General features: G+C 48.3%; 1 protein-coding gene across 3 annotated transcripts; it reads left to right on the top strand.

Moving 5' to 3' along the window:
* Positions 1-18212: 18212 nt before the first annotated feature.
* On the top strand, positions 18213-69248 carry LOC139235627 (zinc finger protein 154-like). 3 transcript variants are annotated; one of them, XM_070866671.1, is made up of 4 exons: positions 18213-18392; positions 22274-22462; positions 61748-61936; positions 67572-69248. In XM_070866671.1, exon 4 carries the CDS (start codon positions 67931-67933, stop codon positions 68687-68689), a length of 759 nt encoding a protein of 252 aa, XP_070722772.1. In that variant the 5' UTR covers positions 18213-18392; positions 22274-22462; positions 61748-61936; positions 67572-67930; the 3' UTR covers positions 68690-69248. The 3 variants fall into 3 exon arrangements, with proteins under 3 accessions (XP_070722772.1, XP_070722773.1, XP_070722774.1); XM_070866672.1 differs by lacking the exon at positions 18213-18392 and adding an exon at positions 20504-20519; XM_070866673.1 differs by lacking the exons at positions 18213-18392; positions 22274-22462 and adding an exon at positions 59660-59708.
* Positions 69249-72089: the final 2841 nt, after the last annotated feature.

The following is a 72089-nucleotide window of genomic DNA, read 5'->3' as shown; positions in this document are numbered from 1 at the left end:
ACGCATAGGCGACCGGTTGCAATGTTCCAATTCATTTGCTTATTGTAACACACGCTCGACCCTGTACAAAGATGCATCGCAAGCCAGCACTAAACGTTTACATGGATCATACAGGACAAGCAGTTTGTTGGAACTGTCTCTTTTGATTTCCCCCATGCCTAATAATCTCACTTGCGCAGCCACATGTGTAGAGGTTCTAGCAAGGTGCTTAACCCGGGTAGGGAATTACCAAAATAATTGAGGAGCCCCAGGAACGACCGCAGCTCCGTCACGTTCTGTGGTCTCGGCGCGTTCTTGATGGCCTCTGTCTTGGCGTCAGTGGGTCTGATGTCATCTGCCAAGATTCTTCTCCCAAAGAACGCGAACTTCGAGCGTTTCAACCTGAATCCCACATGATCTAGCCGACTTAGAACCTCTTCCACATTCTGTAAGTGCTCGATGGTGTCCCGACCTGTGACCAGTATATCATCCTGGAAAACCACGATGTGCAGCACAGACTTTAGCAGACTCTCCATGTCCCTTTGAAAAATAGCTGCGGTCGATCGAATTCCAAACGGGCATCTAATGTCGATGAACAGACCTTTGTGCGTGTTGATGCAGGTGAGGCCTTTTTAAGATTCCGCCAGCTCCTGCGTCATGTAGGCTGAGGTCAGGTCCAACTTGGTGAATGTCTTTCCTCCTGCCAGTGTTGCAAATAGTTCGTCTGCCTTGGGTTGCGGGTACTGGTCCTACAGCGAAAAATGATTAATCATTACTTTATAGTCCCCGCAAATTCTGACCGTGACATCGCCCTTGAGAACAAGAACAATCTGACTGGCCCACACGTTGAACTCTACCAGTGCGATGATGCCCTCTCGTTGCAGCCTGTCTAACTCGATCTCCACTTTCTCTCGCATCATATATGTCACTGTCCTTGCCTTGTGATGGATGGGTCATGTACCCGGAATCAAGTGGATCTGCACCTTCGCCCTCAAGAAACTTCCGATCCCTGGCTCAAACAACGATGGAAACTTGCTCAGTACCTGGGCACATGAGGCGTCATCGATGGATGAAAGCGCTCGGATGTCATCCCAGTTCCAGCGTATTTTTCTCAGCCAGATTCTGCCGAACAGCGTGGGGCCATCTCCTGACACTATCCTTAGTGGTAGTTCATGCACTGTTCCATCATAAGAGACATTTAATACCGTGCTGTCAATTACAGGGATCAGCTCTTTCGTGTAAGTTTTCAGCTTGGTTCGAATGGGGCTCAGCTTGGGCCTGTCGAAGGCCCTTTTCTCATGATGGACTGACTCGCACCCATGTCCAATTCCATGGATACTGGAATTCCTTTCAGTTCAACATTTAACATGATCGGTGGACATTTCGTGGTGAAGGTATGTACCCCGTACACTTCTGCCTCCTCGGTTTGAGTCTCTAGTTCAGTTTGATCCACCATGGATCGGTCTTCCACTGAAATGTGGTGCTTTGCAGTGTTTGCAGCTCATCTGCACATTCGCTGGAGGTGTCCCATTGTTCCACAGCCTTTGAACGCATAGTGTTTGAAGCTGCATTGATGGGCTCGATGATCAGCTCCGCAGTGCCAACAAGCTGTTAACTGCCTCGCATTAACGCTTGATGGCAGACTCTGAGTCATCTGAGATCATGCAGCTGCAGGCGTCTACATTCTGCCATATGCATTCCTGCCTGAAAACGATGTTACTTTGTGTACAGTACTTGCCGAAACATCTGTATGCTGTGAAATTTGTTTGGTGTTATCGTTGGTGGACATAAATGCCTAGGCTATCGTCATGGCTTTGCTCAGGTGCAGTGTTTCAACAGTCAATAGTTTGTGAAGGATATCCTCATGGCCAATGCCAAGCACAAAAAATCTCTCAGCATTTCCTCCAGGCATCCATCAAATTCGCAATATCCTGCAAGGTGCCTTATTTTGCCGACGTAGCTCACCACTTCCTGGCCTTCAGACCGTTGACATGTGTAAAATCGATACCTTGCCATCAGAATGCTCTGTTTTAGGTGCTCCTGGACCAGCTTACACAGTTCTTCATACGATTTGGTTGTTGGTTTCACCGGAGCAAGAAAATTCTTCATGAGGCCATAGGTTGTTGCCCCGCAGAGAGTGAGGAGGATCGCCCTTTGTTTGGCAGCATTCACATCGTTGGCCATGAAGTATTAGTCGAGTCGCTGCATGAAGACCTCCCAATCGTCCTCTTCTGAGAATTTCTCCAGGATACCAACAGTTCTCTGCATTTTCGCATGATGGTTCATTATCTCGTCGCCAATTGTTATGACGAGAATAAAGTAATGTGATTGAGTACTGTAGACATGAGTAAGTGTAATCTTGGTCTCTTTTTCCTAACTCCAGAGTGCACCTACAGTATGGGAGGCCTGCTTATATGCTGGGATTCCTTGGGACTCCAACAGATATGCCCTCTGATGGCGGTAGATTGCTGGTTACATAAGGTTGCATGCATAACATAACCCATGTTGTACTTGCCCTGCGAATGTCTGATGGGACAGTGTAGAGGGAGCTTTAATCTGTATCTACTCCATGTCCATTGTACTCCGTAGAGGACGAAATCCACATTGTGATTCCAGGAGGAGCTCCTCAGCCACAGGGGAAGATGGTTGAGGAGGATTCTAGCGATGACTTTCCCAGTGGCTGGTAACAGGGAGACTCATCTGTAATTACCACAGTCGGACTTGTCCCCTTTGTTAAAGATGGTCACGATTACTGTATCTCGGAGATCTCCAGGCCTGCTCTCCTCCTTCCAGATGAGAGAGATGAGGTCATGCATTCATGCCAATATTGCCTCTCCACCATACTGTAGTGCCTCAGCGGGGATTCCATCTGCTACCATTGCCTTGTTGTTCTTGAGCTGGTGGATGGCCTTTTCTATCTTATGCAGGGTTGAGGTTTTGCTGAGATGGTGGCGGGTAGCATGCTGCGGGATGGAGTCGAGGACACTCGAGTCAAAGGCAGAGTCTCGGTTAAGGACATCTTCGAAGTGCTCCTTCCAGCGGGTCCTGGCTGCCTCTGTGTCCTTGATGAGTGTTTCCCTATTCTTGGCCAGCAGTGGGGTGGTGCCTTGGGTGGGGGGGCCATAGGTGGCCTTGATTGCGATGAAGAATCCTCGCACATCATGGCTGTCGGCCAGCTGCTGAAACTCCTGTTATTTCTCCACCCACCATCTATGCTTTAGGTCACAGGTTTTTTCTTGGACCTTGGCCTGAAGCCGTCTGTAATGCTGCTTTGCTGCTCCCGAGTTGGGTTGTTGTTTTAGGTTCAGAAATGCCCTGTGCTTGATTAATTAGCTCTTGGATCTCCTGGTCATTCTCATCAAACCAGTCCTGGTGTTTCCTCGATCAGGCCAACATCCCCACCATCGAAGCACTGACCACACTCGACCAGCTGCGTTGGGTGGGCCACATTGTTCACAACTATTTTAAGTAGAACAATAATCAAGTTCCCCCTGATTAAAGGGGGAGGGGCGTCACACTCCAGAAACTTTCATTAAAGTGCCCACTTGTTTTTTTTTAGGGAACCAAAAACACATAAAGGTAACTTTAGTCAAATCAAATCAAATTAATTAAAATACAATTCTGTTCCTTCTTGAATGATGCACTCCAGTCTCTCTGGTGCTCACCTCTCATGGAAGGCCACGAGTCTACCGGTGGACACTGCATGCTCAATCTCCAGGGATACCCTGGCTTGACACATTGTTCAAATGTCTGACACAAGACTCCCAAAGCAAGGCTCTACTCGGAACTCCTACATGGCAAGCGAGCCTACAGTGGGCAGAGGAAACCTTTCAACGACACCGTCAAAGCCTCCTTGATAAAATTCAACAACCCCCCGATACCTAGGAGCCCCTGACAAAAGTCCGCCCTAAGTTGAGGAAGTGCATCCGGGAGGGCTCTGAGCACCTCGAGTCTCATCGCTGAGAGCATGCAGAAACCAAACATAGGGGCATGCAGCAAACCAGTCCCACCCACCCTTTCATTCAACGACTGGCTGTCCCACCTGTGACAGAGACTGTAATTCCTGTACTGGACTGTTTAATCACCTGAGAACTCACCTTTCGAGTGTAAGCAAGTCTTCCTCGATTTCGACAGACTGCCTGTGATGATGATGATGTGTACCGAACCTGTGTTGTGCCTGTCCTGTGCATTTTTGGATTGGCTATTTAGAGAGACTTTTACCCTGCATCTAAATTATGCTGTAATTGCCCTGGGAGTGTTTGATGGGAAATTGTAGAGGGAGCTTCACTCTGTATCTAACCCATGCTGTACCTGCACTGGGAGTGTTTGATGGGACAGTGTAGAGGGAGCTTTACTCTGTATCTAACATGTGCTGTACCTGCCACCAGTACGCTTGCAGCCTTCTGTAAGAAGTCGGCACCGGAGGGACTGGAATGCATCATCACCTCCAGCAACCAAATTTTAATTTGATTTAAGTTTACCGTCCAAAGTTTAATTGGTTTATTTTGTCGGTTATAGTATCCCCTCCTCCCTTTAATCAGGGTGCATTTGATTTACAGATCAACAACAAAATAGTTGTGCTGTACCTGCCCTGTGACTTTTTTCTTGGGATAGTATAGAGGGAGCTTTATTCTGTATCTAACCGATGCTGTGCAAGCCCTGGGAATACTTGGGAATAGTGTGCAGGGATCCTTACTGTGTATTTAATATGTGATGTACCTCCCCTGGGAGTGTTTGATGGGTCAGCGTACAGCAAGCCTTAAATTGTAACTAACTCGTGCTGTACCTACCCTGGGATACAGAGGGAGCTTTACTCTGTATATAACCGTCCAGTATCTGGCCCACTCCTGCTCCTATTATTCATGGTCATGTGTACCCAGCATGCCCCGCGGGGGAGAATGTGCCCCGCCCAGACTACAGGAGCTTAGTGCGCAGACGCGGGTACTGGGTTTGTTTGGAGCATGCGCGACGCGTGTAATGGCAGAGGAGATATGTTTTAGACAGGCTCCTCAGAAGTGGCCTTTTCAACGGGACGGAGCGGAGTAATGGACCAGCGGGGAGGCGGAGAAGCTTCATAAAGAAGCGGTGCCCGCCGCAGGCCCGGAATAATAACCTGAATATCGGCGGTTGCAGCTTCGGGCTTTTCTCCCGGTCACAGGCCCAGGCTAACGGCGGCCATCTTGGTGCAGGAAGGCAGTTTCAGCGTCCCTCCATTTTCATTCAGTGAGTAGCACAGCGCATGCGCGGCCATCTTGGTGCAGAAACAAAGGGAATGAATGATTAGTTAGTGTTTGGAACTGAACCCAGCCAGAGTCCGCCACTGATTGGCGCGGAGCAGCGCGCTGGGTGGTCTGGTGCCCCGTGCCGCCTCGCCATTGGCTGCGGGCTGAGTGTTGCGGACGGGCGGGCGGTTTGTTGGTGGGCTCCGCTCGCAGCTTTTGAGCTCGGGGCCCAGGTGAATACGGAGTTGTGCGCAGGCGCGGGGCCAGCCGATTGTGGGAGATTAGCTGCGGACGGACGACGTTTTGCTCTTCCCCCCTGCGGAGGATGGATGAGCAGTGCGGCCAGCCTCCCTGACTCTCGGTCACGTGCGGGCGGTGAGATTTGGCCGCCGAGTCGGCGGGCGGGAACAGGCCTTGGTTACTGTCGGGGGTTGCTGGGAGTTTGGCCGCCATCTTTGGGCAGCACGGGTCCGCCCGCCACGGGGAGCGACAGGGGCGGGGCTTCCTCGACGTCACAATACTTTCCATTGTCCCGCTGCAGGGCAGGGAACATGCGCGGCGGCCATCTTACTGCAGGGAGCAGGTGCAGGATGGGGACTAGTGATTGAATACATGAGAACATCAGAAATAGGAGATGAGCCTGCCGCCATTCAATAAGATGATGGCTGCAGCATCTGGGGTGGTTCTCCTTGGAGCAGTGATGGTGCAGGGCAGGTTTAACAGAGGTGTTCACAATCAGGAAGCCTTTAGATTGAGTCAGGGAACACAGTGGTTCTGCTCACACAATCAGAGAATGGTTACAGCACGGAAGGCCATTCGGCCCGTCAAACCCTTGCCGCCTCCCAGCTGGTCCCACTGCCCCGCCCTGCAAATGTTTTCTTTCAGATACTTATCCAACTTTTTTTTGAAAGCTGTGATTGGGTCTGCCTCCACCACCCTTTCAGGCCGTGCTTTCCAGATCCTAACCACTCGCTGCATAAAATAGATTTTTCTGATGTCACCTTTGGTTCTTTTGCCATTCACCTTAAATCCGTCTCCTCTGGTTCTCGACCCTTCCGCCAGTAAGAACAGTATCTCTCTATCTACTCTGTCCAGATCCCTCATGATTTTGAACACTTCTCTGCTCCAAGGAGAACAACCCCAGCTTCTCCAGTCAATCCACGTAACTGAAGTCCCTCATCTCGTGAATCATTCTTGTCAATCTTTTCTGCACTCTCTCGAAGGCCATCGCATCCTAATGTGCGGTGCTCAGAATTGGACACAATGCTCCAGTTGAGACCGAACCAGTGTTTTACAAAGGTTCATCATAACCTCCTTGCTTTTGTGCTCTGTGATGCCCAGGATCCTGCAAGCTTTTTTAACTGCTTTCTCAACCTGTCCTACCACTTCAGCGATTTGTGCACATATACCCGCAGGTGTCACTGTTCATGCACTGTTTAGGATTGTACCATTTAGTTTATATTATCTCTCCTCATTCATTAAATCACGCTTTTCTAATTTTATTTCTTAACTCAGATTCACGGCCTCATTTTATTTCTTCCTCCGAGCCCCTCAACTTAATCTGGCAGCTTAATGTTGGCGAGTGGTGATTGATTGCCCTGGGAACCAACAGGAAGAGAGCTCAGAGGCCGGAGGGCCCAGGGAGCAGCGTGTTCTGCAACCAATCACGGTGCTTGAGGGGTGGATCCTGAATCGGCCTGTCAGGTGAGTCTATGTGAACCGCAGTGCTCCAGAACGGATAGGTGCTGCAGTAGGTGAGGTAGCAACTTTTACTTTTTTATTTATTGATTGAGTTTTAATTTTTTTTTTAATTTTATTTTTGATTTAGTTATTGATCATTTATTATTGATGACGATTCTTTATTTTTAAACGTGAAATGTTTAATGCTTTGGAAAATCCTCTAACTTCCCTTCCCTCCACAACCCCTCCCCCGCCCGCCATCTCTGGCTACCGGCGCCTGATTTCTAAAGTGTCCGCAAGGTTTTTCTGAGCGTACAAAAGTGGGCACTGACTCAGGCCTAAATTAGTTTGGAGTAACTTTTCGCTGTCTAAACTTCCTCAACTGGCCAAAACGGGCGTAAGTGGCTGGAAAAAGAAACTGAACTAACTAACTGACTGAAAGTGGAACAAACTAAACGTGGAGAATTGTGATTTATTGGATACTCCAAAACAATAGGAGCAACTCTTGTCAAAACTTGGCCCCTCGATGATTCTATCCTGAATTTCTGTCTTGTACTGACAGTGATGAGTTTTGTTATCTCCTTTTACAGCGTATTAGAAGGGGAGATTTTCAGACAGGAAACACAAACCAAACATCGCGTCAAGATCTGACGGAGTCAATCGATTCATCAGGACCTGAATATCATCGGCCTTTGAAAGTGGAAGGAGAAATGTTTGTCTGTCCTGCCTGTGGGAAAATATTTCAAATATCAGTGTGACTGGAAAGGCACCGAGACACACACACCCGAGTGGGTGTTCCAGTGCACTGCCTGTGGAAAGAGCTTTAACCAGTTTCACAGCCTGAAGAAACATTGCACCATTCACAGCGGGGAGAATCTGTAAACGTGTTGTGTGCGTGGGCAAGGCTTCAACTGATCGTCCAACCATGGAGAGTCACAAGGACACCCGCACCATGGAGAAACCGTGGAAATGTGGGGACTGTGGGAAGGGATTCAGATCACCATCAGAACTGGAAATTCATCGACGCAATCACACTGGGGAGAGACCGTTCACCTGCCCCGTGTGTGGGAAAGGATACACTCAGTCATCTGACCTTGTAGTTCACCAGCGAGTTCACACTGGGGAGAGGCCATTCACCTGCTCTACGTGTGGGAAGGGATTCACTCGGTCATCCCACCTGCAGTCACACCAGCGAGTTCACACTGGCGAGAGGCCGTTCACCTGCTCCGAGTGTGGGAAGGGATTCTTTCGGTCATCCGACCTGCTGGCACACCAGCGAGTTCACACTGGGGAGTGGCCGCTCACCTGCTCTGAGTGTGGGAAAGGATTCACTCAGTCATCCCACCTGCTGGCACACCAGCGAGTTCACACTGGGGAGTGGCCGCTCACCTGCTCCGTGTGTGGGAAGGGATTCACTCAGTCATCCCACCTGCAGTCACACCAGCGAGTTCACACTGGCGAGAGGCCATTCACCTGCTCTGAGTGTGGGAAGGGATTCTTTCGGTCATCCGACCTGCTGGCACACCAACGAGTTCACACCGGGGAGAGACCGTTCACCTGCTCTGAGTGTGGGAAGGGATTCACTCAGTCATCCACCCTGCTGACACACCAGCGAGTTCACACTGGGGAGAGGCCGTTCACCTGCTCTACGTGTGGGCAGGGATTCACTCAGTTATCCCACCTGCAGTCACACCAGCGAGTTCACACTGGCGAGAGGCCATTCACCTGCTCTACGTGTGGGAAGGGATTCACTCAGGCATCCCCCCTGCAGTCACACCAGCGAGTTCACACTGGGGAGAGGCCGTTCACCTGCTCTGAGTGTGGGAAGGGATTCTTTCGGTCATCCGACCTGCTGGCACACCAGCGAGTTCACACTCGAGAGAGGCCGTTCACCTGCTCTGAGTGTGGGAAGGGATTCACTCAGTCATCTACCCTGCTGAAACACCAGCGAGTTCACACTGGGGACAGGCCGTTCACCTGCTCTACGTGTGGGAAGGGATTCACTCAGTCATCCCACCTGCAGTCACACCAGCGAGTTCACAACTGACTGCAGGGGTTGGAATCTGCTGTTAATCATATCCTGACTGAACCATGTTCATTCTGACAATTGGGGTTTGTTTCTGCTGATAACTCCTGTAACTGGACTGGAGTTTAATATTTGGGATATAGACAAATAAATAAATGCAGGGCTGAAATCCCGCCTCCCCAGGCTGATGTCCAGGTCACCTGGTCGGAGGCACACCTGCTCGCCAGGCATCGCCGTGTGTAACCCAGTTTCAAATGACTAAAAGTGATGCTAATAAAACACACCAAACTATTTTCTAGTTAGATTGGGGTACAGTATTCAATTCCTCAATAAAAAAAAATGTAAGAAAATAATTCTTGAAAGTTCTTCCACGTTGGTTAAAAGTTTTTTCAGAAGTTATAAATGTTTCCTCTGGAGTTTTAAAAAAGTTTCCCAAGTTATTTATAAGTTTCCCAAGTTGATTAAAAGTTTAAAATGAAAGTCAGTACTAAGCTACCTCCCTTGGTACTATTCCACGGGCGCTGCCAGCCCTCTGCAGCTGTACAAAGCCCTGGCTAGACCACACTTGGAGCACTGCGGGGAAGTAGAGGCCTGGTCGTCTCCAAAGGGGGCCCGAACGCCTGGACACCATATACAGTTCCATGGTTAGAAAACCTCTATACAGTCCCAGGGTTAGAATCCCCATGTACAGTCCCAGGGTTAGAATCCCCATGTACTCTCCCAAGTTTAGAATCCCCATGTACAGTGCCAGGGTTAGAATCCCTCTATACAGTTCCATGATTAGAATCCCCATGTACTCTCCCAGGGTTAGAATCCCCATGTACAGAACCAGAGTTAGAATCCCCATGTACAGTCCCAGGGTTGGAATTGCAATGTACAGTCGCAGAGTTGGAATCCTGTGACTACACAGTCGAAGCGAAAAATTGAGGCCTTGAATCTGAGTTGGGGGAAAAAATCATAGAAACATAATTCAATTTCTATACTAAACTATTTGAAATCAAATCAAATGAATTGTTGCAACTAACATGTTACTTTCATGCCAAATGGGAAACAAGTGATGTGTGGGGAGTGTAGGACTGTTTGCGCCCAGTTACACAGCATGTCCCTGGCTCTCCACTCCAAATGCGCTTCTTTAGGTTCGCAGTCTCATTGACACATCCAACTGACTGGATGGACCTCGCCCTTTAAACCCCCTCAGAGAAATATCAGCATTTGATGTTTAGTTTGCCAAACCTTTACAAAAAAACTGATTAGGCCTCAGCTGGAGAATTGTGTTCAAGTTTGGGCTCCAAATTTTCGGAATGAAGCCAAACTTTTAGAGAAGATGCAGAAGGAGCGGTGCCAGGGATGTGGGACTTCCGTGATGTGGAGAGCCTGGTGAAGTTTTCTCCAGAGAGCAGGGAAGGGTAAAAGGAGATTTGACGGAGATGTACAAAATTATGAACGATTTAGAAGATAGAGTCAATATGGAAAGTCTTTCCAGTGGCATTAGGGTAGGTAACCAGAGGAGTCAGACTTCCGATGATTGGCAAAATGACGAGAGGTGAGATGTGGGATCATTTGTTACCCAGCGAATTGTTATGATCCAGAATGCACTGTCTGAAAGGGTGGTGGAAGCAGGTTCAATAGTAACTTTTAAAAGGGAATTGGATAAATACTTGCCGGTAAAAATATACTGAGCTATGGGTAAAGAGCAGAGCAGTGAGACTCATTGAACAGCTCCACCAAAGAGCTGGCACAGACACGATGGGCCGCATGGCCTTCTGTGCTGTACCACTCCCTGACAATGGTGAATGATTGTACCCAGAGTGCTCCGCCTGGGGGAATACGCCCTATCTCCATCAGCAGGGAGGCAACGCGTGGGAAGGGCTAGTTCCCAGAGAGCACCTCCCTGTGCGGAGAGGCTCCCAGGGACTGAGCGGATAGAGCACGGCCCCGGGCAACACCGAGTGCGGCCCTCAGGCCCCGGGCAGCACCGAGTGCGGCCCTCAGGCCCCGGGCAGCACCGAGTGCGGCCCTCAGGCCCCGGGCAGCACCGAGTGCGGCCCTCAGGCCCCGGGCAGCACCGAGTGCGGCCCTCAGGCCCCGGGCAGCACCGAGTGCGGCCCTCAGGCCCCGGGCAGCACAGAGTGTGGCCTCCCCCCCCCCGTCCCGAGTCAGAGAGCTGGGCCCAGCACCAGCAAACACCGGGGGCAGCGCCTCCCCCAAACCATGAAAACAACTGGTTGCATTTATACAGCAGGCTCAGCAATTCCCAGCCGCTCTGTATCAGGGTGGGTGCTGGATGCGGAAGTCATTCCCTGGCCTCCTGTACAGTATAGTATTAGGCAGTCCCTTGAATCGAGGATGACCCACTTCCACACCAAAAAGGGATGAGTTCACAGATGTTTCAATGTGAGACCTGATATTTCGGTCCCGAACTACATATTGAAGGGTGGGAGATGCCTGTGCATGAATTCTTTTAACGTGTGTGTCCGTTGTACACCAGCCACCACACTGGCTGGACAGAGCGAGGTCTTGGTCCGGTGGCAAGGGTTAATCAAGACGACTCGAGACCAAGTTCTGCTGCACAGACCTGGTGCACATACTCCGACTGCCCATCGATCACAGTGTGGTCTGGCCCATGCTGTCCCTGGACCGTTGCCTCTTCCGGGCCCCGAATTCGTGCCTCTTGTGGCCACAATCTCTCCACGCTGAACTCTTGTCTCTCATGGGCCCAATCTCGCCGCCCTGAACTCTCGCTTCTCGTGGGCGGCCCCAATCTCTCTGCCCCGAACTCTCGCCTCTCCTTGGCCCCAATCTCTCAGCCCTCAACTCTAGCCTCTCGTGGGCCCCAAGCTCTCAGTCCGGAACTCTCACCTCTCATGGGCCCCAATCTCTCCGCCCCAAACTCTTGCCTCTCCTTGCCCCCGATCTCTCGCCTCTCATGAACCCCAATCTCTCAGCCCCGATCCCTCGCCGCTACTCCACCCCGACCTCACCACTCCTCTGCTGCTTGCCGCATCGCCTGCTGTACCTGGGCCGTTCAGATGGTCCTGCCCATGCTCCAATCGCTGACCTGGATTCCGGTACAAAGCAAAATCTCGACTCTCAAATCTCCAAATCTGGGGCAATTTAGAGTAGATCGCCTCTCAACTATGCTGTAAATGTCAGAAAAATGCTTTGGATACCTGGCCTCCTGTGTGGATCTGTTTGTTGCATCAGTTTGAGCTGGAGTGGAGATGGAGGAGAAGCTGCTGGGTTTCACCCCCAGTAATTCTGAGCACAGTGGGACCAACAATTCCCCATGTGGGGCTGTCAATGGAGGTGGGTTCCCTTCCCTAAAGGACATTAATGAACCAGTTGGTTTTACCACAAACTGGCAGCTTTCATGGTTACTATTTCTAGTGCTGGCCCCACAAATGACCAAGTTCATTAAGCTCAATTTCTCAACATGCCTTTGTGTTTTTGTGGATTCTCCTCACCCATCCTTTTTCCTGTCTGAAATTCACTTTACAGGGTATTAAAAGGGGAGGATTTGTCGACCAGAGGCTCAAACCAAACATCACATTAAGAGCTGACGGAGTCACTCGATACATTGGGAATGGAATATCAGCCTTTGACCATGGAAGCAAAAAGCACTGTTCACAGCGGGGAGAAACTGTATACGTGCTCTGTGTGTGGACAATGCTTCAGCCTATCATCCAACCTGGAGAGACACAAGCGCAGTCACACTGGGGAGAAATTGTGTAAATTTGGGGACAGTGGGAAACGTTTCAACTACCCATCCCAGCTGGAAACACATCAGCGAGTTCACACCGGGGAGAGGCAGTTCACCTGCTCTGAGTGTGGAAGGGATTCGCTTGGTCATCCTATCTGTTGAGACACCAGAGAGTTCACAAGTGACTGCAGGGGTTGGGATCTGTTATTGCTGCTATTAATCACATCCTGACTGAACCATGATCATTCTGACAGTTGGGGATTGTTTCCGCTGATAAAAACTCCTGTAACTGGACTGGAGTTTAATATTTGGGATATAGATAAATAAATTTGTGTTGCTTTCAACACATTGCTGTAGATTTTTGTCTTTCCCGAGTGTTTAGCATCACCTGGCTGGAGCTCAGCGAGGACAATCTGGGGGGAGGATCGTATGGGGGGGAAGAACTTCAGCCTGGACACAGTCCTTCAGTGTCACACTGAGAGGGGCAAACGGCACTTTGGTCTTTCTCATCTCTCTTCACTGACAGCAAAGTTGCCATGCAGGTTAATCTTGACGGTGTAAGGTGCGGATGATATCCACCCAAGGGTGTTTAAAGAGATGGGACGGGTGCTCTGTCAGCCCCTTGCCCAGATCTCCAACAACTCAGTAGAGTCATGGGTTGTTCCCCGAGATTGGAAGGGAGCACATGTAGTTCCCATTTTTCAAATTGGGCACAAGTCAGAGCTCGAGAACTGAAGGCACATCAACGTGACCTCGATCTCCGGGAAGGTGCTTGAAGGGATCCTGAGAGATGCTATTTTCCATCATGGGGAAAGGGAAGGGGCCATTACAGAAACTGAACACGGATTCCGGTAAACATGGTCACGTCTTACGAACTAGCTTGAGTTTGTAAAGAAGTTAGATTGGTGGATGGGGGAATCCGGTTGACATTGTCTACCTCAAGGTGTCAAACTCATTTTCGATGGTGGGCCTGATCCAATATCCTGGCACTTGGCATGGGCCACATTCAGCAAAAGCTATTAAAATAGGAATAAATGAAGATAAACTACATCGGAATTTACATTTAGATTTTATTTACTGCCGCTGCTCCCGATCCCTGGCACCTCTTACCTTGAGCATTCATGAACTGACCCTGCTCAAACCATAACCACAAGGATATCGGTGCATGGTTCTGCCTGTGACCACAAGGCTGTCACTGCCACACACACATACCGTTTCCTTGTCTCACATCTCCATACAAACACCAGCACTTCACACATCCCCTTTCTACACAATTGCAGCAGACATGAGTAAGGACGTGAGACTTATTAAAAGACACATTTCATTACAGCAAAGGTTACACTGGGAGAAATGTTCAGTTATTTTCCATTGCAGGCAAAATGCCGGGCAAACTAGCAGCACATTGGCACCTGAACAGTGTCTCATCAGCCTACAGGCGTTTCTCAAATAGATTTGTTACGTGGATACAAACTTAAATGAGCTTGGCAGGTGTGATGCCCTATTCACACATTGAAGGTGAGAGAGATGCTGTGGGGCACACGCTAAGTCCAGTAGCTGAAAGTGATTAACAGACTGGGTTTTGTGTTTAGTGATCCCGGGCATGTTACCAATACCAGCAAAGATGAAGCCCATGGAATAAAAGGGACAGTGGATACTGTCTCACTGTGAGCGAGTCAGAATGAGAAGCTTTAACAACAGCCGTGTTTCACAAACGGGGACCTCACCAACCAAAGGACATTGGTGGCATTTAATGGGCTGTTTGTGTCACTGGGCTACAGGAGGCTATTTGTAACAGAAGGAAAGCTGGTCACAGCAAACAAACAGTTTCCCGGCCTGTCCAGGGCCCACTCTGACCCCCACCTTCTCTCTCTCACTATTGATGGACACAGCTGCAGTAATTGCTCCTCTGACCTTTCCTCTCTTGTCCCTCCTACACCCCTAATACATGGCCCGACACAATCTCCCTCCCCCTACATCCTCACTGTGCTGGAATCCACACCAGTCTCCCCATCTGCTCCTTGTTCTCTCCCTGGATTCTGAAACTACAGATCTCGCTGATCCCTCCTGAAGTCTCCAGGCTCTAAAACTGAAGCTTGGTGGCCCTCAGTCCCCACTTCTTGATTTACCTCCCCTCCTCTTTCCCCCTTGGTTGTGTTCCACACTCTGGGCCTTGGGCCTTCCCCAGGAATTCTCAGTATGAACAGGGGGATGTGTGTTGAGACAGGAAGTCCCAGCTCTCCACCTTTAAAGGGACAAGGGGATGACCAGCTGGGCTGGATGGCCCTGCTTTATGACATCACTGCAGTGCCTAGCAACCACCCTCCCTGAGCCCTGCTCATTATGGGCTGGGTTGAGCTCAGTGCTGTTACAGGAAGGGAAACAGGAGCAGGATTCGAGCCGTGTGGAGCCCAGGATTAATGGGGAGAGGTACAGGATCAATTTATACCTTATTGAGTGAGAAATGTCAGTGTCCCGGACACTCCCTGTCCCTCAGTATCTGTGTCGGGGAGCGACCGATGAGTTCACTCTGTATCTAACCTATGCTGTGCCTGACTGGAGAGTGTTTGATGCTGGCATGAGCTGCTCAGCTCAATGAGCACAACATTTAACCCAAAGATGATCAGATAAACCCATCAGCTTCTCCCCTGGACACAGGTCCTGAAGGACAGGGAGTGTCTCTATTAATTTGGCTGATGTCCTTGATCAATTTTAAACATCTCACATCTCTTTTTAAAAATTTGTTCATAGGATGTGGGCGTCGTCTCTCACCTCTCGTTCTTCTCAACGCTGGTGAATATAGGCCTGGTCTACTCAATCTCTAATAGGACAATCCCCCCATCCCAGGAATCAGTCTGGTGAATCTTCATTGCACTCCCTCTACAGCAAGTTTATCCTTCCTTAGGTAAGGAGACCAAAACAGTGCACAATACTCCAGGTGTGGTCTCACCAGGGCCCTGTATAATTGCAGTAAGACGTAAGTACTCAAATCTTTTTGTAATAAAGGCCAATATACCATTTGCTTTCTTAATTGCTTGCTGCACCTGCATATTAACTTTTAGCGATTTGTGTACAAGAACACCCAGGTCCCTCTGAACACAATGTTTCCCAATCTCTCACCATTTAAAAAAAATATTCTGCCTTTATATTTTTACTATCAGTGTCTAACTTAACATTTCTTCACATTATATTCCATTTACCATGTTCTTGCCCACTCACTGAGCCTGTATATATCCCCTTGAAACCTCTTTTCATCCTCCTCACACTTACATTCCCAACTAGTTTTGCAGCCTCAGCAAACTTCGATATTTTGGTCCCCTCATCCAAATTATTGATATAGATTGTGAATAGCTGGGGCCCAAAACCGATCCTTGCAGCACCCCACCAGTTACAGCCTGCCAACCCGAAAATCACCCGTTTATTTCTACTTTCTGTTTTTTGTCCGTTAACCAATCCTTAATCCTTGCTCGTATATTACCTTCAATCCCATGAGCCCTAATTTTATTTTATAACCTCTTATGTGGCACCTCATCGAATGCCTTCTGTAAATCTAAATACAACACATCCAGTGGTCCCCCCTTATCTATCCTGCTTGTTACAACCTCAAAAAACACGAATAGATTTGTCAAGTACAATTTCCCTTTCATAAATCCATGTTGATTCTGTTGAATCCTGTTATTACTTGCTACGAGCTTAATATTGGATTCTAGCATTTTCCCGACGACTGATGTCAGGACTAGCAGTAAAGCAGGGTTTAGATACAGAGTAAATCTCATTCCATTCTGTCCCAAACACTGCCAGGGTTGATGCAGAGTAAATCTCAGTCTACAATATTGCAAATACTCCCAGGGCAGGTACAATACGTGTTAGATACAGAGTAAAGCTCCCTCGACACTGTCCGAACAAACAATCCCAGGGCAGGAACAACATGGGTTTAGATACAGAGTAAAGCTCACACTGCACTGTCCCATCAAACACTCCCAGGGCAGGTACAGCACAGGGTAGATTATAATATAAGAAATAGGAGCAGGTGTAGGCCACTTGCCCATCGAGACTGCTCTGCCATTTAATAAGGTCATGGCTGATTGATCTTGGGTTCAGCTCCACTTTCCTGCCCGCTCCCCATAACACTTTATTCCCTTATCGCTCAAAAATCTGTCTATCTCCACCTTTAATATATTCAGTGACCCAGCCTCCACAGCTCTCTGGGGCAGAAATTCCACAGATTTACAACCCTTGAGAGAAGGAATTTCTCCTCATCACAGTTTTAAATGGCCAGCCTCTTATTCTGAGACTATGTCCCCTCGTTTTAGTTTCCGCTGAGTGCAAATATCCTCTCTGCATTCAACTTGTCGAGCCCCCTCATTATCTTATATGTTTCAATAAGATCACTTCTCATTCTTCTGAACTCCAATGGGTATAGGCCCAACCAACTCAACCTATCTTCATAAGTCAACCCTCTCAGCTCCTGAATCAATCTAGTGAAACTTCTCTGAACAGCCTCCAATGCAAGAACATCATTCCTTAAATACAGGGACCAAAACTGCGTGCAATACTCCAGGTGTGGCATCACCAATACCCTGTACAGTTGTAGCAGAACTTCTCTGCTTTTATACTCTATCTCCCTTGCAATAAAGGCCAACATTGCATTTACCTCTGTGATTATTGTTGTACCTGCATACTAACTTTGTGTGTTTCAAGCACAAGGACCCCCAGGTCCCACTGTACTGCAGCACTTTGCAATTTTCTCCATTTAAATTTTAATTTGCTTTTCTATTTTTTTCTGCCAAAGTGGATAACCTCACATTTTCCCACATTATACACCATCTGCCAAATATTTGCCCAGTCACTTAGCCTGCCTATATCCCTTTGTAGATTTTACGTGTCCTCTTCACAATTTGCTTTCCCAACCATCTTTGTGTTATCAGCAAATAAGAACAAAAGAATTAGGAACAGGAGTAGGCCATCTAGCCCCTCGAGCCTGCTCCGCCATTCAATAAGATCATGGCTGATCTGGCCGTGGACTCAGCTCCACTTACCCGCCCGCTCCCCATAACCCTTAATTCCTTACATTACACGCTGTCCCTTAATCCAAGTCATTTAGATTGTAAATAGTTGAGGACACAGCACCGATCCCGACGGCATCCCTCCAGTCACTGTTTGCCAGACGGAAAACGACCCATTTATCCCGATTCAGATACAAAGTAAAGCTCCGTCCACACTGCCCCATGAAACACTCCCAGGGCAGGTGCAGCACGGGTTAGATACAGAGTAAAGCTCCCTCCACACTGTCTCATCAAACACTCCCAGGGCAGGTGCAGCACAGATGAGATACAGAGTAAAGTTCCCCCGAGACTGTCCCGTCAAATGTTATTGAATGAGGAGCAGGCTCGGGGGTCCGGCTGGCCCACTCCTGCTCCGATTTCTCATGGTCTTATGTACCCAGCATGCCCCGCGGGGGGAGACTGCCTCACCCAGACTGCAGGAGCTCAATGCGCAGGCGCGGGCCCTGGCTGTGTTTGGAGCATGCGCGGTGCGTGTAATGGCGGAGGAGATATGTTTTGTACAGGCTCCTCAGAAGTGTCCTTTTCAGCGGGACGGAGGGGAGTAATGGACCAGCGGAGAGTCGGGGAGGCTTCATAAACAACCGGTGCCCGCCGCAAGCCCGGAATAATAACCGGAATAGCGGCGGTTGCAGCTTCGGGGCTTTCTCCTGGTCACAGGTCCAGGCGAACGGCGGCCATCTTCGTGCAGGAAGGCAGGTTCAGTGCTCCGCCATCTTGATTCAGTGAGTAGCACAGCGCATGTGCGGCCATCTTGGTGCAGGAACAAAGTGAATGACGTCTGTGTCTGGAACTGAACCCAGCCAGAGTCAGTACCTTCAGGGGAGGGGAACCAGTGAGTGCAGAACTGAACCCAGCCAGAGTCAGTACCTTCAGGGGAGGGGAACCAGTGAGTGCAGAACTGAACCCAGCCAGAGTCAGTACCTTCAGGGGAGGGGAACCAGTGAGTGCAGAACTGAACCCAGCCAGAGTCGGCACCTTCAGGGGAGGGGAACCAGTGAGTGCAGAACTGAACCCAGCCAGAGTCAGTACCTTCAGGGGAGGGGAACCAGTGAGTGCAGAACTGAACCCAGCCACAGTCAGCACCTTCAGGGGAGGGGAACCAGTGAGTGTAGAACTGAACCCAGCCACAGTCAGCACCTTCAGGGGAGGGGAACCAGTGAGTGTAGAACTGAACCCAGCCAGAGTCAGCACCTTCAGGGGTGGGGAACCAGTGAGTGTCGAACTGAACCCAGCCAGAGTCAGCATAATAACATAAGAAATAGGAGAACGAGTCGGCCATACTACCCCTCAAGCCTGCTCTGCCATTTAATACGATCATGGCTGATCTGATCATGGACTCAGGACCATTTCCCTGCCCACGCCCATAACCCCTTATTCCCTTATTGGTTAAGAAACTGTCTATCTTTTAAATTTATTCAATGTCCTGGCTTCCACAGCTCTTTGAGGCAGCGAATTCCAGATTTACAACCCTCGGAGAAAAAATTCTTCCTCATCTCAGTTTTAAATGGGCGGCCCCTTATTCTAAGATTATGCCCTCTCGTTCTATTCTCCCCCATCAGTGGAAACATCCACTCTGCATCTACCTTGTCAAGCCCCCTCAATCTAATATGATTTGTTAAGATCACCTCTCATTCTTCTGAATTCCAATGAGTAAAGGCCCAACCTGCTCAACCTTTCCTCATAAGTCAACCCCCTCATCTCCAGAATCAACCAAGTGAACCTTCTCTGAACTACCTCCAAAGCAATTATATCCTTTCTTAAATATGGAAACCAAAACTGTACGCAGTATTCCAGGTCTGGCCTCACCAATGCCCTGTATAACTGTAGCAGGACTTCCCTGCTTTTATACTCGATCCTCTTTGCAATAAAGGCCAAGGTTTCAATGGCCTTTCTGATCACTTGCTGTACCTGCATACTAACCTTTTATGTTTCATGTGCTACGACCCCCAGGTCACGCTGTACTGCAGCACTATGCAATTTTTCTCCATTTAAATAATAACTTGTTCTTTCATTTTTTCTGCCAAAGTGCATAACGGCGCACTCTCCAACATTATACTCCATCTGCTAATTTTTTGCCCACTCACTTAGCTTGTCTATGTCCTTTTGCAGGTTTTTTGTGTCCTCACACATTGCTTTTCCTCTGATCTTTGTATTATCAAACTTAGCTATGTTACACTCGGTCCCTTCATCCAAGTCATCAATATAGATTGTAAATATTTGGGGTCCAAGCACTGATCCCTGCGGCACCCCACTAGTTGCCAATCCGAGAATGAACATTTATCCCGACTCTCTGTTTTCTGTTAGTCAGCCAATCCAATATCCATGCTAATATATTACCCCCAACCCCGTGAACTTTTATCTTGTGCAGTAACCTTTTACGTGGCACCTTGTCAAATGCCTTCTGGAAGTCCAAATATACCACATCCACTGGTTCCCCTTTATCCACCTTGTTTGTTACATCCTCAAAGAATTCCAGCAAATTTGTCAAACATGACTTCCTCTTCATAAATGCATGCTGACTCTGCCTGACAGAATTTTGCTTTTCCAAATGACCTACTACTGCTTCTTTAATAATGAACTCCAACATTTTCTGAACCACAGATGTTAGGCTAACTGGTCTATAGTTTCCTTCTTTTTGTCCTCCTTTTTTAAATAGGCGGTTACATTTGCAGTTTTCCAATCTGCTGGGACCTCCTCAGAATCCATGGAATTTTGGTAAATTACAACCAATGCATCCACTATCCCTGACGCTATTTCTCAAGACCCTCGGATGGAAGCCATCAGGTCCAGGGGATTTATCCCCCTTTAGTCCCATTATCTTACTGAGTACCACCTCCTAAGTGATTGTGGTAAGTTCCTTCTCTTCGTATAGCCCCTTGACTATCCACAGTCATTCTTTGCTGGCTTTTAAAAGCTTCCCAATCTTCTGTCCTCCCACTAGTTTTGGCCACTTTGTATGCCCTTATTTTTAATTGGATACCATCCTTTATTTCTTCAGTTCGACACAGATGGCTATCTTTTACACCCTTTCCTCCTCACTGGAATATATTTTTCTTGAGAGTTGTGAAATATCTCCTTAAATGTACGACTCTGTTCATCAACCATCCTGCACTTTATTCTATTTTCCCAGTCCACTTTAGCCAAATTTGCCCTCATACCTTTGTAGTCTCCTTTATTTAAGCTCAGTACGCTCGGCCTCCATCTGAATTTGAAATTCAACTGCTATGATCGCTCATTCCAAGGGGATCCTTTGCAAGGAGATTGTTTATTAATCCTGTCTCATTACACAGGACAAGACCTAAGATAGCCAGCATCATCAGAGGGAGAGGAAACCAGTGATTGTAGAACTGAACTCAGCCAGAGTCCGCACCATCCGGGGAGGGGAACCAGTGAGTGTAGAACTGAACCCAGCCAGAGTCAGCACCTTCAGAGGAGGAGAGGGAGGGGAACTAGTGAATGCAGGTTGATTCCGGAGATGAAGGGGTTGACTTATGAGGATAGGTTGAGTAGGTTGGGCCTGCACACATTGGAGTTTAGAAGAATGAGGGGTGATCTTATTGAAACTAATAAGATAATGAGGGGACTCAACAAGGTGGATGTAGAGAGGATATTTCCACTTATAGAGGAAACTAAAACGAGGGTCATAGTCTGAAAAGAAGGGGCCGCCCATTTAAAACTGAGATGAGGAGGAATTTCTTCTCTCTGAGGTTTGTAAATCTGCGGAATTCTCTGCCCCGGAGAGCTGTGGAGGCTGGGTCATTGAATATATTTAAGGCTGAGGTAGACAGGTTTAACAGAGGTGCTCACAATCAGGAGTCAGGGAACAGAGTGGTTCTACTCACACAATCAGAGAATGGTTACAGCACGGAAGGCCATTCGGCCCGTCGAGCCCTTGCCGGCTCCCAGCTAGTCCCACTGCCCCGCCCTTTCCCCCCAGCCCTGCAAATGTTTTCTTTAAGATACTTATCCAATTCCCTTTAGAAAGCTATGATTGAGTCTGCCTCCACCACCCTTTCAGGCCGTGCTTTCTGGATCCTAACCACTTGCTGCGTAAAATAGATTTTTCTTATGTCGCCTTTGATTCTGCTGCCAATCACCTTAAATCCGTCTCCTCTGGTTCTCGACCCCTCCACCAATGGGAATATCGACTCTGTCCGGACCCCTCATGATTTTGAACACCTCGATCAATTCTCCTCTCAACCTTCTCTGCTCCAAGGCGAACAACCCCAGCTTCTCCAGTCAATCCACGGAACTGAAGTCCCTCATCTCGTGAATCATTCTTGTCAATCTTTTCTGCACCCTCTCTCAGGCCATCACATCCTAATGTGCGGTGCTCAGAATTGGACACAATGCTCCAGTTGAGGCCGAACTAGTGTTTTACAAAGGTTCATCATAACCTCCTTGCTTTTGTACTCTGTGATGCCCAGGATCCTGCAAGCTTTTTAAACTGCTTTCTCAACCTGTCCTGTCACTTCAGCAATTTGTGCACATATACCCGCAGGTCTCACTGTTCATGCACCCCCTTTAGGATTGTACCCTTTAATTTATATTGCCTCTCCTCATTCATTTAATCATGCTTTTCTAATTTTATTTCTTAACTCAGATTCACGGCCTCATTTTATTTCTTCCTCCGAGCCTCTCAACTTAATGTGGCAGTGTAATGTTGGCGAGTGGTGATTGATTGCCCTGGGAACCAACAGGAAGAGAGGTCAAAGGCCGGAGGGCCCAGGGAGCAGCGTGTTCTGCAACCAATCGCAGTGCTTGAGGGGTGGATCCTGAGTCGGCCTGTCAGGTGAGTCTTGTGTAAACCCCTCTAAAACAATTCACCTTTTAAAAGTTAAATCGAGATTTCTTTTGTCAACAAAACAGTTTAACATTTGTCAGTATTTTGTTTTCCTGGAGTTCCTATTATGAGTTTCGGACACTTCATTGCCAAGTGGACCAGGTGTTTAAAGGTCATTCATTTCCCTCTTTCCATGTCGCTGTGAGTTAAAGGGACAGAGATTGATTTCCCCGCATTATGCATTTGTAGTAGTTAAAATAACATCCTTCCTGTTGGCAGTGAGTTACATTCTGTGCTGGGCAAGATGGCTGGTGGCATCAACCTTTAAAATACACATTCGCTTGTTCAAATCTCTCCAGGGTCTCACCCTTCCCTATCTCTGTAACCTCCTCCAGCCCATCAACCCTCTTAATAGTTTGTTTTCTTTGGAACAGAGGAGGCTGAGGGGAGACCTTAATGAGTTGTATAAAATTATGAGGGGCCCAGATAGAGTGGATAGGAAGGACCTATTTCCCTTCGCAGAGGGGTCAGCAACCAGCAGAACTTTTTAGCCATTACGTAGCAAGCCCAACAAGAGAGGGGGAAGTTATGGACTTAGTATTAGGGAATGAAGCTGGGCAGGTGGAAGGGGTATCAGTGGGGCAGCATTTTGGTGCTAGTGATCATAATTCAGTTAGATTTAGGGTAGTTATGGAAAAGGACCAAGATAGGCCAGGAATAAAAGTTCTCAATTGGGGAAAAGCCAATTTTACTAAGCTGAGATGTGGTTTAGCCAAAGTGGACTGGAAACAGCTACTTGAAATGGTGAGAGATTGGGAAATGTTGGTGTTCAGAGGGACCTTGGTGTCCTTGTACACAAATCACTGAAAGTTAATATGCAGGTACAGCAAGCAATGAAGAAATCAAATGGTATGTTGGCCTTTATTACAAGAGGATTTGAGTACAAGAGTAAAGACGTCTTACTGCAATTATATAGGGCCCTGGTGAGACTGCAGCTGGAGTATTGTGTACAGTTTTGGCTGCTTACCTAAGGAAGGATGTACTTGCCATTTAGGATGGCAATGAAGGTTCACCAAACTGAATTCCTAGGATGGGAGGATTGTCCTATGAGGAGAGATTGAGTAGACTAGACATGTATTCTCTAGAGTTTAGAAGAATGAGAGATGATCTCATCGAAACATATAAAATGCTTACAGGGCTTGACAGGATAGGTGCAGGCAGAATGTTTCCTCTGGTGAAGAGTCTAGAACCAGGGGTCACAGTCTCAAAATAAAGGGTTGGCCATTTAGGACTGAGATGAGCAGAAACTTATTCACCCATTAATCTTTGTAATTTTCTACCTCAGAGGGCTGTGGAGGCTCTGTCGTTGAGTGTATTTAAGACAGAGATCGACAGATTTTTGTACATTAGGGGAATCAAGGGATATGCAATAGTGCAGGAAAGTGGAGTTGAGGTAGAAGATCAGCCGTGATCTCATTGAATGGCAGAGCAGGCTCGAGGGGCCGAATGGCATACTCCTGCTCTGAAATCTTATGTTCTTATGTTGAAGTTAAATCAGTCTCAGAGCAGTGAGAGGCATTCAAGGAGGAGATAATGGGGGTTCAGAGGAAGTATGTTACCTTAAAGAAAAAGGGTGGGACTAATAAATGTAGAGTCCCCTGGATGTCAACTTAAAAAATAGGAGCAGGAGTAGGCCATAAGGTCCCTCAAGCCTGCTCCGCCATTCAATGAGATCATGGCTGATCATCGCCCTCAATTCCACTTTCCTGCCTGATCTCCATATCCCTTGATTCCCCTAGAGTCCAAAAAACTTATCTATCCCAACCTTGAATAGACTGAGCATCCACAGCCGTCTGGGGGAGAGAATGCCAAAGATTCACAACCCTCTGAGTGAAGAAATTCCTCCTCATCTCTGTCTCAAATGGCCTACCCCTTATCCTGAGACTGTGCCCCTAGTTCTAGACAGTCCAGTCAAGGGAATCAACCTCTCAGCATCTAACCTGTCAGTCCCCTTCAGAAGCTTGTATGTTTCAATGAGATCACACATCATTATTCTAAACTCGAGAGTGTATAGGCCCATTCCAAGCACTATCTCATCATAAGACAGCCCTCTCATCCCAGGAATCAATCTTGTGAACCTTTGTTGCACCGTCTCGAAGGCAAGTGTTTCCGTCCTTAAATAATGAGACCAAAACTGTGCCCAGTACTCCAGGTGTGGTCTCACCAAGGCCCTGTACAATTGTAGCAAGACCTCCTTACTCTTATACTCCAACCCCCTTGCAATAAAGGACAAACCATTTGCCTTCCTTATTGCTTGCGTACCTGCATGCTCACTTTCTGTGTGTCTTGCACGAGGACACCCCAAAACTCTGAGAACTCCGACGTTGAAAAGTTTCTCATCATTTAAAAGATATTCTGCTTTTTTAAATTCTTCCGACCAAAGTGAATAACCTCACATTTCCCTACATTATACTCCATCTGCCACCTTACTGCCCACTCACATAGTCTATCTATATATATCCTGCAGACTCTTGTGTTCTCACAGCTTACTGTCCCACCTAGTTTTGTATCATCAGCAAATTTGGATACATTACACTCGGTCCCTTCATCTAGGTCATTAATCGTAAAATCGTCGAAATTTACAGCATAGCAAGAGACCATTTCAGCCCACCGTGTCCGTGCCGGGCTGACATACAGCTATCCAGCCTAATCCCACTCTCCAGCTCTCGGTCCGGAGCCCTGAAGGTGATGGTGCACATCCAAGTATTTTTCAAATGTGGTGAGGGTTTCTGCCTCTACCATCCTTTCAGGCAGTGAGTTCCAGACCCCACAAACCTCTGGGTGAAGAAATTGCCCTTCGTATCTCCTCTAAATCAATTACTTTAAATCTATGCCCCTGGTTGTTGACCCCTCTGCCAAGGGAAACAGGTCCTTCCTAGCCACTCTATCCAGGCCCCTCTGAATTTTATAGACTTCCATCAGGTCTCCCCTCAGTGTCCTCTGTTCCAAAGAAAACAGATCCAGCATCTCCAATCTTTTGTCATAGCCAAAATTCTCCAGTCCAGGTAACATTCTTGTAAATCTCCTCTGCACCTTTTCCAGTACAATCACATCTTTCCTGTAATGTGGTGACCAGAACTGCACACAGTATTCCAGCTGTAGCCTAACCAGTTCAAGCATAACCTCCCAGCTCTTGTATTCCATATACCTTCTTAACCACATTATCCACCTGGCCTGCCACCTTCAGGGGTCTGTGGACCAATGGTGGAGCTTTGGAGGCGTGGCCTAATCACTTGGAGCCTGGAGCAGTGAGAGAAGGAGCTACCTGCTGTTGCTCCTGCCTGGAGGCTGAGAGAGAACCTTGAGACCAGCCCAGGAAGAGGAGGAAGGGGCTTACCACAATTCAACATCCAGAGGGAGAGGAGGAGAGCTGAAAATTCAACAACTTTATTACATCTACAGAGAGTTGGAGAGAGGGGGAAAAAGAACAACAACTATCCAGTGTGGAAGGAGGGAGAAACTTCATCATCCAAAGGTGGGTGTGTTTTGGTGCATTCCCCGAAAGACTTTGTTGTATTGGTGGGGGGAGGAAAGAAGACCATTTCGAGGGCCGGAACATCGCGGGGGGTGTGTGTGTGTGGAAGTGTGTGTGGGGGTCTTGCTTACAGCTAGGCCCCACACACCACTGAAGCACCCCTCCCCCATTGCCTAGCCTGGAATAGCTGGAGCTACCTGGCTGAAGAATCATTAATCACCCTATTTAACATCGTTGGGAGTGTGTGCCTGGGTGGCTCCAGCTACCCCAGGTGAAGACATCTTCTCCCCTCACCCGAAGACCATCTACAAAGACTGTGTTTTTTGCCATCTGGGGAGTGCACCCCAAGAAACACCCACCCATCGCTGTGAGGGGAGACCTGCCCTCACAGCTTCCGTCTTTCCCACCCCCTGCTCTCTTTCTCTCTCTCTCTCTGTCTCTCCCCTCTCTCTCTGAGAGCCCCTTTCCTCCTAATTGAAAAACCAATTAAGACAACTGAGCAGAGGGAGCAAGGCCAACTTAAGAACATTAAGGCCTGTGACTTTGGGGTGGGTGTAGCCCTTAAAGGGACCACGTGATGGCGACCCCATCCACGCTGGTGGCAGGGTCAGCAAAAACATATGCGCAGGCGGCGTCCACATCCACAGCGCCTCCTGCTGCCCTGCCACCGTTCACACTTATAACAAAAAAACACGGGGTCAAGAGCTACACTCACCCCACAATGAGCATCGAGGAGTGCGTGCGGGCGATGGCTGGGGTAGTCGGCCCCTCGGCCATTGTCGCAGCCTCCAAGATGTCTGGGAAGGCTGTTTTCTTCCTGGGGTCGGAGCGGGCGGTGTCCCTGGCCCTTGAAAAGGGACTCACGGTGGGTGGGACGTTCCTGCCGGTGGACCCTCTCGAGGCCACCGCGCAGAGGGTCATCCTTTCTAACGTCCCGCCCTTTGTTCGCGCTGGGCTCCTCCTCCCTCACCTACACCAACTGGGGGAGGTAAGGTCAGGGATCAACCCCATACCGCTCGGCCTCGGGGAGAACAGCCTGCGCCATGTCTTCTCCTTCCGCTGCCAGCTCTTTGTCCGGCTGGCGCGGGAGGAGACGACGGAGGGTAGTTTTAATGTGGTGCACGAGGGGACTGCCTACCGCGTCTTCTGGACGTCGGACGGCGTGCGGTGCCATGCCTGTAGGGAGGTGGGGCATGTTCGTAAGAACTGCCCTGCCTCCAAGGCCGCCAAACCACCGAGGGCAGCCAAGGCTGGCGCCGCCGCCACCCCTCCCCCTAGTTGCGTCCGCGTGCCGGGAGCTGTGGGTGCGCGGGCATCGTCGGGGGCCTTTGTTTTCACGGCCTCCAGCCGGGGGGAGGGAGAGCGTCCGATCGGAAAGAAGGCACGGAGGAAGGCGAAACATCTCGAGGCGGGTCCCCTCAGTGCGCCAGACAATTTGATCACCGCGCTCAGCCCAACCCTGTCACCGGCGAGCGCGGGGTGCCCTGAGCCCGTGCCCGAGCCCTTGACCAATATCACAGAGGGACTCGGGCGCGGGCAAGATAAGAAAAAGGGGGGAGTGGAGCGGGAGGCCTCGGCAGACATGGAGGTCTCCCTCCCTCCGCGCCCCCCCCAGGAACAAAAGGAGGCGCCGCTCCAATGAGGCGGAGGGGGAACAACATCCCTCCGCGGAGGAGTCGGTGTCCGCCGCGTGTCCCGCGTCCCCCACCAGCGCCCCCAAACTGCGCCGTAGGTGAGAGGAGTCTGTCCCCGGGGAGGGTGGGGCAGTCGAGGCTGCCCAGCCTCTGCCTCCCGGGGATGGCGTGGAAGATCTGCCTGTCGTGGGGGGCGTGGGGCCAGCGGAGGAATGCGTAGCGGCCGGGTCGAGCGTCCCGGGGACTGAGGCGGGCGGGGCCGAAAAGGCCGAACCTGAGCCTGCCCAGCCAATATCCAACTTCCCCCGGGACTTGCACGACTCGGCAGAAAATGAAAATTTAAAAAATTTTAATATACATCCACACGCTGGGTCGGGGGGTGGCAGCGGGTAGGGGGAAGAAAACCAACCCTCGCCCCCCTACTTTGGAGCTGGGGTACTTGGAGGACCTGGAACTTTTCTTTGACCGGGTCTCTCCGTGTTCCCCGGCTCCTGGGGCGGAGGAGGAACCCCTTCCGCTGTCGCTTCCTGACCCAGCACCGCTTTTAAAAGAGCCCAGTGGGGACTCCTCTGCCGACGATCCTGGGGGTGGGATCGGGACAGAGCCAGGGTCGAATGGAGCGGCCGGGCCGTTTGCCGTACCTCGTGTGGTCGACGGGCCGGCTGCTGGCAGTGAACTCCCGGTGCGGGACGGGGACTCGGTGGGGGACGAGGGAGAAGATCTCGAGTCCATCGCCAGTGAGGCGGTGGATCTCCTCGTGCCCGCCGCTGAGTCCCCCCTCATTCCTGCAAAGGAACTCCGGGACTTTTTGGTCCAGAGCCAGGGTCGCCGCAACCGAGCCCATCTGGCCCGGGAAAAATGGTCCGAGCCGGGGCTGCTCGTCACGTCCGTCCGCGCCGCCGCTAAAACCATGGCCCCGAGCGGTCCCTTATCAAAGGCGCAAGGCCTTGAGCTGCGCCGGCTCAAAAGGTTCCTCGCTGGGCTGCTGAAGGAGTGGAGGTCAACAAACGACTCCACTCCACCCCCACAATAGGTTAGGTAGAGGTTGCACTATGCTTTTGTCATGAAGATAACCATAGCCAGCCTCAACATCAACGGCGGCAGAGAGGCACGCCGTAGATTTAACAATTTTTCGCTCCTGCGGGAGGGGAAATATGTGGTGTGCTTCCTGCAAGAAACCCACACCATTCCGGGAGACGAAGCCACGTGGCTCCTGGAATGGCAAGGAGAGGTCCGCATGAGCCACCTCACTATCACTTCTTGTGGGGTGGCCATCTTGTTGGCCCTGCATTTTCAGCCGGAGATCTTGGGGTCGAGGAGCCCGTGCCAGGCCGCTTGCTGCACGTCACGGTTCGCCTGGGGGATGTGCCGCTCCATCTCATGAACGTGTACGCCCCTCAGCCCGGCCCGCAGCAAACGCACTTCTTCGAAGAAGTGTCCGCTCTTCTTGGCTCCGTCGACGTCGGCGACAGCATTGGCCTCGGGGGGGATTTTAACTGCACCCTCGAGGCGAGGGACTGCTCCGGTGCCCCGCAGAGCATGACGGCGATGGAGAAGTTGAGGGACCTGGTCGGGTCCTTCGACTTGGTGGACGTCTGGCGAAATCTCCATCCCGACTCCAGCGCCTGTACTTGGGTGAGGCCTGGAGTAGGATGGTCCAGAGTCGACCGCCTTTACGTGTCTCGGGCGTACGTTTCCTGCGTCCCGGCGGCCTCCATGCGGCCGGTGCCGTGCCGTGTGGGCGCGCTCGCTTCGCTCCGCGCGAGGACGGGGTCCGCGTACTGGCATTTTAACAACCAGCTGCTGGAGGACGTGCGGTTCCAAGACTCATTCCGTCGTTTCTGGGCCGACTGGAGAAGGAAGCAGGGGAGCTTCCCCTCCTTGAGGCTATGGTGGGACGTGGGCAAGGCTCACGTCCGCGTCTTCTGTCAAGAGTACGCGAGGGGGTCGACCAAGAGGCGGGCGGCCAGGGTCTAGCGCCGAGAAAAAGAGGTGCTCGACCTGGAGTCCCGTCTCGGTCAAGTCGTCGAGGACCCAGCCCTGCGGATGGTGTACGAAGCGAAAAAGGCCGCGCTGAAGGACCTGCAGCTCGTCGGGTCCCGAGGCACATTCGTGAGGTCGAGGATCGGATCCGGTTCTTGCGGGATCTGGACCGCGGCTCCCCCTTCTACTCGCTGGAAAAAAGACAGAGTGTCCGTAAGCAGCTCTTGACGCTGCTGGCCGACGACGGCTCTCGTCTCAGATCCGGAGGGCGTCAACAACAGGGCCCGTGAATATTACGGGGCTCTGTTCTCTCCGGAGCCGTCCAGCGAGGAAGTGTGTAGAGTTTTGTGGGAGGACCTGCCGAAGGTCGGCCCGGAGGGCGCCGAAAATCTGGAAGGTCTGCTAAGCCTGGCGGAGCTGACCGGCGCCCTCGACCGGCTCTCGAGGGGAAAATCCCCGGGGCTGGACGGGCTGACCGTGGAGTTCCACAGGGCGTTCTGGGACGTCCTGGGGGGCGACTACGCGCGGGTCCTGGGGGAAAGTCTGGCGACCGGGGAGATGCCCCAGTCATAGTCCTGCTGCCTAAGAAGGGCGATCTCCGCCTCAAGAACTGGCGCCCGGTCTCCCTCCTCAGCACGGACTACAAAATCTTCGCCAGGGCGATGTCTGCTCGCCTTGGCGCCGTGCTGGCCCACATGATCCACCCCGACCAGTCCTACACGGTCCCGGGCCGGACAATCCACGATAACATCCATCTGGTCCAGGACCTCATTCATCATTCCCAGGACCGCTGGTCTGTCGGTCGCCTTCCTATCTCTCAACCAAGAGAAGGCGTTCGACAGGGTGGATCACGACTATCTGTTCGGAACTCTGTGCGCTTTCAGGTTCGGGACGCATTTCGTCGCCCGGATCCGACTTTTGTACGTGGCCGCGGAGTGTCTGATAAAGGTTAACGGTTCCTTGACGGCGCCCCTTCGCTTTGGGAGAGGGGTGCACCAGGGATGCCCCATGTCCGGACAGTTATATGCCATCTGCGTGGAGCCTTTCCTGCGCCTCCTGCGGACGAGGTTGACGGGACTGGCTCTGCAAGGGCCGGGCGTGGAGGTCGTCCTCTCGGCTTACGCCGATGACGTGCTCCTCGCGGTAGAGGATCCCGCTGACCTGCGGAGGATGCGTGAGTGCCAGAAGATTTACTCGGCCGCATCCTGTGCCAGGATCAACTGGGAGAAATGTTCCAGACTCCTGGTGGGTCAGTGGCGGGTGGACTCCCTGCCGGAGGAGCTCAGGCCTTTTGCCTGGAGCACGACCCATCTCCTCTATCTGGAAGTCTACCGTAGCCCCGACGAGGAAGCCTGGCCGGCGAACTGGCAAGAGCTGGAGTGCTGTCCTACAGGGGTCGAGCGCTAGTCATCAACCAGCTGGTGGCCGCCATGCTGTGGTACCGGCTGGTCACTTTGACCCCTCCCCCTGCGTTTGTCACCAAGGTACAGAAGAAGCTGGTGGACTTCTTCTGGAACAACAGGAAGCACTGGGTCTCTGCCGCGGTCTTGAGTCTCCCACTTGGGGAGGGCGTCCACTCGTTGGTGTGCGTCAGCGCCCAGCTCGCGACTTTCCGTCTTCAGACCCTGCAGAGATACCTTTACGTCGAGCCCCCTCCCAGGTGGCGTGCTCTGGCGACGTATTTCTTCCGCCAGCAACACGGCCTCAACTACGACACGCAGCTCCTGTTTGTGAGCTTGGGGGGCGTCAGGACTGCCTTCCAGGAGCTGCCTGTCTTTTACAAGGAACTCATCAGGGTCTGGAACAAAGTCTCCACCAAGCTCAGCTCTCCACCGGCTGGAGTGGCGCCTGTCCGTACCTCCACGACCGAGGTTTTAGGTGGCGGTCGGACGAGAGGGCTGTGGCTGGTGAGGTGACCAGGGTCAGGGACCTGCTCGATGGCGGAGGAGCGGGCTGGATGGCGCCAGACACGCTGGCGCGGCGCCTAAATTCGGCCAACATCCGCCGCGCGGCCGATGCCATCGAGTCGCTAAAAACAGCTCTGGGCCCTGACTCTGTTAGGTGCATCGAGGAGGCTCAAGCACGTGGGGAGATCCCGTCCGAACTGACCCCCGTCCGGACGGAATTCCTCATTGGCGCCAAACCCTGGAACCTCCCTCGGGAGCCGGCGCCTCACAACTTGAGCCGCCTCGGGGAAATCCCCTCCGTGCCTTTCAGTTCCGCGCGGAGGGATTTCCTGTACGGGCTGCTCCTGCACACTCTCAACTTTGCCATCCTCGCCTGCCATCTGGACACGCCATGGCGTACCATCTTGCCGTCCGGAGGAGGCGGGGGTCTCCGATGGAGGGCACTCTATGCGGGAGTCCTCCCACTATTTATCGGGGACTTGGCCTGGAGGGTGGTGCACGGAGCAGTGCTGTGCAATAAATTTTTAAGCCGGTTCACGGGCTCCCAGGCCGCCTGCAATTTCTGCGGTCTGGAAGAGTCCGTGTTCCATGTTTTTATCGAATGCACGAGGTTGCAGCCCCTGTTTTATTATTTAAAGGGGCTGCTCCTGAAATTCTGGCTGCACTTCAGTCCCACACTCCTGATCTTTGGGCACCCTGTGCGGAGGGGAGCGGGTCGGTCCGAGGGCCTCCTCGTAGGACTGCTCCTGGGCACGGCCAAGGGTGCCATCAGCCGGTCCAGGCAGCGGGCGGTCGAGGGGGTCGTTCAGCCTGACTGCCTGCCTCTCTTCCGCGCGCAAGGGTGTCCCTGGAGATGGAGCACGCGGTGTCCTTCCGCGAGAGGTGGGCGCCGGAGGGACTGGAGTGCATCATCACGCCCGGCAACCAAATTTTAATTTGATTTTATGTTTTAAAGTGTAATTTGTTTTAATTGCCGGTGTTTTTAGTATCCCCCTCCCCTTTTATAGGGGGCACTTGGAGAAAAAAAATATATGATTTTAGTGCCCCAAAAAAAACCTAAAAAAAAACCAAAAACACAAAAAACCCCAAAAAAAAACACAAAAAAGAGGGCCTTGAAAATGTTTGGTGTGTCCCCCAGATCGAAGGAACACGATTTAATGTTTTAGTTTCCTCCCAAAAAGAGTTCTGTGGACCTACATTCCAAGGTCCCTTTGTTCCTCTACAATTTTCAGTGTCGTACCATTTAATGTGTAATCCCTTGCCTTGTTAGACCTCCCCAAATGCATTACCTCACACTTATCCGGATTGAATTCCATTTACCACTTTACTGCCCACCTGACCAGTACATTGATATCTTCCTACAGTCCGCAGCTTTCTTCTTAATTCTCAACCACACAGCCTATTTTAGTGTCACCTTCAAACTTATTAATCATACCCCCAACATTCAAGTCCAAGTCATTGATATATACCACAAAAAACAAGGGACCCAGCAATGAGCCCTGCAGGACCCCAATGGAAACAGCCTTCCAGTCACAAAAACACCCATCCACCATTACCTTATGCTTCCAGCTTGAGCCAATTTTGGATCCAACTTGCCACTTAGCCCTGGATCCCATGGGCTTTTACTTTTGTGACCAGTCTGCCATGTGGGACTTTATCCAAAGCATTGCTAAAATCCATATACACGACATCATACACACTACCCTCATCAACCCTCACGGTTACCTCCTCTCAAAATTCAATCAAGTTAGTCAGACACGACCTTCCCTTAACAAATCCATGCTGACTGTCTTTAATTAATCCATATCTTTCCAAATGAAGATTTATCCTGTCCCTCAGGATTTGTTTCCAATAATTTTCCCACCACTGAGGTTCCGGGGTGATGTCAGGAAGCACTTCCTCACACAAATGGTGAGAATCTGTTTCTCTTGGCTCGAGAGTCTAGAACTAAGGGTTATTGTCTCAGGATACGGGCTTGGCCATTTAGGACTGAGCTGATGAGAAATTTCTGCACTCAGAGGGTCGTGAATCTTTAGAATTCTCTCCCCCAGAGGACTGTGGATGCTGAGTCATTGAGTATATTCAGAGCTGAGATAGAAAGCTGTTTGGACACTAAAGGAATCGAGGGATATGGGGATAGTGCGGGAAAGTGAAGCTGAAGTACAAGATCGTCCTGGATCTTATTGAATGGTGCAGAAGGCTTGAGGGGCCGTATGGCCTACTCCTGCTCCTGTTTCTTATGTTCTTAAAGGTTGTGGAAATCTGGAACTCTGTTCCCCATAAAACTGAGGCTGGGGCCCAATTGAAAATTCCAAAACTGTGATTGATAGATTCTTCTTGGGCAAGGGTATTAAGAGTGATGGAACCAAGGCAGGTAGATGGAGTTAAGATACTGATCAGTCATGATCTAATTGAATGGTGGAACTATGACTCAGTCACACTGGATGGTGCCTGTGAGAGATTCGGTAAACCATCACCAACAGTTCTTGACTTCAGGATTTATAAGAACAAAATACACTCGGCACAGGGTTTTGGCTCAACCTTAAACTTGTATGTTTATTGAACTTGCGTTATTCCCCAGTACACAACCTCCCTGTGATTCCGACCGGAATAACACCGAACCCATAATACAAACCCCCCACACAAGGTTACCTGAAACCTAACAGGAAATATCACAGTTTAACACCCTTCCACAATTCGACTGCGATTATAAAACGACTCGGACAAATTCCCCGACGGTTTGACTGAAACTTATAATCACCCACACAGCTGGTGGTTGTGGTGTGGATTGTAGGCCGGGACCAGGTGACCACCCTGCATCCTCCTTCACTGCACTGCCCTCGCTCCGAAGTGGTCCTCTTTTTATGGGGCTTCATAATCACAGCATCGAACATATTTCCTGCTGTTCCCCTGTCGACTCTTCCGATGGTTAATAACCTCTTGATCATCAGTGTATTCCACTCCCTGGCCCAGACAGGGGCACGATCAGCTCTCCTGCTGTGTAGTACAATGCAAACCTTCCTTGGGAACAGATCTGGCTCCACAGTTGAGGAATGTGTGAATGTCCCTCTTCCTTCTTGACAGGGACCAGGGGTCATTGAAGGTGTGCATTGCTGGCGTCTGGTGCTATTGCCTGTGTTGATTAGATCAATGGCAGGTATCCTGTATCATTGTCTCTGAGGATGTCCTTCCAGTCTCTCAATGAGTCATCGTTTTGCTGCAATGTTTGAATGAGCCCCTTACTGTATAGCCCACCCTCTGGGTGTTTGTCCTGAGGTTTGTTTTTTATTAACCCGTCCCACCGTCCGTAGGTTTTATATTCCATTCGACAATCCATTTTACAGTTGGGGTGAGGGGGGGTGGGGAACAGATCCTACATGCCTTTATCCACTGAGCCATTGGGAGGAGGGTCCGGTGGCCCTGCTGGAAAATGCACGTGTGAGGCCTCAGGCGAGGACAGTGGAACAGCCAGTCGACACTCACTGTCGAGGTTCACACATGGAGTTTGGGCACATGGGTCACATATTGGAGAGAAACTGGTGAGTGTAGAACTGAACCCAGCCAGAATCAGCACCTTCAGGGGAGGGGAACCACTGAGTGTAGAACTGAACCCAGCCAGAGTCAGCACCTTCAGGGGAGAAGATGGAGGGGAACCAGTGAGTGTGGAGCTGAACCCAGCATAGGATATTAAGTGAATCAAGGGATATGTGGATAGTGCAGGACAATGGAGTTGTGGTAGAAAATCAGCCGTGATCTTATTAAATGACGGAGCAGGCTCGAGGGGCCGTATGACCTACTCCTGCTCCTAGTTCTTATGTATGTTCTTGTGTTCATTCACGACTGGATGTGGCAGGACTGCAGAGCTTTGATCTGATTCATTGATTGTGGGATTGCTTAGCCCTGTTTATACCATGCTGCTTCCGCTGCTTAGTATGCATGTAGTCCTGTGTTGTAGCTTCCCCAGGCTGGTACCTCATTGCTCGGTACGCCTGGTGCTGCTCCTGGCATGCTCTTCTGCACTGCTAATTGAACCAGGCTTGATGGTAATGTTAGAGTCCAGACCATGAGGTTACAGATTGTGATGGAATATAATGCTGCTGCTGCTGATGGCCCACAGCACTCGAAGGATGACCCTTTTCAGTTGCTACATCTGTTCTGCATCTATCCCGTTTAGCACGGTGATGGTGCCACACAACACATTTGAGAGTGTGTTCGGTGTGACTTTGTCTCCATAATGACTGTGTGCGGTGGTCACTGCTACCAATGCTGTCATAGACAGATGCAGCTCCATATGGGACAGGCTGGATGTACCCGATGGTCTTTACCTGTCCGTCATTGTTCGTATCTGCGACAGGTAGATTGGTGAGGACCAGGTCAAGTAAGTTGTTTCCTCGTGTTGATTCTCTCACCATCTGCTGCAGGCCCAGTCTGACAGATATGTCCTTCAGGACTCGGCCAGCTCAGTCAGCAGTGGTACTACCGAGTCACTCTTGGTGATGGACATTGAAGTTCCCCACCCAGAGTACATTCTGTGCCCTGGCTACCCTCAGTGCTTCTTCCAAGCTTAAACCAGTGTGAGTAATAGAATAGATTAGATTATAACGTGATATGTTTATACCTATAATTGTGAAACTATAAGAACTAACAGCAGGCAGGGTAGTTTAGGGATAATGAGAACATTACTGAAGATAAGTAAGTGCTAGGAATCAAGGAAAGTGTCCTTGTAAATCACAGATTAGGGAAGTTCCAGCTGTCTTTTCCTCACTTCCTGCCCAAACCCAGCAGAGAAGACAAAGAAGAGTCCGGTGCCAGAGGTGGATCAGTGCAGGGTATAAAAGTGAGGGGAGACTGATGTAAGGGGGCAGTGGGGACTGGAGACACCGGAGATCAAGCTCAGGGCGCCCGAGGTTCCATCCAGCGGGCTGACCTAGTGTCAGTTACTGTGGACACGCGGGACTTACATCTTTACTCTGATTGGTGGATCAGTATAAGATACGGTGGATGACGGAGAAACTGCTCATCTTATATTTCTTATTAAAGTTGCTGACACTGGACTCTGGAACTTGCTAATTAATAAGACAAGGGATTAAGCTCGACTTTTACATCCCCAAATCTCTCTACCCCTCCACTCCTTTTAAAATGTAACCATTTAATGTATATTTCCTCCATTTTTCTTCCAAAATGTTTTGCATCAGATTTCTCTGCACTAAATGTCATCTGCCATCCATCCAGCCCATTTACAAACCTGTGCATTCAGACTGAACTCACTTACAATCCTCTTCACAGAGCCCCATGCTCCCTATTTTTGGCGTCATCTGGAGATTTTGATCATACTGCAGGTCTGATCACCGATTTTTAAAATAATTTATTTATTATTATTTATTGTCCCTCTGGCCCCAATCTCAATAGCATGACAAAATAAAATTCAGTTCCCCCAATTTGGACTTTGAATTATTGGAAAAAATTGTGAGGGACAGGATAAATCTTCATTCAGAAAGAGCCGGATTAATCAGGGACATTCAGTACGGATTTGTTAATGGAAGGTCGTGTCTGACTAACCTGATTGCATTTTTTGAGGAGGTCACACGGAGGGTCGATGACGGTGTTGTGTTTGACTTTGTGTATATGGATTTTAACAAGGCTTTTGATAAGATCCCACATGGCAGACTGGTCATGAAAGTAATAGCCCATGGGATACAAGGCAAAGTGGCAACTTGGATCCAAAATTGGCTGAGGTAGGAAGCAAAAGGTTAATGGTCAATGGGTGTTTTTGTGACTGGAAGGATGTTTCTGGTATACATCAATGATTTAGACTTGAATGTAAGGGGTATGACTACGAAGTTTGCAGATGATACGAAAATTGTCCGTGTGGTTGATAATGAAGAAGAAAGCTGTAGACGGCAGGAAGGTATCAATGTGGGCAGAGCAGTGGCAAATGGAATTCAATCCGCAGAAGTGTGAGGTAATGCATTTGGTGAGGGCTAACAAGGAAAGGGAATACACAATAGATGGTCGGACACTGAGAAGTGTAGAGAAACAGGGGGATCTTGGCGTGCTTGTCCACAGATCCCTGAAGGTAGCAGGACAGGTCGATAAAGTGGTTAAGAAGGCTTACGGGATACTAGATTTTATTAGCCGAGGCATAGAATACAAGAGCTTGAACTGTATAAAACACTACTTAGGCCACAGCTAGAATACTGTGTGCAATTCTGGTCATCACATTACAGAAAAGAGAGGGTAGAGAAGAGATTTACCAGGATGATGCCGGGACTGGAGAATTTTAGGTATGAGGAAAGATTGGATAGGCTGGGGTTGTTTTCTTTGGAACAGAGGAGGCTGAGGGGAGACCTTATTGAGGTTTATAAAATTATGAGGGGCCTTGATGGAGTGGATAGGAGGGACCTATTCCCCTTAGCAGAGGGGTCAATAACTCGGGGTATAGATTTAAAGTAATTGGTAGAAACGTAGAAATTTACAGCACAGGAGGCCATTTCGGCCCATCGTGTCCACGCCGACCGATAAAGAGCCGCACGGCCCTCGGTCAGCAGCCCTGAAGGTTACATATAAACCTGTGAGCAATGAACAATGGCGGAAAGGTAAAAAGCACCCGAGCCAACCAGTCCGCCTCACACAACTGCGACACCCCTTACACTGAAACATTCTACACTCCACCCCAACCGGAGCCATGTGATCTCCTGGGAGAGGCAAAAACCAGTTTAAAAACCCAGGCCAATTGTGGGAAAAAGATCTGGGAAAATTCCTCTCTGACCCATCCAGGCGATCGAAACGAGTCCAGGAGATCACCCTGGCCACATTCGATTTGCTGCAGTACTTACCATCGTATCTGCACCAGCCAACAGCAGGTTATCCAGTCTAATCCCAATTACCAGCTCTCGGTCCGTAACCCTGCAGATTACGGCACTTCAAGTGCCCATCCAAGCACCTTTTAAATGTGGTGAGCTTTTCTGCATCCACCATCCTTCCAGGCAGTGAGTTCCAGACCCCCACAACCCCCTGCATGAAGAAGCCTCCCCTCAAATCCCCTCAGCCTTCCACCAACCACCTTAAAACTATGCCCCCTCATAATTGACCCCTCCACCAAGGGAAATAGACCCTTGCTATCCACTATATCCAGGCCTCTCAAAATTTTGTCACCTTAATGAGATCTCTCAGCCTCCACTGTTCCAATGAGAGCAAACCCAGCCTATCCAATCGGTTCTCACAGCTAAGATGCTGCATTCCAGGCAGCATCCTTGTAAATCTCCTCTGCACCCTCTCTCGTGCAATCACATCCTTCCGATAATATAGCAACCAGAACTCCAGCCGAACCGGAGTATTATACAATTGAAGCATAACCTCCATGCTCTTGTATTCTGCGCTTCAGCCAATAAAGGCAAACATTCTGTCTGCCTTCTTAACCACCTTATCCACCTGGCCTGCTACTTTCAGGGATCTGTGGACAAACACTCCAAGGTCCCTTTGATCATTTACCACTTAATGTGTATCATCATCATAGGCAGTCCCTTGGGATCGAGGAAGACTTGCTTCCACTCTTAGCATGAGTTCTTATGAGGCTGTACAATCCACTACGGGAACTGCAGTTTCTTCACAGGTGGGATAGATAGTCATTGAGGGAAAGGGTGGGGAGGGAGCCTGGTTTGCCGCACACTCCTTCCGCTGCCTGCGCTTGATTTCTGCATGCTCTCGGCGACGATACTCGAGTAGCTCAGCCCCCTCCCGAATGCACTTCCTCCACTTAGGGCGGTCTATGGCCAAGGACTCCCAGGTGTCAGTGGGCATGTCGCACTTTATCAGGGAGGCTTTGAGGGTGTCCTTGTAACGTTTCCTCTGCCTGCCTTTGGCTCGTTTGCTGTGGACGAGTTCCGAGTGGAGCGCTTGCTTTGGGAGTCTCGTGTCTGGCATGCGAGCTATGTGTCCTGCCCAGCGGAGCTGATCAACTGTGGTCAGTGCTTCAATGCTGGGGATGTTGGCCTGGACGAGGACGCTAATATTTGTGCGTCTGTCCTCCCAGGGGATTTGCAGGATCTTGTGGAGACATCGCTGATGGTATTTCTCCAGCGACTTGAGGTGTCTACTGTACATGGTCCATGTCTCTGAGCCATACAGGAGGGCGGGTATTACTCTGGCCCTGTAGACCATGAGTTTGGTGACAATTTTTAGGGACTGATCTTCAAACATTAATGTGTATACCCTTTCCTTATCAGCCCTCCCAAAGTGCATTACCTCACACTTCTCCGAATTAAATTCCATTTGCCACTGCTCTGCCCACCTGACAAGTAGATTGATATCCTCCTGCAGTCCATGACTTTACTCTTCATTATCAACCACACAGCCAATTTTAGTGTCATCTATAAATGTCTTAATCTTACTCCCTAGATTCAAATCTAGATCATTGATATATACCACAAAAAGCAAGGGACACATGACTGAGCCCTGCAGAACCCCACTGGAAACATCCTTCATCACAAAAACATCCATCAATCATTACCTTTTGCTTCCTACCTCAAAGCTAATTTTGGATCCAACTTGCCACTTTGCTCTGGATCCCATGGGCTTTAACCTTCGTGAACGGTCTACCATGTGGGACCTTATCAAAAGCTTTGCTAAAGGCGATATACACTACCCTCATCGACCCTCTTGGTTGAATTTTTTGAGGAGGTAATCAGGTTAGTCAAACACTATCTTCCCTTAACAAATCTGTGCTGACTGTCCCTAATTATCCTTGCCTTTCCAAATATAGATTTATCCTCTCTCACAGGATTTTTTCCAATAATTACTCGGCCTATCCCTTTCTCCCTTCTGAAACAAGGGTACCACATTAGCAGTCCTCTGGCACCATGCTCAAATCCAGATAGGACTGGAAAATGATGGTCAAGGGATCATCTATTTCCTCTTTTACTTCGCTCAACAGCCTGGGATGCATTTCATCTGGGCCTGGGGACTTATTTACTTCCAAAGCTGCTAAACCCCTTAATACTCCTCTCTCACTGTTTATTTCATCCAGAATTTCACACTCCTCCTCGATAACAGTATCTGCATTGCCCCTTTCCTTTGTGAAAACAGACGCAAAGTTTTCATTTAGAATCATAACATCTTCCGCCTCCACACAAAGATTACCTTCATGGTCTCTAATAGGCCCTACCCTTTCTTTAGTTATCCTCTTGCTCTTAATATATTTATAGAACTTCTTTGGGCTTTCCTTAATTTTACTAACTGTTAAGTCCTGACTCTAATGTACTGACTTATACGAGACAAATGCTGAAGTCAAGGTCACTCAGGACCTGCACCTTTAATTCCAGCTCTCCAGTGCTGCACTTGCCTGAGACCTCCCTTTATATACCTCAGTGGGACAGGTATGGAGAGTCTCCTGCAAGTGCACCCCTGGTGGTAAGGTATGCTTATTGTTACAGGTCATATCCAGTTACAGTCATGTATAGCATAAGATACAGTTCTATACAGTAATGTGAGATACATAACATCACCCTCCCCCAAGGTCTTATTGCCTTTATAGATTCAGTCTCTCGGGTGGTCTACGCTCTCGCGTGGAGCGTCTTAGTTGTGGTTCAGTTGTTTGCCTTGGTGCCTGTTTTTCATTCGGTGTGATTGCTGATATCTCGCCTGGGCTGTCTGTTGAGACTGCCCTTTCCTCAGGTTGTTCGACCTGTCTGTCCACCAGGTGTGGTGTGAGTTCCACATTGTAGTCTGCCTCTGGTTCTACAGTGTTATCAGTGAATCTACTTTTTACTTGGTCTACATGCCTCCGGCAGGTTTGGCCATTGTCCATTTGTACAACCAGTAGCCTGTTTCCCTCTTTGTCTGTTACTGTCCCTGCAAGCCATTTGGGATCCCGGCCATAGTTTAGCACAAACACTTTGCCCCCTATCTCATTCCACCTCCCCCTCGAATTTCGGTCATGGCACTCAGTTAGCTTTTGACACTTAGCCTCAACAATTTCATGCATGTCTGGGGGGATTAACGAGAGCCTGGTCTTTAAGGTTCGTTTCATCAATAGTTGCGCGGGGGGAACCCCAGTCAACGAATGCGGACGAGATCTGTATGCCAGCAGCAGTCGTGATAGGCGGCTCTGCAGCGTGGGACCTTGGATTCTGAGCATGCCTTGTTTAATGATCTGCACTGCTCGCTCCGCCTGACCATTGGAGGCCGGCTTGAACGGTGCTGTCTTAACGTGATTTATACCGTGGTCGACTATAAAATCGTGAAATTCTGTGCTGGTGAAGCACGGACCATTATCACTGACCAATATGTCAGGAATGCCGTACGTTGCAAACATGGTTCTAAGGCTCTCCACAGTGGTGGAGGTGGTGCTCGAGTTTAAAATGATGCACTCGATCCATTTTGAAAATGCATCAACGACTGCGAGGAACATTTTGCCCATGAATGGGCCCGCATACTCTACATGTACCCGCGACCAAGGTTTGGTGGGCCAGGGGCTTAGGGGGGCCTCCCTGGGGGCATTACTGAGTTGGGCACAAATGGTGCACCGACGGACGCAGAGCTCCAATTCCGCGTCAATGCCAGGCCACCAGACATGAGATCTGGCTATGGCCTTCATAAGGACGATCCCCGGGTGCTCGCGATGGAGATCTTGGACAAATGCCTCCCTGCCTCGTAAGGGCATAACTACTCGGCTGCCCCACATCAGGCAGTCTGCCTGTAGTGAGAGTTCATGCATGCGCCTATGGAAGGGTTTGACCTCCTCGGGGCAGGCATCGCGAGCCTCTGCCCAGTCACCGGTTAAAATGCATCTTTTAACTAGAAATAACGTGGGGTCGCTGGTCGTCCAGGCTCTGATTTGGCGAGCCGTAATGGGTGAACCTGTGGATTCAAAGGCATTGATTGCCATGACCCTCTCACAGTCCTGTTTGTCGGACCCTTCTGTGGTCGCCAGGGGTAGCTTGCTAAGCGCGTCGGCACAGTTGTTTGTCTGGTCTGTGCCTTATCGTGTAGTCGTAAGCCGCCAGCTGAATGTGCGCCGAGGCGTTGGCGTTGATTGCCTTGCACTCTGATATAGGGACGTGAGGGGTTTGTGGTCGGTTTCTAATGCAAACTTGGCCCCGAAAAGGTATTGGTGCATCTTTTTGACACCGTACACGCACGCGAGCGCCTCCTTCTCAACCATACCGTACCGCGCTCCGCCCATCAAAAGTGACCTGGAGGCAGAAGCAATTTACCCGCATCATTGACGTGCTGTAAAATGCACCCGACCCCGTACGCTGATGCATCACACATAAGGACTAACTTTTTACCTGTGTCAAAAAGGGCTATTGGAACATAGAATGTTGCGTGCCTTATTGAAGGCGCGTTCTTGGGCGGCTCCCCAAAACCAATCGCACCCCTTTCTGAGTAGCACGTGGAGAGGCTCCAGCAGCGTGCTCAAGTTCTGCATAAAGTTCCCAAAGTAATTGAATAGCCTGAGAAAGGTGCGCAGTTCCGAGACATTCCGGGGCCTGGGTGCCAGGCGAATCACTTCGGTTTTGGATTCGGTTGGGCGGATTCCATCAGCGGCAATCCTTCTGCCCAAAAATTCAACCTCAGGCACAAGAAACAGACACTTGGATTTCTTAACTCTTAGGCCGATCCGATCTAATCGACTTAGTACTTCCTCAAGATTGCGGAGGTGAGAGTCGATGTCCCTGCCCGTGATGAGTATGTCATCTTGAAACACAACCATCCCCGGGATGGACTTGAGCAGACTTTCCATGTTGCACTGGAATATAGCAGCTGCTGACCTGATGCCGAATGGGCATCGATTGTACACAAAAAGGCCTCGATGTGTGTTGATGGTGGTGAGTAGCTTAGACTCTTCGGTCAGTTCTTGTGTCATATACGCAGATGTGAGGTCAAGTTTCGAAAAAAGTTTTCCTCCAGCCAACGTGGCAAATAGGTCCTCCGCCCTGGGCAGCGGGTATTGGTCCTGTAGGGAGACTCTGTTTATGGTGAACTTGTAATCCCCATAGATTCGCACGGATCCATCAGGCTTCATTACGGGGATGATGGGGCTTGCCCAGTCGCTGAATTCCACGGGAGAAATTATGCCTTCCCGCAGAAGCCGGTCCAGTTCATCTGACGACATGGCGTGAACATCATCCCATTTCCAATTAAGTTCTGCTAGCCAACTTCTCCCCAACAGGTCTGGGAGATCCCCGGGGACAATCCACAAGGAAAGTCGGTGCACCATCCCTTTGTGTGTGACTGAGAGCATGGCGCTGCCAAGGACTGGGACGATTTCTTTGGTATAGGTCGTTAGTTTGGTGTCGATCTTTGAGAGTTTTGGTTTGTTGCTTTTGTGCAGCCACAGCTGTTCAAATTGTTGAACGCTCATGAGGGATTGACTGGCCCCTGTGTCCAGTTCCATGTTGACGGGTATCCCGTTGAGTAGAACCCTCATCATAATTGCAGGCGTCTTGGTGTAAGAACAGTGGACGTTGATCATGTTAACCCGCTGTACCTCGGCGTCCCGTGCACTGTTCCAACCATCTTCTGGTCCACTTTCCCACCCTTCCGATTCGTATACCAGCCGAGCTACTGTTTTTCTGCACATGCGAGCCAGATGCCCTGTGTAGTTGCAGTTTCTGTAAACGGCATGCTGAAATCGACACTCCCTGGTTGAGTGCCTTCCCCCACATCTCCAACACAGACCGTTTCCATTGTTTCTGAAGGATGAGCTGCGTCTGGCTGATCTCCCTTGAGCTTCTCTCAATCTGTTGTTGATTGCTCGCATTGTGGATTGATGAGGTATGATCGGCCGTTCATGTGGCCCTTGATTTTGATGGCTTCTGGTGCCACTGTCTGCTGTTGAAGGCCTGCTCTCCTGCCTTTGTCTGTGTGTGGGGGTAGCGGTTTGTTTCACAATCTGAACCCCTTGTTCCGATGCCTCATTGGTTGTCGTACCCGAAGTATAGATCAGCCTCGTTTCTTCTTCGCCTGCCAAGAACGTCTGTGCGACCAGTACTTCTGCCTCTAGAGTCAAGTTCTTAGTCTCTATAAGCTTTCGGAATATGCCTGCGTGGCCTATTCTTTCAATAAAAAAGTCTCTCGGTACTTCTCTCCTTAGTTTATCGGGGAACTCACATGAACTAGCCAGCCTCCGAAGTTCCGCCACGAAGTCGGGTATGCTTTGGCCCACACAGCGTCTGTAGTTGTAGAACCTGTGTCTGGCCATGTGTAGGCTGCTCGCTGGCTTCAGATGGTCTCTCACCAGTGTGCTCAACTCCTCAAACGACTTGCTTGCTGGTTTCTCGGGTGCCAGCAGGTCTTTCATTAAAGTGTATGTTTTTGAGCCACAGCTGGTCAAGGGATGGGCTCTTCTCTTGTCTGCCTTATCGTCGCCCAGCCAGTCTTTGGTCACAAAGCTTTGCTGGAGCATTTCTATAAAGTCATCCCAATTATCTCCAGCATTGTATTTCTCATTTGAGCTGTTGGTAGCCATTCTGTGGATTCTGTGATCCTGTAACTCATCGCCACTGTTAAGTCCTGACTCTAATGTATTGACTTACACGAGACACAGGCTGAAGTCAAGGTCACTCAGGACCTGCACCTTTAATTCCAGCTCTCCAGTGCTGCACTTGCCTGAGACCTCCCTTTATATACCACAGTGGGACAGGTATGGAGTGTCTCCTGCAAGTGCACCCCTGGTGGTAAGGTATGCTTATTGTTACAGGTCATATCCAATTACTGTCATGTATAGCATGGTAATATACAGTTATATACAGTAATGTGAGATACATGACACTAACCAAGTATTTTTCATGCTCTGTCTTAACATTCCTAATATCCTTTTCAATTTTACCTCTTAACTTTCTATATTCCTCCAAAGATTCTACAGTATTTAGCCGTTGGTATATGACATAAGCTTCCCGTTTTTTCTTTATCCTCCCCTGTAAGTCCCTAGACATCCAGCGGGTTCTAGAATTGTTATTCCACCCTTTTTCTTTAAAGTCACATGTTTGGCCTGAGCCTTCCAGACCTCCTCCTTGCATGCCTCCCACTGTTCCGACACTGATTTACCTACAAGTAGCAGTTTCCAGTCCACTGTGGCCAAATCACTCCTCAACTTAGCAAAGTTAGCTTTTCCACAATTTGGAACTTTTATTCGAGGCCTATCCTTGTCCTTATCCATAACTAACTTGAATCTGACTGAATTATGGTCACTGGCACCCAAGTGCTCTCCCACTAATACCCCTTCAACCTGCCCAGCTTCATTCCCCAAAACTAAATCCAAAACCGCCCCCTCTCGTGTTGGGCTTGTTACATGCTGACTAAAAAAGTTCTCTTGAATGCAGTTTAAGAATTCTGCACCCTCTATACCCTTCACACTATATTTGTCCCAATCAATATTAGGATAGTTAAAATCCCCTACTATTACTGCTCTATGGTTTTTGGACTTTACAGCAATTTGCCGACATATTTGTTCCTCTAGCTCCCTTCCACTGTTTGGGGGTCTATAATACACGGCCAGCCCGTTTTTTATTTTTAAATTCGACCCATATCGTCTCATTTGATGATCTCTCTAAAATATCCCTCCTCACCGTTGTAATAATTTCTTTAATTAATACCGTGACACCCTTTTTACCCCCCTCTCTGTCTTGTCTAAAAATCCTGTAACCAGGAATATTGATCTGCCAAACCTGCCCCTCTTTCAGCCATGTCTCTGTAATGGCTATAATGTCATACTCCCAAGTATCTACCTGTGCTCTTAGCTGATCTGCCTTACTCGCTATACTCCTTGCATTAAAGTATATACCATTTAGCACAGGAAGACCTCTTTGATTACTACTTACTAACCCTTGTTTCCTCTGTTTTACAGATTCGCTTCTAAATTCTTGCTATCCAATTTCTGCTTTACTTCCTTCCTTATTGAATGTATTCTCAGGTTCCCATCCCCCTGCCAAGCTAGTTTAAACTCTCCCCAACAGCACTAGCAAAGCTCCCCGCGAGGATATTGGTCCCGGCACTGTTGAGGTGCAACCCGTCCTGTTTGTACAGGTCCCATCTCCCTCAGAAGTGGTCCCAATACCTCAAGAACTTAAAGCCCTCCTTCCGACACCAACTCTCCAGCCACGCGTTCATTCTCTCTGTCCTTCTCTTCTTGTACTCATTAGCACGTGGCACTGGTAGTAATCCGGAGATTACTACCTTTGAGGTCCTACTCTTCAATTTTCTTCCTAGCTCCCTACATTCTGCCTGTGGGACCTCATCCCTCTTTCTACCTATGGTGCTGGTCCTGATATGGACCATGACCTCTAGCTGTTTACCCTCTTTCCCCCCCCCCCTCCCCCAACCCCAGAATTCCCTGCATCTGCTCTGTCACATCCTTGACCCTGGCACCACGGAGACACCATACCATTCTGGAGTCACGTCTGCGGGCCGCAGAAACACCTCTCTGTTCCCCTAACTATAGAATCCCCGATCACTACAGCTCTTTTATTGTTCGTCCTTCTCCCCTGTGCAACTGAGCCACCCATGGTACCTTGGAATTGGCTCTGGCTGCACTCCCCAGAGGCACCATCGCCCTCATCGATGCTCAGAAGTGAATATCAGTTTGAAAGTGAGATGGACTCACGGGGGGACTCCTGCACTACCTGCCTAGTGTTCTTACTCTGTCTGGTGGTCACCCACTTCCCCTCTGCCTGCACGCTTTTAAGCTGTGGGGTGACCACCTCCTGAAAGGTGCTATCCAGTATTGACTCCAGCCGCCGCTCAAGCTCCGAAACGTGGAGCTCGAGTAGTTGAAGCTGGAGACTCCTCCTGCACAGTCACTGACACCAATCCCCTCCTGTCTGATATAAACCCACCCCACAGTCACTGACACCAATCTCCTCCTGTCTGATATAAACCCACCCCAGTCACTGACACCAATCTCCTCCTGTCTGATATAAACCCACCCCAGTCACTGACACCAATCTCCTCCTGTCTGATATAAACCAACCCCACAGTCACTGACACCAATCCCCTCCTGTCTGATAATAAACCCACCCCACAGTCACTGACACCAATCCCCTCCTGTCTGATATAAACCCACCCCACAGTCACTGACACCAATCTCCTCCTGTCTGATATAAACCCACCCCACAATCACTGACACCAATCCCCTCCTGTCTGATATAAACCCACCCCACAGTCACTGACACCAATCCCCTCCTGTCTGATATAAACCCACCCCACAGTCACTGACACCAATCCCCTCCTGTCTGATATAAATCCACCCCACAGTCACTGACACCAATCACCTCCTGTCTGAGGATAGAGCAGATGAATACGTGGCTGGAGAGATGCTGCAGGCGGGAAGGCTTTAGTTTCCTGAGGCATTGGGACCGCTACAAGCCGGACGGGTTGCACCTCAACAGAGCCGGGACCAATATTCTCGCGGGGGGGTTTGCTAGTGCTGTTGGGGAGGGTTTAAACTAGCTTGGCAGGGGGATGGGAACCTGAAAGATTCAGTAGGAATTCAGCCTGGAATTAGAAAGCAAAATTAAAGATAGTGAGTTTGAAGGAGAGAGAGGATTACTGCCAGTGCCACGTACTAGTGAGGGTACAAATAGGAAGGCTAGTCAGATAAATACATGGCTGGGACATTGGTGCAGGAGGGAGGGCTTTAGTTTCCTGAACAATTGGGACTGCTTCTGGGGTAGGTGGGACCTGTACAAGTCGGACAGGTTACACCTCAACAGAGACGGGACCAATGTTCTCGCGGGTGGTTTTGATAGTGCGGTTGGGAGGGCTTTAAACTACCTTGGCAGGGGGATGGGAACCCAGGAGAGGGCTCGGAGCTAGTTAGAGTGGGTGAGAACCCCAAGAAAGGATGCAAAAGGCAGGAGGCAACAGAGCAGAGTAGCACTGGGGTAAGTGTAAACCACAAGGTGATAGGAAGGGACAATATGTATGAATGTAAAGGGGCTGCAGGAGGGGTCAAAACTAAAAATCATGGTTTAAAAACTAGTATTAAAACACTTTACCTAAACGCACGCAGCATTCGAAACAAAGTAAATGAGTTGATGCCACAAATCATTACAAATGGGTTATGATTTGGTGGCCATTACTGAAACGTTGGTTGCAGGGTGGCCAAGACTGGGAATTAAACATACATGGGTATCTGACAATTCGGAAAGATGGACAAGAACGGAAAGGAGGTGGGGTAGCTCTGTTAATAAAGGAAGATATCAGGGCAGTTGTGAGAGACGATATTGGCTCCAATGAACAAAATGTTGAATCATTGTGGGTGGAAATTAGAGATAGTAAGGGGAAAAAGTCACTGGTTGGCGTAGTTTATATGCCCCCAAATAATAACTTCACGGTGGGGCAGACAATAATCAAGGGAATAATGGAGGCATGTGAAAAAGGAACGGCAGTAACCATGGGGGATTTTAACCTACATATCGATTGGTCAAATCAAATCGCACGGGGTAGCCTGGAGGAGGAATTCATAGACTGCATACGGGATTGTTTCTTAGAACAGTATGTTACAGAACCTACACGGGAGCAAGCTATCTTAGATCTGGTCCTGTGTAATGAGACAGGAATAGTAAACTATCTCCTCGTAAAAGATCCTCTCGGAATGAGTGATCACAGTATGGTTGAATTTGTAATACAGATTGAGGGTGAGGAAGTAGTGTCTCAAACAAGCATACTAAGCTTAAACAAAGGGGACTACAGTGGGATGAGGGCAGAGTTGGCTAAAGTAGACGGAACACAGACTAAACGGTGGCACAATTGAGGAACAGTGGAGGACTTTTAAGGAGCTCTTTCAAAGTGCTCAACAAAAATATATTCCAGTGAAAATGAAGGGCGGTAAGAGAAAGGATAACCAGCCGTGGATAACCAAGGAAATAAAGGAGAGTATCAAATTAAAAACCAATGCGTATAAGGTGGCCAAGGTTAGTGGGAAACTAGAAGATTGGGAACATTTTAAATGACAGCAAAGAATGACTAAGAAAGCAATAAAGAAAGGAAATATAGATTACGAAAGTTAACTTGCGCAAAACATAAAAACAGATAGTAAAAGCTTTTACCGATATATAAAACGGAAAAGAGTGACTAAAGTAAATGTTGGTCCCTTAGAAGATGAGAAGGGGGATTTAATAATGGGAAATGTGGAAATGGCTGAGACCTTAAACAATTATTTTGCTTCGGTCTTCACAGTGGAAGACACAAAAACCATGTCAAAAATTGTTGGTCACGGGAATGTGGGAAGGGAGGACCTTGAGACAATCACTATCACTACCTGGGTAGTGCTGGACAGGCGAATGGATCTCAAGGTAGACAAGTCCCCTGGTCCTGATGAAATGCATCCCAGGGTATTAAAAGAGATGGTGGAAGTTAGAGCAGATGCATTAGTTATAATCTACCAAAATTCTCTGGACTCTGGTGAGGTACCATCGGATTGGAAAGCAGCTAATGTAATGCCTCTGTATAATAAAGGGGCCAGACAAAAGACAGGTAACTATAGGCTGGTTAATTTAACATCTCTAATGGGGAAAATGCTTGAAGCTATCATTAAGGAAGAAATAGCGGGACATCTAGATAGGGATAGTGCAATCAAGCAGAGGCAACATGATTCATGAAGGGGAAATCATGTTTAACTAATTTACTGGAATTCTTTGAGGATATAACGAGCACGGTGGATAGAGGTGTACCGATGGATGTAGTGTATTTAGATTTCCAAAAGGCATTCGATAAGGTGCCACACAAAAGGTTACTGCAGAAGATAAAGGTACACAGAGTCAGAGGAAATGTATTTGCGTGGATCGAGAATTGGCTGGCTACAGAAAGCAGAGAGTCGGGATAAATGGGTCCTTTTCGGGTTGGAAATCGGTGGTTAGTGGTGTGCCACAGGGATCGGTGCTGGGACCACAACTGTTTACAATATACATAGATGACCTGGAAGAGGGGACAGAGTGTAGTGTAACAAAATTTGCAGATGACACAAAGATTAGTGGGAAAGCGCATTGTGTAGAGGACACAGAGAGACTGCAAAGAGATTTAGATAGGTTAAGCGAATGTGCTAAGGTTTGGCAGATGGAATACAATGTCGGAAAATGTGAGGTCATCCACCTTGGGGGGGAAAAAAACAGTAAAAGGGAATATTATTTGAATGGGGAGAAATTACAACATGTTACGATGCAGAGGGACCTGGGGGTCCTTGTGCATGAATCCCAAAAAGTTAGTTTGCATGTGCAGCAGGTAATCAGGAAGGCGAATGGAATGTTGGCTTTCATTGCGAGAGGGATGGAGTACAAAAGCAGGGAGGTCCTGCTGCAACTGTGCAGGGTATTGGTGAGGCCGCACCTGGAGTACTGCGTGCAGTTTTGGTCACCTTACTTAAGGAAGGATATACTAGCTTTGGAGGGGGTACAGAGACGATTCACTAGGCTGATTCCGGAGATGAGGGGGTTACCTTATGATGATAGATTGAGTAGACTGGGTCTTTACTTGTTGTAGTTCAGAAGGATGAGGGGTGATCTTATAGAAACATTTAAAATAATGAAAGGGATCGACAAGATAGAGGCAGAGAGGTTGTTTCCACTGGTCGGGAAGACTAGAACTAGGGGGCACAGCCTCAAAATACGGGGGAGCCAATTTAAAACCAGTTGAGAAGGAATTTCTTCTCCTAGAGGGTTGTGAATCTGTGGAATTCTCTGCCCAGTGAAACAGTTGAGGCTAGCTCATTGAATGTATTCAAATCATAGATAGATAGATTTTTAACCAATAAGGGAATTAAGGGTTATGGGGAGCGGGCGGGTAAGTGGAGCTGAGTCCACGGCCAGATCAGCCATGATCTTGTTGAGTGGCAGAGCAGGCTCGAGGGGCTAGATGCCCTAATACTGTTCCTAATTCTTATGTATGTTCTTATGCATGAAACAAGCGGGAAAAAAGGGTAAAAAAACAAACTTAAAGGCACTTTGTCTAAATGCACGTAGCATTCGTAATAAAATAGATGAGTTGACGGCACAAATAAATACAAATGGGTATGATCTGATAGGCATTACAGAGACGTGGTTGCAAGGTGACCAGGTCTGGGAATTAAATATTCAGGGCATTTGACAATCCAGAAGGACAGACAGAAAGGAAAAGGAGGTGGGGCAGCTCTATTGTTAAAGGATGGAATCACTGCAATAATGAGAAACAATATTGGCTCAAATGATCAGGATGTTGAAACAGTTTGGGTGGAGATAAGGAATAATAAAGGGAAAAAGTCACTGGTGGGCATAGTCTATAGGCCCCCTAACAGTAGCAACTGTGTTGGTCGGAGTATAAATCACGAAATAGTGGGGACTTGTAAAAAGGGAACAGCAATAATCATGGGTGATTTTAACCACCATATTGATTGGACAAATCAAATTGGTCAGGGTAGCCTTGAGGAAGAGTTCATTGAGTGCATAAGGGATGGGTTCCTTGAGCAGTATGTAACAGAACCAACCAGGGGGCAGGCTATCTTAGATCTGGTCCTGTGTAATGAGACAGGATTAATAAACAATCTCCTGGTAAAGGATCCCCTTGGAATAAGTGACCATAGCATGGTTGCATTTCAAATTCAGATGGAGGGTGAGAAAGTTGGATCTCAAACCAGTGTACTAAGCTTAAATAAAGGAGACTATGAAGGTATGAGGGCAGAGTTGGCTAAAGTGGACTGGGAAAATAGATTTAAATGTAGGACGTTTGATGAACAGTGGTGTACATTTAAGGAGAATTTCACAACTCTCAAGAAAAATATATTCCAGTGAGTAGAAAAGGGTGCAAAAGAAAAGATAACCATCCGTGGTTAACTAAAGAAATAAAGGACGGTATCCAATTAAAAACAAGGACATACAAAGTGACCAAAACGAGTGGGAGGACAGAAGATTGGGAATCTTTTAAAAGCCAGCAAAGAAAGACTAAAAAAATGATTAGGAAAGGGAAGATCGACTATGAAAGTAAACTCGCACAAAATATAAAAACAGATAGCAAGAGTTTCTACAGGTATATAAAAAGGAAAAGAGTGGCTAAAGTAAATGTTGGTACCTTAGAGGACGAGACCGAGGAATTAGTCATGGGGAACATGGAGATGGCAGAAACTCTGAACAGATATTTTGTATCGGTCTTTGTGGTAGAGGACACTAACAATATCCCAACAGTGGATAGTCAAGGGGCTATGGGGGCAGAGGAACTTAACACAATCACTAAGGAGGTAGTACTCAGTAAGATAATGGGACTAAAGGCAGATAAATCCCCTGGACCTGATGGCTTGCATCCTAGGGTCTTAAGAGAAGTAACGGCAGGGATAGTGGATGCATTGGTTGTAATTTACCATAATTCCTTGGATTCAGATTGGAAAACTGCAAATGTAACCCCTCTATTTAAAAAAGGAGACAGACAAAAAGCAGGAAACTATAGACCAGTTAGCCTAACATCTGTGGTTGGGAAAATGTTGGAGTCCATTATTAAAGAAGCAGTAGCAGGACATTTGGAAAAGCAAAATTAGGTCAGGCAGAGTCACCATGGATTTATGAAGGGGAAGTCATGTTTGACAAATTTGTTGGAATTCTCAGAGGATGTAACAAACAGGGTGGATAAAGGGGAACCAGTGGATGTGGTGTATTTGGACTTCCAGAAGGCATTTGACAAGGTGCCATGTAAAAGGTTACGCACAAGATAAAATATCATGGGGTTGGGGGTAATAAATTAGCATGGATAGAGGATTGACTAACTAACAGAAAACAGAGTCAGGATAAATGGTTCATTCTCGGGTTGGCAATCAGTAACTAGTGGGGTGTTGCAGGGATCAGTGCTGGGACTCCAACTATTTACAATCTATATCAACGACGTGGAAGAAAGGACTGAGTGTAACATGGCCACATTTGCTGATGATACAAAGATGGGAAGAAAAGCAATGTGTGAGGAGGACACAAAAAATCTGCAAAAGGACATAGACAGGCTAAGTGAGTGTGCAAAAATTTGGTAGATGGAGTATAATGTTGGAAAGTGTGAGCTCATGTGCTTTGGCAGAAAAATTCAAAGAGCAAGTTATTAATTAAATGGAGAAAAATTGCAAAGGTTGGTATGCAGGTTCTGCAAGTGATCAGGAAGGCCAATGAAATCTTGGCCTTTATTGCAAAGGGGATGGAGTATAAAAGCAGGGAAGTCTTGCTACAGTTATACAGGATATTGGTGAGGGCACACCTGGAATACTGTGTACAGTTTTGCTTTCCATATTTACGAAAGGATATACTTGCTTTGGTGGCAGTTTCTTGTCTTGGAGGGTTGTAAATCTGTGGAATTCGCTGCCTCAGAGAGCTGTGGAAGCTGGGTCATTGAATAAATTTAAGACAGAGATAGACAGTTTATTAACCAATAAGGGATTATGGGGAGAAGACAGGGAAGTGGTCCTGAGTCCATGATCGGATTAGCCACGATCGTGTTGGGTTGTGAAGCAGGCTCGAGTATGGCCTGCTCCTGCTCCTATTCCTTATGTTCATTTGTTCTTATGTTGTACACTCTCTCATCAGACACTTCCAGGGTAGGTAAGGGTTAGATACAGAATAAAGCTCCCTCTACACTGTCCCATCAAATGCTAAACCTTGCCCATAATGAGCAGGGCTCATGGAGGTTGGTTGCTAGGCACTGCAGTGATGTCATTAAGCGAGTTTGAACAGCTAATAGTTACTCCAAACTAACTTAGGCCAGCATATCTGGCCACACAGAAAAACGTTGTGGAGAGTTAAGAAAGCACCAAGCACTAAACAAAGCACAAAAAGTAATAAGCAAATCATTAACAAATAAAAAATAGAAGGAACCCTGCATCTAAAGCACCAAGACCAAAGTAATTGATGGGATTGAAGGTCACTAAATCCCCAGGGCCTAATAGTCTGCATCCCAGAGTACCTACGGAAGTGGCTCTAGAAATAGTGGATGCATTGGTGATCATTTTCCAAAAGTCTATCGAATCTGGATCAGTTCCTATGGACTGGAGGGTAGCTAATGTAACACCACTTTTTAAAAAAGGAGGGAGAGAAAACAGGTAATTATAGTTAGCCTGACATCAGTAGTGGGGAAAATGTTGGAATCAATTATTAAAGATGAAATAGCAGCGCATTTGGAAAGCAGTGGCCAGATCGGTCCAAGTCAGCATGGATTTATGAAAGGGAAATCATGCTTGACAAATCTTCTAGAATTTTTTGAGGATGTAACTGGTAGAGTGGACAAGGGAGAACCTTGTGGTGTATTTGGACTTTCAAAGGGCTTTTGACAAGGTCTCACACAAGACATTGGTGTGCAAAATTAAAGCACATGGTATTGGGGGTAATGTACTGACGTGGATAGAGAACTGGTTGGCAGACAGGAAGCAGAGTCGGGATAAACTAGTCCTTTTCAGAATGGCAGGCAGTGACTAGTGGGGTGCCGCAGGGCTCAGTGCTGGGACCCCAGCTATTTACAATATACATCAATAATTTAGATGAAGGAATTGAATGTATTATCTCCAAGTTTGCAGATGACGCTAAGCTGGGTGGCGGTGTGAACTTAGAGGAGGATGCTAAGAGGCTGCAGGGTGACTTGGTTAGGTGATTGGGCAAACGCATGGCAGATGCAGTATAATGTGGATAAATGTGAGGTTCTCCACTTTAGTGGCAAAAACACAAAGGCAGAATATTATCTGTATGGCGGCAGATTAGGAAAAGGGGAGGTGAAATGAAACCTGGGTGTCATGGTACATCAGTCATTGAAAGTTAGCATGCAGGTACAGCAGGCGGTGAAGAAGGCAAATAGTATGTTGGCCTTCATAGCTCGGGGATTTGAGTATAGGAGCAGGGATGTCTTACTGCAGTTGTACAGGGCCTTAGTGAGGCCTCACCTGGAATATTGTGTTCAGTTTTGGTCTCCTAATCTGAGGAAGGACATTCTTGCTATTGAGGGAGTGCAGCGAAGGTTCACCAGACTGATTCCTGGGATGGCAGGACTGACATATGAGGAGAGACTGGATCGACTGGGCCTGTATTCACTGGAGTTTAGAAGGATGAGAGGGGATCTCATAGAAACATATAAAATTCTGACAGGACTGGACAGGTTAGATGCAGGAAGAATGTTCCTGATGTTGGGGAAGTCCAGAACTAGGGGACATAGTCTAAGGATAAGGGGTAAGCCATTTAGGACTGAGATGAGGAGAAACTTCTTCACTTAGAGAGTTGTTAACCTGTGGAATTCCCGACCGCAAAGAGTTGTTGATGCCAGTTCACTGGATATATTCAAGAGGGAGTTAGATATGGCCCTTACGGCTAAAGCGATCAAAGGGTATGGAGAGAAAGCAGGAAAGGGGCACTGAGGTGAATGATCAGCCATGATCTTATTAAATGGTGGTGCAGGCTCGAAGGGCCGAATGGCCTACTCCTGCATCTATTTTCTATGTTTCTATGTAATAAGCAATCAATCAATAACAAAGAAAAAGGTCGGTGAATCGGTTCTTTCTCACTGTGCAGATCTGCTCCTGGTGATATACCCTCAACCTCCTACTGACTGCAACTCAACTTGCATGTATGTGCAGTCAAAACTCAGAGAAAGCTCAGAATCTCTTTAGTGAATTTAAACTGGGGTCTCAAGAGATCTCTTGCAACCCAGAAAGCAAAATGAAAAATGGACCTCAATCAATCAATAAATAAATAAACACAAAAAATAGAAGTCCTACCTTCAGCGGGACGCTGATGAGGGAGCCCATTCGGCCAGGGACAGGGGCGGCACACTTCGGGCCCCTCCCACACAGCCTGCAGAGCACACGCAGAGATTCTGGGGACGAGGAGCTACTGCACATGCGCACACACTCTAGCGCGGATGTGCAGAGGACCTGGCACTGTTTTCAGCACCGGGACCTGGCTGCACCTCCATCGAGGCGAGGTTGGGGAGCGGCCAAACTCGGCCTGAAGATTTTTGGCGCCCTAATCGGTGCAGAAAAGCGGCGCACCTCTGGTGAGTTCGCCAGAAATCTCTACTGGTCAAATTTGGGCCCCAAGAGTGGGACTGTTTCAAATTTACCAATTTAGCACTTTGTTCTCACCAATGTGCGCGGTCCCTTTAAATCTGCTGCACGATGTCTCTTCCAGCAATGGGAGCTGGTGGGCGGTCCCTTTAAATCTTCTGCACGGTGTCTCTTCCAGTGGTGGGAGCTGGTGAGCGGTCCCTTTAAATCTGCTGCACTGTGTCTCTTCCAGCGGTGGGAGCTGGTGAGCGGTCCCTTTAAATCTGCTGCATGGTGTCTCTTCCAGCGGTGGGAGCTGATGAGCACCCTGCGCGGGACCCCACGATTGATGCGTGACCGTGCGGCCGCCCACCTTAGGGGGAACATTGGTGGGCGGCCCTCAACAGCTCAGCAAAACGTGTTAAGTGGCCCTCCAGCCCAAATAATGGCCCACCCCTGCACTAAACCATCTTCTGCCTCCTGACGTAGCTGGAAAAGCTTTTGCAATGACTACCATAATTGAGCACTCTCTTCTTTTCCAAAGATCTCTTAGCTTCTCTAATGGCTGCTTTTGTCTCCCTCAGTTGGGGGTGATATTTCTCTCTCTTCTGTAAGCTGAATTCATCTGGATCTGAACTGGGTTCAATGTGAAATAGTTCAGGGAATCAGGCATCATTCACCCCTAGGCCTACGCTGGACGGTTCCTTAGTCAAGAATCAGAGTGGTTACAGCACAGAAGGAGGCCATTTGGCCCATCAAGTCTGTGCCGGTTCTTTGCAAGAGCCCTTCAGCTAGTCCCACTCCCCGCCCTTTCCCCGTAGCCCTTTTTCTTTCAGGTACTTATACAATTCCCTTTTGAAAGCCGCGATTGAGTCTGCCTCCACCACCCTCTCAGCCAGTGCATTCTAGATCCTAACCATTAAGGATTCCTCTGGTACTGTGCCATATATTTGTCAGGATACCTGGAGGTCCCACTCCCTGAGCTTACAACCTTCAGCGGGGTCAGCGGAGTTCCACAGTGGAATGAACATGGTTCAGCAATAACAGCAGAATCCAAACCCTGCAGTCACTTGTGAACTCGCTGGTGTCTCAGCAGGCTGAATGATCGAGTGAATCCCTTCCCACACATGGAGCAAGTGAACGGCCTCTCCCCGGTATGATCTCGCTAGTGTCTCAGAAGGTGGTAATTGTTGTGCATGTGTATGCCCTGTACACTCAATGTACAGTTACATAAGACCTATGAATGTATCTTTACACTGCATACAATATGCTTGTACCACCAGAGGGTGCAACAGGTGGAGACGGAGAGGTCACCTGCACACCGCAGGTATAAAAGGGAGCCCACCTTACTGTCACCTCATTCAGGAACTGCAATAAAAGGACTAAGGTCACAACAGTGCAGGTGCAATACCTTGCCTCGTGGAGTCATTACTAGAGTGCTGGCAAACACTGCAGTAATTACTATTGAATCTGTTTCCACACACGGAGCAGGTGAACGGCCACTCCCCAGTGTGAGTGCGCTGGTGTGCCAGCAGTTCCTTTTTGATTTTCTAGCTCTTCTCACAGACAGAACATTTAAAAGGTCTCACATTGGTGTGAACAAGTTGGTGTCTCAGTCGGTGGGTTGAAGAAATGAATCCTGACCCACACACGGAGCAGGTGAAGGTCTCTCCCCAGTGTGAACTCACTGGTGTGTTAGCAGCTCACATGACCGAGTGAATCTCTTCCCACACACGGAGCAGCTGAACAGCCTCCCCCTCAGTGTGATTGTGTTGATGGGTTTCCAGCTCAGACGGGTAATTGAATCCTTTCCCACAGTCCCCGCATTTTCACGGTTTCTCCCCAGTGTGACTGCGTTTGTGTTTGGCCAGGCCACAGGATCGGCTGAATCCTCGTCCACACACACAACACGTGTACGGTTTCTCCCCGCTGTCAACTCTGCTTTTTGTTTCCATGTTATGTTTGATGATATTCAGGTCCCGATGAATAGACTGACCGATCTTGATGTGATGTTGGAGTTAAATTTCCCATCTACAAATTCTCCCCTTCTAATAATCTGTAAAATGAATATAGAACAGATAAAAGGGAGAGAGAGAGAGAACCCAGAAAAACACAAAGGCTTGTTGTAAAATTGAGCTTAATAAATCGGGGAATTTGTGGGGCAGGCTCTCGAAAAACAGTCACCATGAAAGCTGCCGGATTGTCACTAAAATCCCAACTGGCGCACTAATGTCCTCCAGCGATATGGGGATCGGGCGGGAGAGTCAAGTTGAGGTCGAAGATCAGCCATGGTCGTATTGACCGGTGGAGAAGGCTCGAAGGACCATATGGCTGACTCCTGCTCCTACTCCTTATGTTCTGATGGAAGGGAACCTGCCACCCAACCTGTCCCACGGCTTTTACCACCCAGAAGGAAAAGGGCAGCAGGTGAATGGGAACACCATCATCTGCAAGTTCCCCTCCAAGTCACACACCATCCGGACTTGGTCATATATCGCCGTTCCTTCATCGTCACTGGGTCAAAATCCTGGAACTGGCTCCCTGACAGCACTGTGGGAGTACCTTCACCACACGGACTGCAGCGGTTCAAGTAGGTGACTCCTCACCACCTTCTCCAGTGTAATTAGGAATGGCCAATAAATGCCGGCCTTGGCAGCGACGGCCACAGCCCGGAACAAATTTAAAAATCTGTAAATGTTCAATGGATTAAAAGTCTCTCCAGAAATACTTGTTCCTCAAACACTTTTCCATTGTGTGGACAGGGTGTGTTTAACAATCTAATCTCCCCAGAGCCCACCTCCCCGGGGGCACCGAACCCAGAGCCCACCTCCCCGGGGGCCCCGCACGGGCCCAGGGACCAGAGCCCACCTCCCCGGGGGCCCCGCACGGGCCCTCCGCCCATCTCTCAGCCGCTGCCTCAGACACAGCCGCCCCACCGCGCATGCTCGGCTCACACTGCCCGGATGATTGACGGCGGCTCCGGGCCAATAGGAGGAGCGGGGGCGTGACTGGAGGACCGAGCGGGCAGTTGGTCCTCCAACCAATCTAAGCGTGCGAGGGGCAGGACTTGCGGCCCCCTAGGGGGCGGGACTGGAGGACCGGGCGGTGGGTCCTCCAACCAATCGGAGTGTGCGAGTGGCGGGGCTGAGCGCGGATCTCCCGCACTGAGCATGTGCGGGCGGCGGCGGTGACAGTTGGTGGAGCCCGGATGATGTCGGTTGTCGGCGCGGGCCAGGTGAGCGTCATAAACACCTGGTGTAGGGCCCAGGTCCAATTACAGCCCAGAGGCTGACCCCGGGCTTGACCCGCGGTGACAGGCCCGAGGTCAGCGGGGTCACCGGCCGCCAGCTGGGATTTGGGAAGGAGGAAAAATGGGAGACATTCTAAAGCAAATGGTGCAATTTGCAGGTGAACACAAAGCTGTGAGGGGGCAGGGTCCGCTGGTCAATCTGTTCCAGCATTAATAGCAGTATAGAGTACAACAAGCAAGTTCTGGTCAACCTTTATCACTCACTAGTTAGACTCAGATATTGAGGGTTGGCCTCAATTCTGGGACATCAATAATAACTTTCAAAACCAGCAATGTTCAAAGGGAACATTTTCTGGTGTTTTGGGGCAGGTGCAGGGAGTGGGTCTTTCAGTGAGTCGGACAGGCTCGATGGGCCGAATGGCCTCATTCTGTGCCGTATGATTCCCTGAAATGGTGAGAGTCAGGGAGTGAGTGGTCAGGGAGAGCCCATCACCAAAACAGGGAGATATTACAGATATATAGGGAGGGTCAGAGTGTATAAAGAGGTGACGAGAACAGTACCTTCAGGGGAGGGAAACCAGGAATGTAGAACTGAACCCAGCCAGAGTCAATACCTTCAGCGGAGGAGAGAGAGGGGAATAAGTGAGTGTAGAACTGAACAAAGCCAGAGTCAGTACCTTCAGGGAGGAGGCACAGAGGTTTTGGGAGGGAGTTCCAGAGCTTGGGGCCTTGGCAACAGAAGACAAGGCCACCAATGGTTGAGCGATTATAATCAGGGATGCTCAGGAGGGCAGAATAAGAGGAGCGCAGACATCACGGAGGGTTATGGGGCTGGAGGATATTACAGATATAGGGAGGGGCGAGGCCATGGAGGGATTTGTAAACAAGAATGAGAATTTTGAAATCGAAGCGTTGCTTAACTGGGATCCAATGTAGGTCAGTGAGCACAGGGGATGATGGGGTGAACGAGACTTGGTGCGAGTTAGGACACAGGCAGCCGAGTTTTAGATGAGGTGAAGATTATGTGAGGTAGAATGTGGGAGGCCAGCCAGGAGTGTGTTGGAATAGTCAAGTCTAGAGGTAACCGAGTAATGGATGAGGGTTTCAGCAGAGGGTGAGCTGAGGCAGGGGTGGAGACGGCCAATATTACACAGGTGGAAATAGGCGGTCTTGGTTTTCTGGGGATATGTGGTTGCAGCATTCTGGATAAGATAATCCGCCATTTTCATAGAATGAAAGTGCAGGAGGCCATTCGGCCCACTCCCCTGCTCTTTCCCCATGGCTCTGCAAATATTGTCCCTTTAGTATTTATCCAATTCATTTTTGAAAGCCACTATTGAATCTGCTTCCAGCACCCTATCAGGCAGTGCATTCCAGATTGCAACAACTCGCTGCTTATACAATGGTTCCTCATGTCGCCTCTGCTTCTTTTGCCAATCACCTGACTCTGTGTCCTCTGGTTACCGACCCTTCTGCCACTGGAAAGTGTTTCTCCTTATTTAGTCTATCAAAACCGTTCATAATTTTGAACACTCTTATCAAATCTCCTCTTAACCTTTTCTGCTCCAAGGAGAATTACCGGAGCTTCTCCAGTATCTCCACATAACTGAAGTCCCTCCTCCTTCGTATCATTCTAGTAAATCTCTTCTGGTCCCTCTCTAAGGTGTAGATACCCTTCTGAAAGTGTGGTGCCCAGAATTGAGCACAATGTGTCAGCTGAGGCCTAACCGGTGTTTATAAAGGTTGAGCAGAACTAAACATCAAATGCTGCTATTTGTGTGATGGGGTTTAGACGGGCGAGGTTTATCCAGTCAGTTGGATGTGAGCTGAAACATGTGCACTTGGAGCGGGGAGCCAGGGACACGCTGTGTAACCGGGCACAGACACTCTGCACAGCCCACACATCACTTGTTTCCCACTTGGCCCAGAAGGATGTATTAAATGCAACAATTCATTTGATTTGATTTTAAATAGTTTTGTTTATAAATTTAATTATGCTTCACTAATTTTATTTCTTAACTCAGATTCACGGACTCATTTTATTTCTTCCTCTGAGCCCTTCAACTTAATCTGGCAGCGTAATGTTGGCGAGTGGTGATTGATTGCCCTGGGAACCAACAGGAAGAGAGGTCAGAGGCCGGAGGGCCCAGGGAGCAGCGTGTTCTACAACCAATCGCGGTGCTTGAGGGGTGGATCCTGAGTCAGCCTGTCAGGTGAGTCTTGTGTGAACCCCTCTTAAACAATTTATCTTTTAAAGTTAAATTGAGATTTCTTTTGTTAGCAAAACATTTGTCAGTAATTTGTTTCCCTGGAGTTCCTATTATGAGTTTCAGACACTTCAGTGCCAAGTGGACCAGGTGTTTAAAGGTCATTCATTTCCCTCATGTCACTGTTAGTTAAAGATACAGAGATTGATTTCCCTTCATTATGCATCTTTTGTAAGTAAACAAAAATCCTTTCTGTTAGCACTGAGTCACATTCTGCACTGGGGGAGACGGCTGGTGGCTTCAGGCTTTAAAATTCTCATCCTCTTGTTCAAATCCCTCCAAGGCCTCGCCTCTCCCTATCTCTGTAACCTCCTCCAGTCCGCCAATCCTCTTAATAAGGAGAAACAATTTTCAGTGTCAGAAAGTTCAGTAACCAGAGGCACAGATTTAATGTGATTGGCAAATGAACCAGATGCTACATGAGGGGACTAGTGAAGCAGCGAGATGTTCTGGCCTGGAACACACTGCCTGTTAGGGTGCTGGAAGCAGATTCACTTGGAACTTTCGAAAGAGATAAACATGAGTCTAAAAAAATTTCTGCGTTATGGGGCAAGAGTAGGACAGGAGGTCCCCTGAGTGCATCTCGCTCGCTAACCGGTTTTCAGTTCTGAATACTGATGGTTTCTCTGGGGATTCCAGCCAGAGCTATGTCCACGACACCGTGGGTGGCTCAGCTGCACAGGGCGGGGAGGAAGAAGAGTGGAAGAGCAATAGTGGGAGTGGATTTGATAGGGGAACAAACAAGCGCTTCTGCAGCCACAGAAATGATTCCAGGATGGTATGTTGCCTCCCTGGTGCCAGGGTCAAGGATGTCACTGAGCGGCTGCAGGACATTGTTGAGGGGGGAGGATGAATATCCAGAGGTGTGGTCCATATCGGGACCAATGACATAGGTAGAAAGAGGGATGAGATCCTGCAGGCAGTGTTTAAGGAGCTAGGAAAGATATTAAAAAACAAGATCTCAAAGGTAGTAATGTCCGGATTACTCCAGGTGCCCCGTGCTGGTGAGTACAGAAATAAGAGGATAGAGCAGATGAATGCATGGCTGGAGTTTGGTGCAGGAGGGAGGGCTTTAGATTCCTGAGGCATTGAGAGCATTTCTGGGGGAGGTGGGACCAGTACAAGCCGGACAGGTTGCACCTCAACAGGACCGGACAATATCCTCACTGGATAGAGAGAGAGGACAGTATGGATAGAGAGAGGACTGTATGTATAGAGAGGACAGTATGGTTAGTGTTTGGAAGGCAGAGAAAACAAAAGCTAGAAAATAGACAATAAGGGAGTTTGGCAGCACTAAATGCCAGTGCCAGTGTGTTTCAATGAGATCACCTCTCATTCGTCTAAACTCCAGAGAGTATAGGCCCATTCTGCACAATCTCTCATCATAAGACAGCCCTCTCATCACAGGAATCAATCTAGAAATACTTCAATGCCAATGCAAGGAGTCTAGGGATTGAGGCAGATAAGCTGAGGGCACAGACAGACATGTGGGGGTATGATATTGTAACTATTGGTGAAACACGGCTAAAAGAACTGCAGAAATGGCAGCTCAACATTCCTGGTTACAGGGTTTTAAGACGAGATAGAGACGGGGATAAAAAAAAGGCGGGCGTGTCACAGTATTGATTAAAGAAACAATTCCAGCAGTGGGGAGGGATGATATGTTCGAAGGATCATCAAATGAGGCCACATGGGAGAAGTGAAGAACAGAAAAGGGTCAATCACACTGCTGGGGATGTACTATAGACCCCCAAACAGTCAGAGGGAGATAGAAGAGCAAATATGTCGGCACATTTCTGATACGTGCAAAAATAATAGGGCAGTAATAGTCGGGGATTTCAACTACCCAAATATTAACTGGGATAGAATTAATATGAAAGATATAGAAGGAGCTGAATTTTTAAAATGCATTCAGGAGAACTTTTTTAGCCATTATGTAGCAAGCCCAACAAGATAGGGGGTGGTTCTGGACTTAGGTTTAATGAATTAAGCTTGGGCAAGTGGAAGGGCCATCAGTGGGAGAGCATTTTGGTGCTGGTGATCATAATTCAGTTAGATTTAGGGTAGTTATGGAAAAGGAATAAAAGTTCTTAATTGGGGTAAAGCTAATGTTACTAAGCAGAGATGTGATTTAATCAAAGTGGACTGGAAACAGCTACTTGAAGGTAAATTAGTGTCAGAGCAGTGGGAGGCATTCAAGGAGGAGATAGCGAGGGTTCAGAGCAAGTATGTTCCCTTAAGATAAAAGGTGGGACTAATAAATCTAGAGCCGCTTAGATGTCAATATTAGAATATCAGAGATAGGAGCAGGAGTAGGTCATACGGCCCCTCGAGCCTGCTCCGCCATTTAATAAGATCATCGCCCTCAACTCCACTTTCCCACCTGATCTCCATATCCCTTAATTCCCCGAGAGTCCAAAAATCTATCTATCTCAGACTTGAATAGACGGGGCAGAGAATTCCAAAGATTCACAACCCTCTGAGTGAAGAAATTGCTCATCTCTGTCTTAAATGGCCTACCCCTTATCTTGAACCCTCTAGTTCTAGTCACTCCAGCCTGGGGGAATCAACCTCTCAACATCTACCCTGTCAATACCCTTCAGAATCTTGTATGTTTCAATGAGATCCCCTCACATTCTTCTAAACTCCAGAGAGTATAGGTCCATTCTACACAATCCCTCATCGTAAGACAGCTCTCTCATCCCAGGAATCAATTTTGTGAACCTCCGTTGCACCATCTCCAAGGCAAGTATATCTTTCCTTAGATAAGGAGACCGAAACTGCCCAGTACTCCAGGTGTGGTCTCACCAAGGCCCTGTACAATTGTAGCAATAGATCCTTACTCTTATACTCCACCCCCTTACTGCTTGCTGTACCTGCATGCTCGCTTTCTGTGTTTCTTGTACAAGGACACCCAAATCTCTCTCAACACCAACATTTAAAGTTTCTCACCATTTAAAAAATATTGTTTTTCTATTCTTCTTACCAAAGAGAATAACCTCACATTTCCCGACATTATGCTCAATCTGCCACCTTACTGCCCATTCACATCGTCTGTCTATGTATCTTTGCACTCTTGTGTTCTGCTCACAGCTTAATGTCTCACCTAGCTTTGTATCGTCAGCAAATATTACACTCGGTCCCTTTATCTAGGTCATTAATATAGATTGTAAATAGCTGAGGCCCCAGCACTGATCCTTGCTGCACCCCACTAGTTACAGCCTGACAGAAGCCCCGCCCCTCACACACTCCAATTGGTTGGAGGAGCAACCGCCCATTCGGTCCTCCAGCCCCGCCCCGCTCTTCCTATTGGTGGGGAGCTACCGTCAATCACCCGGGCAGTGTGAGCTGAGCATGTGCAGGCGGTGGTGGCAGACGTTGACGCAGGAGGTGAGCGAGCTCCATCCAGGGAGCGGGTTAAAGAAACGCTGGGGGCAGCCCCGGGCCCGGATATAAACCAGGGAACATTCTCCCCACACCGGGGGGGCCCAGATATAAACCGGGGAACATTTGATCTGGACAGCTTATAGGGAGTGATAGAGTGAGGGAAAGGAGAGAGAGAGAGAGAGAGAGAGAGAGAGAGAGACAGACCATGTACACAAGAAATGAACTGTAAAGTTGGGTGGGGAAGAGGAGGTGGGGAAGTGACAGCAGACAAAAGGAGGCACAATGGGAGAAGGGAGAGTAATAAAAGACACATAGAAAATAAAAAGACTTGCATTTATTTCGCACCTTTCACCACCATTAAGTTCTTTTTGAAGTGTAGTCACTATCGTAATGTAGGAAAGGCAGCAACCAATTTACAATGTGATAATGACCAGATAATCTGCTTCACTGATGTTAAGGGAAAATATTGGCCAGGACATTGGGGATAACTCCCCTGTTCTGCTTGAAATAGTGCAATGGGACCTTTTACGTCCACCTGAGGGAGCAGACGGGGCCTCGGTTTCACATCTTATCCAAATGACAGCACCTCCGCCAGTACAGCAGTCCCTCAGCACTGCACTGGAGCATCAGCCGAGATTTTTGTGTTCATGTCTCTGAGTGCGACGTGAACCCACAACCTTGTGACCCAGAGGCAAGTGTGTTACCCACTGAGTCACAGCTGACACAAATACTGACATAGTTACAGCAGGTTAGCTCAGTTGGAGATGTTAGATGATGCATTTATCAATGCTTAGACATTTTGTCTATTCCTCAAAATCAGTAACATTTTGGAACGTTCAGGTCAAGGTTCACAGATTAACAATAAGAAATATTGTTAATCTGTGTTTCATGCACAAGGACCCCCAGATCCCTCTGTACCGCAGCATTTTGTAGTCTCCATTTAAATAATAATTTGCTTTTTTATTCTTCCTACCAAAGTGCATAACCTCACATTTTCCCACATTATACTCCATCTGCCAAATTTTTGCCCACTCACTGAGCCTGTCTATAACTCTTTGCAGATTCTTTGTGTCCTCCTCACAACTTGCTTTCCCACCTATCTTTGTATCAGCAACATATTTGGCTGCAGTGCACTCCGTCCCTTCATCCAAGTCATTAACATAGATTGTAAATTGTTGAGGCCCCAGCACTGATCCCTGTGGCACCCGACTAGTTAGTTTGCCAACCTGAAAATGACCCATTTATCCCAACTCTCTGTTTTCTGTTCGTTAGCCAATCCTACATCTATGCTAATATATTACCCCCAACCCTGTGAGCTCTTTTATCTGGCACCTTATCGAATGACTTCTGGAAATGCAAATACTCAACTGCTACTGGTTCCTCTTCATCCACTCTGCTCATTACATCCTCAAAGAACTCCAGCAAATTTGTCAAACGTGATTTCCCTTTCATAAAACCATGCCGTCTCTGCTTGACTATTATGATTTTCTAAATGTCCTGCTACTATTTCCTTAATAATGGCCTCCAGCATTTTCCCAATGATAGATGTTAGGCTAACTGCTCTATAGTTTCCTGCTTTCTGTCTCTCTCCCTCCCTTGTTGAATAGGGGTGTTGCATTTGAGGTTTTCCAGTCCAATAGGACCTTGCCAGAATCCAGGGAATTTTGGTAGATTACAACCAATCCATCCACTTTCTCTGCAGCCACTTCTTTTAAGACCCCAGGATGCAGGCCATCAGGTCCAGGGGATGTCCACCTTTAGTCCCAATAGTTTGTCTAGTACTTTTTCTCTAGTGATAGTGATTGTTTTAAGTTCCTCGCTCCCTGTGACCCCTTGATTACCTATTATTATTGGAATGCTTTTAGTGTCTTCCACCGTGAAAACCATGCAAAATATTTGTTTAAAGTCTCTGCCATTTCCGTTTCCCATTATTAATTCCCCGTCTCATCCTCTAAGGGACCGACGTTTATTTTAGCTATCTCTTCCTTTTTATATATCTGTAGAAGCTCTGACTGTATTTATATTTCTTGCCAGTTTACTCTCAATCTATCTTCTCTCTCTCTTTATTATTTTTATTAAGTCAATACTTAAAACCACACAGCAGAAGGAAAGAATGTTCCATAGAAACTAGAATTGTCTCTTCTGAATTTCGATCCTGTACTTAAGTGATGACTTTTGTAAACTCCTTTTGCAGGGTGTTAGAAGGGGAGGATTTGAAGAAGGGACACTCAAACTAAACGTCACGACAAGATCTGATAGAGTCACTCGATTTTCAGGACTTGAATATCATCGGCCTTTGAATGTGGAAGGAGAAATGTTTGTTTATTCTGTCTGTGGGGAAAGATTACAAACATCAGTGTGACTGAAAAAGCAGAGACACACACACCCGAGTGAGAGTGTTTCAGTGCACTGACTGTGGAAAGAGCTTTAACCAGTTACACAGCCTGAAAAACCATCGCACCATTCACAGCGGGGAGAAACTGTAAACGTGTTGTGTGTGGAGGAGGCTTCAACTGATCATCCAAACTGGAGAGACGGAAGCACACCCGCACCATGGAGAAACCGTGGAAATGTGGGGACTGTGGGAAGGGATTCAGATACCCGTCTGCTCTGAAAATTCATCAACACATTCACACTGGGGAGAGGCCGTTCACCTGTCCCGTGTGTGGAAAGCAATTCATTCAGTCATCCGACCTGCGGAAACACCAGCGAGTTCACACCGGGGAGAGGCCATTCACCTGCTCAAAGTGTGGGAAGGGATTCACTTGGTCATCCACCCTACTGAAACACCACCGAGTTCACACTGGGGAGAGGCCATTCACCTGCTCAGAGTGTGGGAAGCGATTCACTCAGTTAACCAGCCTGGTGAAACATCAGCTTGTTCACACTGGGGAGAGGCCATTCACCTGCTCTGAATGTGGGAAAGGATTCACTCAGTCATCCGACCTGCTGGCACACCAGCGAGTTCACACTGGGGAGAGGCCGTTCACCTGCTCTGAATGTGGGAAGGGATTCAGTGTGTCATCCAGCCTGCTGAAACACCAGCGAGTTCACACTGGAGAGAGGCTGTTCATCTGCTCAGAGTGTGGGAAGGGATTCGCTCTGCCATCCATCCTGCTGACACACCAGCGAGTTCACACTGGGGAGAGGCCGTTCACCTGCTCTGAGTGTGGGAAGGGATTCACTGTGTCATCCAGCCTGCTGAGACACCAGCGAGTTCACACTGGGGAGAAGCCATTCACCTGCTCTGAGTGTGGGAAGCGATTCACTCGGTCATCCAACCTGCTGACACACCAGCGAGTTCACAAGTGACTGCAGTGGTTGGATTCTGCTATCATTGCTGCTGTTAATCACATCCCGACTGAATCGTGTCCATTTCTGACGATAATAACCCCTATAACTGGGCTGGAATATAATATTTGATGTTTCAATAACAGAGTGTGTCGATATTTAATGTTCCAAGATAAGAGGAGACTAATTGATGTCCTGTTACTGACTGCACCATTTTGGGGCCTTTTCTCATTTCTAACTCTGGATTATTTCAGTTCTCATACCTTCGGTTACTCTCGTGGCCAAGTGCCAGTTCCCCTTACCTTCCAGAGTGCCTCTCCTCGCCTTGGTATTGAGGGAAGGTGTCGGTAACATGCCTGGGATCACTGAACACAAAACCCAGTCTGTGAATCACTTTCAGATACTGGACTTAGCGTGTGTCCCACAGCATCTCTCTCACCTTCGATGTGTGAATGGAGCATCACGCCTGCTAGGTTCAATTTAAATTTGTATCCACTCAGGAAATGTATTTAAGAAAATACAGATCACATGAAATAATTGGCAACGGTTTCGAGTCAACAAGATGAACAAGTAAATACATCCCGGCCCAATATTCCAGCTCTACATTCACAGGAGAAAGTCTGTTATCAAACTCCTCGAGTAGACAGAATAGAGAACAATGCTAACTCTAAGAATATCTAGCATCTGTTGTAAATATCTTTCAAATCCCGACTGATGCAATCTGGTGTTTTCCTTTCAGCTGAAGTGAATGGAAGATGAGAGGGGTGTTGGCATCGGGAACTCGGTTAATTCAGCTTCTGAAAGGTGTTCATGTTTAGTTCATTCCATATCGGGGAAAATGTGGTTGTTATCATTAGAGAGAGATTTCACTGAGCAACAGTTGGTGTTTGCAACCAACTGGCTGTGGATATTTTCATCATAGAATGTTTAGATTAGAAATATTATGTTAGAATAAGAAAAGTTCAGAGACTAGTGGTTTGTGCTTGCCACAGGAAGACCAGTGTTTTACCTGCTTCTAACATTGTTGATGTATGTTGAAGAAAATGCAGACTTGTGTCTCTGGACTATGCCGTAGCCAAAGACGACCATATTAGGCAATGCCAGTTCCAGTTGGATAAGAGGTTGATGGCATAGCAAAAGATCCAGCAGTTAAAACAAAATTATCTCCAGTTATCGAATGTCGCAGCATGCTGACAAAGTTGGACTTAAGAATTTAAAGTATTGAGTTAAATTATTGGGATCCATTGTTATAGAATTGAATTGTTATAGAATGGAAAAGTGGTGAAGTTATGCTAAACTTGTATCGAACCTTGGTTAGACTTTGTGTGTGCAATTCTGGTCACCATATTATAAAAAGAATATGGAGGCACTGGAGAGGGTGCAGAGAAGATTTACAAGGATGATACCAGAAAGGCGAGCGTATACATATCGGGAAAGGATGAACAGGCCGGGTCTCTCTTCTCTTGAAACAAGAAGGCTGAGGGGTGACCTAATGTCTTTAAAATGATGAAAGGTTTTGATAGAGTAGATACAGTGTTTCCACTTGTGGGGACCAGCATAATTAGAGGCCATCAACATAAGATAGTCACCAAGAAATCAAATAGGGAATTCAGAAGAAACCTCTACCCAGAGAGTGGTGAGAATGTGGAACTCGCTGCCACAGGGAGTGGTTGAAGCGAATAGTATCGATGCATTTAAGGGGAGGCTAGACAAGCATATGAGAGAGAAGGGAATCGAGGGTTATGTGGATATAGTTAGATGAGGAAAGAAGGGAGGAGGCTCGAGTGTTGCATAAACGCCGGCATGGACTGGTTGGGCCGAATGGCCTGTTTCTGTGTCGTATATCCGATGTAATCCTATTGTCCAAGTCACACTGCTCGAAGGGGAAGATAAATGACTTGCATCCAAACGCAATTGTTACTTTTGTCTTCTTTGTAAAATGACAAAGTCTGGGCATAATTTGTTTGTGAAATTAAAACTGGTTTTATATATATATATATATTGCTAAACGTCGCTGGTCAAACACATGGGAAGGAAAATTTAGCTGAAAATTGAGATAATTAAGTTTTATTTTTGAAAAAGTCCCATCTCTGTGGTTCTGTCCAAACTATGTATTCAGAAATAAGTTTTTGGGGGCGACTGTTATGCTAAAGGTAACTAACATCCTTCCTCTTGTAGACTGAATTGCTCTCTGGCATATTTTGGAGAATAAAAGGTCCAAGAAGAGGTTTGGTTAAATAAAATTAAACAAAGAAACTGGGTCAAAACTTGGACCAAGTGGGAATGTTTGATCGATGTTTTAAAGACAGTATGACAATATTGTATTAGATAGTAAAGTTCCTCCGGGCTCATGAATGAAATGGTGAACACTGTATTAAATTTAATGAGAGGAAATGAGTGAGGATATGAGGAAAACAGGAAAGTTACACCTTGTGGAAATATAGTTGCAAGACTCGATTGGGATATCAGACTTGGCCAACTTAAAAGAATTTAAAAAAAAACTTATGTCAGCAACTAGAATTAAATCAAGGCGACAGCAGTTGAAACCACATGCTGTGTGACCTTTTATCTTTCCCTTTCTGACCTTTCTGACATAGTTACACAAAGGTCAGAAAGGGAAAGATAAAAGGACGACAATTTGTAAGGCAGACTCAGGATGACCTAAGACAAGGGAAACTGCGATCAGACAACTATGGCCGACAGAGATAAGCGCAGATCTAAAACCTATGGCTTTGCGATATGTAAAGAATTTATTGTTTTTAACTTAATCAACCAACCTGAGACTCTGTAACAATGTAACTTATCCTGCAACTAACTGATGACATTAATTTCATTACACGTAATACACGGAGCCTGTTTACTTGTGTGTATAAATATGTGTTATATCTTGTATTCGGGGGAGTGACCAGCTCATCCGGTGATTGAGCGGCTATTACCCCTTGTGCAAGTAAATAAAGTGCTACAAGCGAAGAAATTGTCTGAGTCTAACTCGGAGTCGAGGAAATTACAACACCGGACAGTCCCACATGGGCCCAGAGCCCCCCTCCCCGGGGGCCCCGCACGGGCTCAGAGCCCACCTCCCCGGGGGCCCCGCTCGGGGAAAGGCCGGAGCCGCAGGATCTTGTTCAGGGCCTGAAACCCACAGCGGGTGTGTGTGAAGCGGATAATGCGGAGTGTTGTCTATCGGGCGGGGGCGGGGCCTGTGTGTGTGTGTGTGTGTGTGAAGCCCGGGGTTTATTAAACCGCTCCGCCCATCTCTTAGCCGCTGCCTCAGACACAACCGCCCCACCGCGCATTCTCGGCTCACGCTGCCCGGGTGATTGACGGCGGCTCCGGGCCAATTAGAAAAGCGAGGGCGGGGCTGGAGGACCGAGCGGGCAGTTGGTCATCCAACCAATCGGAATGTGCGAGGGTGGGGCTG

Source organism: Pristiophorus japonicus, chromosome 23, assembly GCF_044704955.1.
Source record: "Pristiophorus japonicus isolate sPriJap1 chromosome 23, sPriJap1.hap1, whole genome shotgun sequence".
NCBI lineage: Eukaryota > Metazoa > Chordata > Chondrichthyes > Pristiophoridae > Pristiophorus > Pristiophorus japonicus.
Note: the sequence above shows the minus strand (reverse complement) of the source record. Positions and strands in the feature narration are given on the sequence as shown.

Coding starts and splice junctions, on each gene's coding strand:
- LOC139235627 (XM_070866671.1), top strand. CDS start 67,931: ATGGAGAAACCGTGGAAATGTGGGGACTGTGGGAAGGGATTCAGATAC.